The sequence below is a fragment of the Alosa alosa genome, chromosome 15, assembly GCF_017589495.1.
Source record: "Alosa alosa isolate M-15738 ecotype Scorff River chromosome 15, AALO_Geno_1.1, whole genome shotgun sequence".
NCBI classification, from domain to species: domain Eukaryota; kingdom Metazoa; phylum Chordata; class Actinopteri; order Clupeiformes; family Clupeidae; genus Alosa; species Alosa alosa.
This window is the reverse complement of record NC_063203.1, coordinates 21,141,360-21,205,244: the sequence shown is the minus strand read 5'-3', so window position 1 is coordinate 21,205,244 and position 63,885 is coordinate 21,141,360. Positions and strand designations below refer to the sequence as shown.

At 43.0% G+C, this 63,885-nt stretch overlaps 4 protein-coding genes and 1 pseudogene across 4 annotated transcripts; all 5 read left to right on the top strand.

Moving 5' to 3' along the window:
- Positions 1 to 5,848: 5,848 nt before the first annotated feature.
- Positions 5,849 to 6,808, top strand: LOC125307882 (odorant receptor 131-2-like). Its single transcript, XM_048264015.1, has one exon. The coding sequence runs from the start codon at positions 5,849 to 5,851 to the stop codon at positions 6,806 to 6,808; it is 960 nt and encodes a 319-aa protein (XP_048119972.1).
- A 21,108-nt stretch (positions 6,809 to 27,916) lies between these two features.
- On the top strand, positions 27,917 to 28,873 carry LOC125307881 (odorant receptor 131-2-like). Its single transcript, XM_048264014.1, has one exon. It carries the CDS (start codon positions 27,917 to 27,919, stop codon positions 28,871 to 28,873), a length of 957 nt encoding a protein of 318 aa, XP_048119971.1.
- A 3,753-nt stretch (positions 28,874 to 32,626) lies between these two features.
- Positions 32,627 to 37,363, top strand: LOC125307880 (odorant receptor 131-2-like). The gene is made up of 2 exons (XM_048264012.1): positions 32,627 to 33,551; positions 37,257 to 37,363. The coding sequence occupies exons 1-2, from the start codon at positions 32,627 to 32,629 to the stop codon at positions 37,361 to 37,363; spliced, it is 1,032 nt and encodes a 343-aa protein (XP_048119969.1).
- A 3,448-nt stretch (positions 37,364 to 40,811) lies between these two features.
- diabloa (diablo, IAP-binding mitochondrial protein a) lies at positions 40,812 to 43,722 on the top strand. Its single transcript, XM_048264656.1, has 6 exons — positions 40,812 to 41,147; positions 41,386 to 41,515; positions 41,659 to 41,784; positions 42,025 to 42,135; positions 42,418 to 42,514; positions 42,796 to 43,722. Exons 1-6 carry the CDS (start codon positions 41,020 to 41,022, stop codon positions 42,996 to 42,998), a joined length of 795 nt encoding a protein of 264 aa, XP_048120613.1. The 5' UTR covers positions 40,812 to 41,019; the 3' UTR covers positions 42,999 to 43,722.
- Positions 43,723 to 49,661: 5,939 nt separating this feature from the next.
- The window catches only part of LOC125307879, a 46,400-nt pseudogene continuing 32,176 nt past the window's right edge, over positions 49,662 to 63,885 (top strand).

Below are 63,885 nucleotides of genomic sequence, written 5' to 3'. Positions count from 1 at the left end.
ACCAGGTTTGACAACGATCATGAATGAGACCAGTAGCCAGAGTGGGAACAGCAGTGATAGAGAGAATCTCTTGCTGAGCAACAACCCTGTGCGCCTGACCCTCTTCACAGCCCTGGTCCAGGTCCTGGTGTGGCCTTTCCTCTACGTAGATCTCTTCATGCTCTTCGTCTTTTTAAGGAGAGAGGCCCTTCGAGCAGAGGCACGCTATGTACTCTTCGCCCAGACTCTGTTTGCAGACTCGTGCATCCTGATACTGACTGACTTTGTGGTGATCACTATGCACGTTTCTCTTTTGCTGCCCATCGGGATGTGTGTCCCGCTGGTCATGTTTATGGAGGCCCTGTCGAACCTCTCACCGACCGTCATCGTGGCCATGTGTCTGGAGCGCTTCGTAGCCATATGCAGACCGCTGAGACATGCGGACATCTTCTCCCCCAGACAGACATTCATCTGCATAGCCTTCCTCTGGAGCCTATGTTTCTTCATACCCTTTGTAGATACTTTTTATTGTATTTGCTTTTGTCTCCAAGAGCTATTTTGCTAGCCTGAGCTTCTGCTACTACGAAATCATGTTTGTGGCCCAGTGGCATATGGTGATGAGGGGACTCTTTTACATCGTAGAGTTCTTTGCCATTCTATGCATCCTGCTGTTCTGCTACGTCTCCATCATTGTCGTGGCCCAGCAGGGCCTCTGGTGATGACAAGCAGTCGGCCTCTAAGGGCCAGCGCACCATACTGCTCCACCTGTTCCAGCTCCTCCTGTGCACACTAGAGGTCATGTGCCCTTATGTGGAGTCCCAGGTTTTAGCAGTCAGTATAGACGCATACCTCGTTGTGCGCTTTTTAAACTTTCTGGCATTCTCTATTTTTTCTAAGATATTGAGCACACTCATCTATGGCTTCAGGGATGAAAAGTTTTTCGCTGCCATGAAATTTTACATTAAGCCTAGAATAAATGATATATCACATAAATGAACAGCACTGGTATGTCATGCGTGTTTATGTATTTATTGTATGACCTAATGTAAAGACTATAGTGAATATCTTTACATTAAAACATTAAATATTGGCCAGAATTATAACAGCATATCCAAGGGAAAATATGGTATTTTTTTATAACCATAGACTTTTCTAACCAAGAACAATCTTATAGAAAAGACAAGCGTAACCATAGACAAGCATAGTGCATGTCTGTAGTTAAATTCTTAAAAACATTGTTCACGTCTGGGAAAATTATGATACATCTATCCCTTTTCTCATCTGGTTAGCAAATGACAAATCTTTTCTAACCCTAGAATTTTCTCATTATTAACAGTTTATTTGAAGAACACACTCAACAAATTCTACTATATAGAAACACAATCTCAGAGCAAGAGGCTGCTGCTAGTGATAGGCCGGCAGACCACTCTTGGCCCACTGCAGGGCAAATCCTATGGTCCGCTGGCAGGTTGCCAACTAACGGCCCACTGTGTTCCAAACACTTATCTTTTTCAGTAATACTCCTTCCTTCATTTTTAGAACATTCATGTCTTTTATTTTACAACAAAATTCGACAAGTTGAATTAAAGGCGATGGTGGTCCAAAAGTGGACCAGAAGAGCAAACTACCAGTGGTCCGATATCAGCAAATCTGATTATGCTCTTTGGGATATATAGCACATGCTGACAGAAATCCTTGGGGTTTAGTAGAGTTGCTAAAGGCATTTATGTCTTTAGCTAAGGACACACGTAAGCTTCAAGGTTAGTTAATAAAGCTTACACACCTGTTCCAGCATACTTCAATTGTAACAACCTTTCTCTTTGGGCCGCAACATAAAGTGGAGTCTGACAACAGAGTTTGTAAAAATAGGAGTATTTTTATTAAATTAAATAAATATTCTGATTAAAATCCTGGGGTCAAGTACAAAATGTGACACACAAAAGGGCATGGTGCACCAAGATGTGGTGAGAAATGCAGGTCTGGAGGCAAGCACATGGCCTTGACATCCAATTACAGTAACAGTCAAGTCAATTGGCAAATGCACCACCCAAAGGCTGTTGCATTGCTATTGTAAGACCAGTGGGGATGCAGAGGTGCATAACACAATCCTCAAAGTCTGATATGTAAATTAGGGTTGAGGATATATCAGGACGCATTATTCTCAACATGTTAGGCTCAAAGAGTCATATTTATAATAACATCTAATGATAGGCCTATGTTTCAGACTATCTCTATCCCAAACTGTGCTCACTTCATTCAGATATCAGTGAATCAAGCCCTGACTTGTGAGGGGACTAGTGGGCCCATTGGAATATTAAACTATTATAAATACCAAAGTATTATATTGTTTCATGAGAAAAATGCCCTCTAAATGAGACACACACCCAATAAAAATATTGTTAATCAGTTCTATGAGGACCCACTTGATAACTTTTCTCACACTATAAGGGGCCCCTGAATAAGAGGGTGGATACATTTAAAAGTGGCATCTTTGGACAGCCTTACCATGTCAGTAAAGTTTCTATTAAAGCCTCCAAGGATTCAACAATTCTTTATGTAAGGGATAATGTAAATAAGTCCCGACAGGGAGAACAGAACCCCGACACATAGCGGAGGGGTTTTGCTTCGAGCAGACGGGACTTATTACCGGCGGACAATACATTATCCCGCTCAGGCCTATTATACGGCTACTTGCCAAAACGAGAAAAGAAACAATGGTTATTTAAAAATGATTTCGCTATCGTTTCGTGGCTTCCGCTGACAAAATAAATTCGCCACACAGGTAGAACTTGACAGTTTCAGGTGTTGCGTGGCAACGTATTACCAGCTGACTTTCACTTTCAATGAAATTCCATTGCAATAAGCGAACAGACTTCTTGCGGAGTGATATGAAAGACGTTAATCAGAAGCACAAAACCCGTTGCCATTGACAGCAGTGATTTGCTGGTGATTATACTTGCCGGTGATTATACAGATTTAACAGACCTCCGAACGTTGGGAAGGCCCATTCATGTGAATGGAACTTTTGCAACACTCTGAAGAGCCGGCGGGGATAATGCATTGTCCGCCGGTAATTATCAGAAAATAAGTCCTGACAGGGAGAACAGGAACCCCGACGCGCAGCGGAGGAACTTGACAGTTGAAGGTCATTTGCGGATAGAACTTGACGGTGCAGGTGTTGCGTGGCAACGTCTTACTAGCTTACTTTCCCCTTTCAATGAAATTCCATTGCAATAAGCCAGTGGTCCCTAAACTACGGCCCGCCAACTCATTTTGGGTGGCCCCCCAAAACATGTCAATCGTATATAGCATCTGGTCTGGGCATGGGAGCAACGACATCGTCAAAAGTATAACCTCCGTAATTTCCCCAATTCATTTTCTATGGCAAGTCTTGGTACAGATGTAATACTCCTTTTGTCCACTGGTTTGTTGTTTTGGCGCTGTTTTTTGCCATAGAAACGGAATGAAATGTAGGCCTACTGTACCTGCAAACAATGTAAGAGGCCTATGATGACTGCATCAGTGCTCAAAGTATTCTAAAAGTGTATCAATTAATTATTTAATAACTAACTAACTTTTATTCAAGTCATATTTCTGGGACTTTCTGGGATAATTGGGCAATTTTTTAATTCACTTTCGTTCAAAATGTTCATACAAATTCACAAAGTTCTCAGGTGAGTGAAATTGGTCATTTCAGATGTTTTGCCAGCACTTCATAAAACTTTCTTATAGTTTGAGAACTTAAAATTATATGTGGGATATTGCTTGTTCACAACTTGAGCTGTGTATGCAAAGACACAGAGTTCAGAGAGTTCACACGTTTTTATTAGTATTATTTCATTTGAGCTACATTTTAACTGATATGGCATGATTGCAATATAAACACAGCTAACAATATTAAATTGCAGTAGCCTATAATTAAATGTAATGGAATATTCAATAGGTAGGCTGTTGTTCACAGCACTAAGCTATTTATGGTTACTATATACTCTCGAAGTCTGGCCCATTCTCTTATTCCATTGCAATAAGCGAACAGACTTCTTGCGGAGTGATATGAAAGACGTTAATCAGAAGCACAAAACCCGTTGCCATTGACAGCAGTGATTTGCTGGTGATTATATACTTTGCCGGTGATTATACAGATTTAACAGACCTCCGAACGTTGGGAAGGCCCATTCATGTGAATGGAACTTTCTGCAGCACTCTGAAGAGCCGTGTAATAAGTAAGGGATAATGTATTGTCCGCCGGTAATTATCAGAAAATAAGTCCCGACAGGGAGAACAGAACCCCGACGCGCAGCGGAGGAACTTGACAGTTGAAGGTGTTGCGGATAGAACTTGACAGTTGCAGGTGTTGCGTGGCAACGTCTTACTAGCTTACTTTCCCTTTCAATGAAATTCCATTGCAATAAGCCAGTGGTCCCCAAACTACGGCCCGCCAACTCATTTTGGGTGGCCCCCCAAAACATGTCCGTGGTATATAGCATCTGGCCCGCATGGGAGTACGACATCGTCAAAGTATAACCTCCGTAATTTCCCCAATTCATTTTCTATGGCAAGTCTTAACAGTACAGATGTAATACTCCTTTTGTCCACTGGTTGTTGTTTTGGCGCTGTTTCGCATTTGCCATAGAAAACGGAATGAAATGTAGGCCTACTGTACCTGCAAACAATGTAAGAGGCCTATGATGACTGCATCAGTGCTCAAAGTATTCTAAAAGTGTATCAATTAATTGTTAATAACTAACTAACTTTTATTCAAGTCATATTTCTGGGACTTTCTGGGATAATTATTTCAATTTTTAATTCACTCGTTCAAATGTTCATACAAATTCACAAAGTTCTCAGGTGAGTGAAATTGGTCATTTCAGATGTTTTTGCCAGCACTTCATAAAACTTTCATAGTTTGAGAACTTCAAATTATATGTAGGATATTGCTTGTTCACAACTTGAGCTGTGTATGCAAAGACACAGAGTTCAGAGTTCACACGTTTTTTATTAGTATTATTTCATTTGAGCTACATTTTACACTGATATGGCATGATTGCAATATAAACACAGCTAACAATATTAAATTGCAGTAGCCTATAATTAAATGTAATGGAATATTCAACTAAGGTAGACTGCTGTTGTTCACAGCACTAAGCTATTTATGGTTACTAATATACTCTGAGTCTCTGGCCCTCTCTTAGAGCCAGGCATAGTGAGCTGGCCCTTGGAAGAAAAAGTTTGGGGACCACTGCAATAAGCGAACGGAATTCTTGCGATGGGATTTGAAAGACGTTAATCAACCCGTTGCCATTGACAGCGGTGATTATATACTTTGCCGGTGATTATACAGATTTAACAGACCTCCGAACATTGGGAAGGCCCATTCATGTGAATAGAACTTTCTGCAGCACTCTGAAGAGCCGTGTAATAATTGATTGTACAACACTGTCCCTTTAATAAATTACAAACACAGTGTTTTCATCAGCATGTCAAAAACGTAATAGACTGCCCACATGAGAGGCTATATAAAGAATATACTTATATATGCAGGGCCATATCTCTCCACTAGTCAGGGAACACAGGTGAGGAATGATCATTGCAGGGCGACAAATTATTTTGTACACTCATTTCATGTAGAAGATAAAAGACAGAAATGTTTACTTAAGATTTCATATAATATAATATCATATATCATGTCATATCATATCATATAACATAACAGCATATAATGTAATATAATGCTACACAGTGATTTCCTAAAGTGTTACAGCATCATTTCTGCACGTAGTAGTCTGTGTGTTTGTGCACTGTGCTCTTGTCAGTGTTAACGTTAATGTGTAACATTCTGTGTCTCTGCTGCGATCCAGGAGAGAGGATCATGAACGAGAGCAATAGCCAGAGTGGGAACAGCAGTGAGGGGCACACCCTGCTGAGAATGAACGACTCTGTGCGCCTGAACCTCTTCACATCTCTGGTCCAGGTCATGGTGTGGCCTTTCCTCTGTATAGAAGTCTTTATGATCTTTGTGTTTTTAAAGAAAGAGGCCTTCAGGGCAGAGGCACGCTACGTGATGTTTGCCCAGACCCTGTTTGCGGACTCGTGCATCCTGGTGCTGACTGACTTTGTGGTGATCACTATGCACGTTCAGCTTGAATTGCCCATCAGCATTTGCATACCACTTGTCATATTGATGGACGTTTTATCCAATGTCTCACCCACCATTATAGTAGCCATGTGTTTAGAGCGGTATGTTGCTATCTGCATGCCCCTAAGGCATGTTGACATTTTTGCCCCCAATAGGACTGTTCTTTACATAGCCCTGATCTGGCTTCTGTGTTTTTTCATACCATTTGTTGACCTGATTATCATGCTCGCCTTTGCCACAAAAGACTACTTTGAAGAGCTTACCTTCTGTTACTATGAAATCATGTTTTACGAGGATTGGCACATGGAGATGAGGGGAATATTTTACATCGGTGATTGCTTAATGATTTTGAGCATCCTGCTGTTCTGCTACGTCTCCATCATTGTCGTGGCCCACAGGGCCTCTGGTGATGACAAGCAGTCGGCCTCTAAGGGCCAGCGCACCATATTGCTGCACCTGTTCCAGCTCCTTCTGAGCACACTGGAGGTCATGTGTCCTTATGTGGAGTCCCAGGTCCTGGAAATTAGTCTCGAAGTCTACCTCATTGTGCGTTTTTTCAACTTTCTGGCATTTTCTATCCTTGCCAAGATAATGAGCACACTAATCTATGGCCTCAGGGATGAAAAGTTCCTGGCGGCAATGAAGTTTTATGTAACATTAAAGAGCAAAGTACATCATGTCCCTAACAAATAATGTTCACTTGCCGTTTTGCTAGGTGCACTAGTGTCTTCTAAGCAAAGGTTTACAGGCCATCTGGCACACAGGGACAAATATGGCAAATCGGCCATCCAACCTGAGGGCCAATGGACTCTCAAAACAAAATATATATTAAGTTTATATTACCGTTATACCTCATTACTAGCCTACCAATCAGTGCTAGCAGAAAAGTGCTGGGCCCATTTTTTTTTCCAGCACATTTCCCCTTAATACTATGCATGGCTCTCAGAATGAATGTTAACATTAATGAATTTCAAGATACTGATAATAATATTCAAATGTACAGTAACTTTCACACTGTTGAATGTTTTGGCACTATAAGTATATAAAATGCATATATACAATAAATCTCTTTAATACTGCTGTGTTACCTAATTTCTGCACAAAGCCACACAAATATTTAGATATAACCATAGTCAGCAGCCCTGACTGCCCAATAATCTCCAGAAAGCATCTTTACATTGTCAGAAAAGTGTAATTTCTTGTTTTTGTTTTAATCTTTTGTTTCAGGTTTACAGACATTGGTCCTTGAATTTCCCCTGGGGATTAATAAAGTATCTATCTATCTATACATTATATATAATATATGCCCGACTTCAAACGATTGTGGGTTTAAACATATGGTATACGGAGCATGCCATTAATTCTAAGAAAACACTTCCTCACACAGTATTTGTTTACAGATGGATTGCAGTGTATGTTTAAATGACTAGGGGAACTAGATGTACCGCATAGCGGTACAAAATATGACCGCCGCTCAGTCGTGTACATCCATTTCGCGAAAATAAATCACATTAATCAATTTGTCTCAATCTTCTACTCCATCCCCCACTCTTGAAACTTTTGTGAATGCTTGTTTGGCATGTGTGTTTGCGGGCCGCACAGAAAGTAGCCTACTGGCGCTGCAAAGGTGAATAGATTTGTAGCACTTGCCAAAAAAATTGTAGCATTGTTATAAAAACCTTTAAAATATCTAAACAATCACAAGTAGGGCAGTTCATCACAGTCCATCCATTGCAACTGGACTGATGAAAGGTACACCTGTAGGCTACATTGTATTTGGGAAAAGCAAAAGGTAGCAGCATAATGTATTTATTTATTTATTTATTATTAAACAAAGCAATCCCTGTCAGTTCCATGGAGTTTTCAACAGCTAACAAGAAGAGAGGTCATGTCATGGATTTTTGTAAATGTTTTTTCTTCTACATATGCAAGAGTTTAGTCATCTAGTTCATATGATATTCAACTTTATTGTCAATGCACAAATTAAATACCAGTAGTCTAAAACAAAATGCAGTTTTACCCAGTGGTGCAAATAACTGACATGTCCAAAAGGGCCTTCGTGAAATGTGTCGCTAGACTGTTCATACACATTTTAACGGGCCAAGTTGCTGAGCTGCTGTCCGTTATTGTTCGTGCAAATATAGGCAGATCAGGCTGGGTTCACCCAGCCTAGTCCATGGTAGGTGCCTGATAGAAATATTGTTTAATTTTGCGATTAAGATATCCACGCACTGGCGCCCCCTCTGCGACGTGTTCTCCCCCCAGTTTCAAAGCCGTGCCTAAGCTATATAAGGTAGGCCCTATGCTAGGCCTATTACACAACATAAATTGCCACTAGGCTATGCTGGCGACTCAAATAAAATCTCCTTTGGGAACCAATGGCTTACAGTATCAAGCAGACTTAAGATGCCATCACTTTGGCGAATTTATGTAGTTTCAGTTCTAGTTACTTTACTTTGAGCCATGCTCTTCCTTACTTGAATCACCTTTGAAAATAGAGCATTGAAGTAGTGGGTGTTTGGGAATGAACGTTAACTCAGATGCTTTTTGAGACTTTGAGCAGAAATGTCCCAGCCCGGTGTTTAGGATGCATCATAGACAGGTTATCTTTCAGGTATATATTTTCCATTAGAAAACCATCACGTTAGCGAACGTGTTGTGGCTAACTCACTTAGCTCCTGTTAGTAGCCTAGGTTATGGTCATAAGAGAATGAGATGACAGTCGAAACATACAATTAGTGCTGTTATCAATTTGCTTGGTAGCCTATAACCGCATTTATGGTTTTCTACAAATACATCAATAATCAAATTGGCCTCCATCACTCAACCAATGCTAACGGTAACATTATTTTACCTACGTCCTTGATATAACTTGTATAAGATTAACGTAGCCTACCTGCAGTAAAAACCAAGCATGTCCGATAAACATTCTCAGATTTATTTCGGCTTCAAGAAGAAATGGGATATACATTTCATGTGGAAATCATCCTACCCTTATTATACGTTCTCTGCGGTAAACAACAGTCCTTGTAGGAAGCGTCTATTGTCTTTCCAATCCACTTTAGATTAACTTCCAACCAAATTACGTCTCACTGCAATGATGCGCCATCTGGTGAACAAACGACTACGTAACGCCAATACTGGAAATGCAGCCAAATGATGATGAATATTTGGTTTTCCTTTAATCCTACTGAATTTATAATTATGTATCGGCCGTTCTAATTGCAGATACCGATAGTATGTGCGTGCCTGTGTGTGTGCGTGTGTATATGTGTGCACCACCATCTACAGGCCAATGAGTGTACAGTCACTAAATGTACACATAACTTAACCCTCTAACCGCCCATGTCACAATATTGCGACAAGCGTCATTACTGAATAAAACAGACGATAGACGCGAGTACAGTGTAAAATCTCATTTGTACTCTTGACCACTAGTTGGCAGACACCCAGTGCTTCGATTCAAGCTCAACCTTTTTTTCCAAAGTTTTCAGGAAGCTTGCGAAAACACGCAAGAAACACACGAAGAAGACGTGCATTTCCTCCATAACGCGGAAGCGATGCGGGCCTTAGTTTTGCACAAATTGAAGCAGAAATACACCAAATGTTGAAAAAAAAATTCACGTGTGATGAAGTCTTGGGTCTGTTATTCACCTATTCTGATTCTGAAGGAGAATATATGCCTTTAGGAGAATATGATCGATCATCTATTGACTGATAGTCACGGAGCGTCTGTGAATGGAGGTGCGTCTTTTTCGACAGTGTTCACTAAGCATACCATGCTTATTTCGACCCTCTGCCCAACATAGCTGGAGGTGCCAGTGACAATAGTGATGATAGTGTCCGTAATGGACGTGGTATAGACAGCAGGGGTTGTAAAAATAGGGCTCTGAAGAACTTCAAAGTCACCCGCGATATGGAACTGATTTGACCAGGCTACTTTATTGTATAGTAGCATAGGGTTTGTGATTATAGTAATAGTTTACTATTGTTGGTTTACATGTGACTGTGTTCCTGTTCATTTGTTATGTCGGTGAAATCACAAAAAAAGAAAGTAAAACTGCTCAAATATGTTCAACATCTAGTATTTACTGAAATGTGCATAATTCACGGTGGTTGCCATCCAGTGACATCATAATATGCAAATTAGATGAGTAAATTTACCCCCTTCATAAACTTCTGGTCATACTCAATGCTTTTCACATTTACAGTAGGACTTTATCTCTGACCACTTGCAAGCCATGGCCTTTTGAAATTTTGATGTAAAAATCCAATTCATATTTTTTAAACCCTGGCGGCTAAAGGGTTAATTACAGTGCATGAAAATGCACTGTACTGTTCTTCCAAGGCGTTTAATGCAGCTTCAACCGTTTAACGTAGAAACTTCATTCAAACTATGTTACGTAGGTCTTACTTAGGACAAGAGTGCTATGTATTTTTCAGCTTAGTAACTTTTATACTTTTTAAACTATTAATTAAAAATTGTTCAAAATGTCCCCATAGACTTAACATGGGCTGATGACATCACAATAGAGCCGTTAAAGGAATTATCCGGAGTAAAATGCACTTTAGATCGATTTACGGATGATTGGGATTACATACGTTGAGTTGACATCCAAATCATGTCATTCGGATGTGTTTTGAGAAAGTTCGATGTTACCGTTTTTAGTCAAAGTTCGTTAGCGTGGAAGTGAGAAGGGCATATTATTTCGCCGCTACAAAACGCTATTTTTATACCTCTTCTACAGTTCCAAACAACATTGCACTTACGTGGTAGTGAGTAGAGGGTCCTTAAAGCCAAACCGAAGTATCCCGAGGTCTTTATGTGGTCGGTAAGAGAGTCCAGACTGAATTTCATCAAGCCAGCCTACCTTTCCGGAAATGTTGCCATCTTTGCTGCCATCTTTAGGGGAAAGTCCGTAGGAGTCTATTGCCAAGTGTGCTCTGGAAATTCACAATTTCGTCGCCGTTAAAAAAAAAAAAAAAAAACATAGTCCAGTATTTCTTTTGAAATTGAAATGAAGTTGTATGGACTGGACTGTGTTTTTTTTTTTTTAAACAGCGACGAAATTGTGAATTTCCAGAGCACACTTGGCAATAGACTCCTACAGACTTTCCCCTAAAGATGGCAGCAAAGATGGCAACATTTCCCACTTCTCACTTCCACGCTAACGAGCTTTGACTAAAAACGGTAACATCAAACTTTCTCAAAACACATCCGAATGACATGATTTGGATGTCAACTCAACGGATGTACTCCCAATCATCCGTAAATCGATCTAAAGTGCATTTTACTCCGGATAATTCCTTTAAGCAATTAGAATCCTATGCCAGGTGGTCAGGCCACCTGGATCAACTGCTAGTCTCAGGCTTTAAGCATACAAACTGGCTCTATTAAGACTACACACCCTGTTCAACTGTTTCCTCTGCCAAAAACTGTTTCAAAATAAAAGTCTTCACTACAATATTTCACTGTAACAATTTAACCCTTTGAACTACTGAACTTTTTAACTGTTCAGCCATTGTAACTGTTACTGTCATCAACTATAACTCCTACCCACTGTAGCTAGTTAGCATGGTTAACATAGTTAGCATTTTAAAATTTTTAACAAAACTGCTAAAAATGATTAGCAAAGTTAGCTAAGTAACATGGTTAGGATAGTTAGCATGTTAGCGTTGTTAACATGTTAATTAGCATAGTTAGCATAACTACTAAAATGATTAGCTAGGTTAGCTAAGTCACATGGTTAGCGTAGTTAGCATGCTAGTTAGCATAGTTAACATAACTACTAAAAATGATTAGCTAGGTTAGCTAAGTCACATGGTTAGCATAGTTAACATTTTAGCATTGTTAACATAGCTAGCATAACTAAACTGTTAGAAAACATTAGCTAAGTTAGCTAAGTAACATGGTTAGCATAGTTAGCATAACTACTAAAAAATAAATAGCTAAGTCAGTTAATTCACATGGTTAGCATGTTAGCATTCTTAATATTTTAACATAACTGCTATAAATTATTAGCTAAGTTAGCTAAGTCACATAGTTAGCATTGTTAGCATAGTTAACAGCATTAACATTATTAACATTTTTTAAAAAAACTGCTAGAAAACATTAGCTAAATTAACTAAGTTAACCATTTAAACTATCCACCTATTTAACTGTTCAGTCATTCCAACTATATTAAACCTCATCTACCTAGCAAATAATTTAACCATATAAACTATCCACCTATTTAACTGTTCAGTCATTCCAACTATATTAAACCTCATCTAGCTAGCAACCAATATAGTTTGTTTTTACTCTGTATGATATTTTACATCATATTTTAGCATTTTCATGAACTATATTTCTAGCATGAAATGCTTTTCTAGTTTTTTTTAGACCCCACCACGGATGAAATTCTACGAAACTTGACATACCCCCAGAGAATGTCAGGTTAATCATACACATACAATGGTGCAGTTCTGAACATCTTAACTGAAGAGAGGGGCGATTAAAGCAGAATGATATTGCATTTTCATTTTTTACCAGGGGGGAGCAAATCACAAATGAGTGATTATGGGCTAGGTTGATGTGAGCCCTTAAGACCAACATACCATAAACATTTCCTCATCCTTGGTGCCATGGTTCAGGTAGTTATTTAGGAAAAACTGCATTTTTGGGTTTCGGGGGGCCCAGCGCGAGGGGGGAGTGGCCCCCGGGGACCAAACGAAAAGTCTAGTGGGGCTACATACCCACCAAATTTCATTTGCCCGAGTGTTTCAGTGTCCTGGGTATAGTTGACCAAATTTTCAGGAAGTAGATGACGGGGGAAAAAAAAGGATTAAAAAAAAACTTTGACAATCCCTATATGACCGCTTCGCTAGCGGCGGTCATAATAATTGGGACAAGATAGGAGTAGAGACATATGTTATCATGCTGTCACAAGCCACAACTAATCAGCTAGGCTTTATCAGTAAATTATATAGCAGACATGATATGAAGATATTTTGTGCTTTGTTGCTTCATGGCGACGTCGGGAGCAACAAACGGTCCTTGCTAAAGCCACCGAGCTGCTGATCAGCAGGAAGATCGCCCATCATGACTTCATTGCATCGGAAGACTGTTGTTCTTCCGGTGCTCTGCTCTCCAGACTGCCAGTAAATTCTCTGAGTTGGTCAGTGAAAGAACTTTGTTGGTCTTGCATTAGCAGTTTCACGCGGGTCATCATTGCCCTTGGACTTTTTCAGGCGGTTGGAAATTGGACTAATTTTAACATGATTATTATTATTTTATTTATTTATTTTCAATTAGCTGTGTTGTCTGTCTTGTATTGTCTTAGTGTCACAGGAACGCTGGCGACTACGCCGCTCCGTCCGGCATCTTTTGTGTTTGTTATTTTTTAAATGTAAGGTAAGTTTACCTGCAAACATCATCATTGTGTGGAAGCAGATAGTGCAGTGGTAACAGGCAAGGGCCGGCACGTGGGAGACCGGTTCAATTCCCGTGTGATGCGTTTTGGCAGAGTGAGTGTGCATGTGTACCAACGTCTCTGGAGAGAAGGCACGCAATTTGAACAAGAAATCGGTTCTCAAACGGAAGTTTTGTTTGCAACAATTAGCTAGTTCATATTGTATAGAACGCCGGTCATTATTGAGAAAATAAGTAAGTACCGGTCTTGTTCCGCCCTGAAGGGACTTATTTTCCCAATAATAACGGCGTTCTATACATAATCCCGCTTATTACACGGCTACTTGCCAAAACAAAATAATAAACCTTTAACGATATGACTTTAGCCTGCATAGTCTAGCCTATTTGATACCTACCGTTCATCGTGGCATTTGATGAGAAACAATTAGTTCGCAACACACGCTAAACTTGAATCAAACATTCTTTAGAACACAGCTGATCAACCGTCTGCTTTCACTCTTGAATGAAGTTCCAGTCCTTGTGTAGTGATATGAAAGACCTGAATTAGAAGCACAAACTTCGTTGCCATTGACAACGGTCATTATTTTTTTCAGAGGTCCTTTCCTCGAAAATAATGACCGCTAGAACTTTGGGAAATCCCATTCAAGTCAATGGAGCGCCTTGTGAAGAGCCGTGTAATAAGTACATAAAATGTTATTGCAGAATTGGCTTTGTTGCTGTTGAAGCCGACTTGGCTTTGTTGCTGTTGAAATTGTAAGTAGCCTACCCTTGGGTGAACTTCGTTTTTGTAATGTGGTTTGATAGTCTCTTGAACAATTTGTTTGCTCGACCACTTTATTGTGAGCCCTTTATGTGTTTAGCTTGTTTTTTTGATGGCTAGCTTGCTAGCTAGTGGGGGTTTAGCGTAGCAGTCACTTGCTACCGAAGCTGCAGGGGGAGTTATGTCGTGAAAAATGCGAGCCCAAATCCAGCAAAAATCCAGAAACAGCGAAGGAATAACCAGACCTGCATAGGGCTTTTTAAAAGGAAAACCCTGGCAATTTGTCACATAGATTTCTGTTTTTCAAGGTCACTTGTAAAGTACTTCAGTAGGCTACTATCAGTATGAAGAAAATGGGGGAACTCAAAATACTCAGTGACCTTGAGAAACAGACATCTTACTCATGGATATGCATTTTTTTTTGGAAGGTTGGGGGGAAGTGGGAATTTTGCACAAACACATAGGAGGAAAGTGCGACAGGTGTTATCCAGGTGTTATCCAGATTGCAGTTAACTGGGTTAACATTAGAAACTCTCAGAGACAACAGAACCATTATTGAGAGCAATTCATCCACCTGGTGGACCAATAAATCTCTCATAGTCTGTAAAAAATATTTTTCAGTGGATACTGTCCTGCATTATCTCTCTGTTTATTGGCATCTTGTATTGTATTGTATTGTGTTTCCACTGGCTTTCTAACTGTGGGTAGGCCTACTGCAATTTGCAGTTAGCAAAAAAAAAAAAAAAGCCAATTTACCAAGCCTTGTCTTAGTCTGAAGTAGAGTTCTTAACGGGCCTGAAAATTACAACCTGACCCGGCCCGTGGCTTTTAAAGCCCGGAACCGATGTAACCCGACACATCAACATGAATTATCTGCCCGAACCCGGCCCGCGGCCCGACGTATAACATACGCTTTGAATGTTAAACCCTGACTTAGGTGAAGATTCAATACATTAGCGTGACAATTTACTTAAATAGGCTACATGTCGTTGGGAAGCTTAGTTTATGGCCGTTAATGTGAGCACAATAACTTAATTTTGTAAATTGTACCAAAGCAACTGGTTTCGCCTTGCAGGGTCACATATTTCATTAGCACCTTACATTTTGAGCATTGCATAACCTGTAGAATTTCCATCAGAATCCAGCACCACTCCAAACACTTTCCAGACCTCTGATTTTCCCACTCCTGTAGTAGCGATGGTGAATTCACCTGCGGCAAGTTTACTTTTCACCAACTCCCAATCCAGGCTAAAGGCGTGCATGCAGCGGCGTCAGGTCTGCCCCCGTCCCTCTCCATGATGCACGTCAGGGGCGCCTGCAGGAATTAATGCTATGGTACGCACACCCATCACCCCCGCAAAAAAAAAAAATCTCTTTTTAGGTCCGTGCATTGGACAGTCAGCAAAAAAGTAGCCTACATAGCATAACAACATCCACATGCAATAATACAACGACAACGTCTACAATGACCTATTCATTTGGACAACTTGATACAGCCCTATACAGGCTAAAGTTACCTTTAGTTTTGTTCTAGCGTAACGTGACGTCTGGTTTAGTGCAGTGTAACGTTCTGACAAGCACACCAATTGGCTACCTTGTTCTTGTCCATCTGGAAAAACTCCTAGCGTTGCTGCCTCCATCCTTTCTGTTTTCGTTGTTTAAAACTTGTGATATCCATGATGAGTATTGAGTTCGTGAATTAGCTCAACATTGTGTGCTGATAACCATATATATGTGACAGGGCCCTCAGGTTTATCCAACTAAATGGATGAGGACAGAGGCAGTAGTATAAACAATGTTATATTTATTATTTCTTTTCTTTGTTTAAAACGGATGGCAGGGACGTACAGTAGGTAAATCCGATAAAAACAAAATCACAATACACAAAATAATCAAAGAAAACAAAATGTAATACACATAACCATAGATTAAATGCCCAGTGGATTGGTGGCTGCTACACGGCCTGAATTAACACAGGTACAGTAACCCTCGGATGGCTGCCCAGCCCCAAAAGGGATCTATGGCCATACACACACACAAACACAAGTGTAACACTCAAGCTTTCTAAATACAACCCACAGGAGTATAAATAGGTGTTCAGTACACGCTCAACCACTAGAATGTGCCCTCACCGCAAACTAGGGGAAGGCGGCAGTCCTAGAGTACCTTAACTGTGTTACCTAATAGACCTAGCAGGCCATACTAGCAAACAGGGGGAAGGAGGGGGGCATTCAATAAAGGAAACAATACAAGACAAAACAAAAACAAGACAAACACGCTATTCAGCGCCAGTGGAATGCTACCGATACAGCTACAATGAATAGCAGAAGCTATAATGAACTAATACTACCTGGGACATAGACCCCTATGGCCCAAGAGTAACAGTCTACTGTGTGGAGAAACTAGGTTGGGAGTCACAAAGAACTCAATATGAACTAATACCACCTGGGGCATAGATAGACCCCTATGCCCCAGGAGTAACAGTCTCCCCGGGTGGATAAGCTAAGTCAGGGGTTACAAGAACCCATTAAAAACTAATACTGCCGGGGAGGGATAAGTCTCAATAGCCTCGGAGTAACAGTCTGAAATCGCTAACTGGGCTGAGCTAGGGATGGCAACAGCACTACAGGGACCCTGGCAAACAGTGTAAAGCACTACTCAGACCTGGTACCGTACATCCAACAGACTGTTAGTTTAACAAACTAATACCAAAAGACGCTCATGGGGCAAATGATAGACAGCCATTGGTAGCCTTTTCACAATGCGGCTAGCCCAGGAACAGGGCAGAGGAGATGACAGTCCAGACCACATTGGTAGTCACAGGAAACAGGAGTAGAGAGGAGATGACAGTCCAGACCACAGCAAGGGAGTTGTTCGCAACCAAAACCCAGCATGAAGTGCGCGGTTTGTACCGACCAGCGACAAGCAACTTGCGTACCAAACAATTTGGGAGATTGCAATTAGTCGTGATCCTGACCTGATCACATACACCCCAGCTTTTAATGTTCATCGACCCGGTGAACCAACTCTGACATAATACTACACAAAGAGGAGAGAGAGAGAGAAACATTATCAGCAGCATTCACCTACACTGTACCTGACCCTGAGTTGTTGGAGGCAGACTGTGGTAGGTGAAAGGGGTTAGAGTGTTGCCCAGCTGTACAGCGTCTCGAACGTCTAAGGGTAGACATGAGTATAGGGCTCCTAGCTGGGCTACCAGATGCCTGCACAGGGGGGGAATCTACAGGTTCTGGTGACATGGGATCCATACCTAATTCTCCCTCTGTAGGTGGTATAACCAACTGTTCCACTGGGGGCAAGGGTGGACTCGCATTGCTTGCTCGAGTGAAACCACTCGGTAAACTCTCGCCTCTGAGGCCCGGCAGAGGGTCGTGGCTTCCTATGGTACTTGGTCTGGTCGATGTGATGGATACTCTCCAAATGCTGTCGTCCTCGGAGTCATCTGGGGTGGTAACCTCCTTGTATGTTGGAGATGGAGGATGAGTGGCATCAGCCACTAGGGATGGGGTACCAACGGCTCCATGCACCGGTGGAGGGTGGTGGATTGCCTCTGTTTGCCTGCCCTCTGTCCCACCTGGGACTGGTTTTATCTCGGTGCGATGTAAGACTTTGCAGGGGCCGCCGTCACCCAGGGGCTTGATCTTGTAAAGGGTGCCCACCTCATCCAAGCATTCCAACACCTCATAGGCTGTAGAACTCCAGATGTCCTGTATCTTGTGCCTACCATGGAAGTGGTTCTTACAGTACACCAAGGTGCCTCTTGACAGGATGGGGGCGGGGTCAGCATGGTCTCGTCGCCGGTAGGCTGCAGCAGCTTCCAGCTTTTCCCGGGCATTACTATACACCGCCAACAGATGTTCTTTGTGTTGCCCCATCCAGTCAGCTGTATTGGCATATGGGAGATCTTCTTCTATGACACCAAGTAACTGGTCCACGGGGAGCCGAGGCTTCTGCCCGAACATCAATTCATACGGGCAGTGTTGGGTGGAGTGATGCACTGTGGTGTTATAGGCAAAAAGAAGCTGTGGGAGCAGTTGGGGCCATTTTCTTTTCTTGTCTGGGGGCAGTGTCCGCAAGAGGTCGTGGAGAGTGCGGTTAAACCGCTCACACTGTCCATTCCCCTCCGGATGGTAGGGGGTGGTCCGACTCTTCTGAACGCCATACAGTGCACATAGCTGATGCAGTAGCTCTCCTTCAAAACACCTGCCTTGGTCAGAATGGATCCGCTGTGGTACCCCGTAGATATAGAACCATTTCTCCACCAGCACCTTCACAACAGTCTTGGCTTTTTGATCTGGGGTGGGATACGCCTGTGTGAACTTGGAAAATACGTCTGTCACCACCAGAACGTTCTCCTGCCCGCTGCTGGCCCGGTCAAGGATGGTGAAGTCAATTGCTATAATCTCCAGGGGTCTGGTAGCCAGAAGACTGCCCATAAATGTTCTAACTCTGGGTTGGGTAGCTTTTGCTACTGTACAACGTTGGCATTCGTCACACCACCGCTTGATATCCTGACACATCTTGGGCCAATAACACCGTTGACGGATTAAGGCTGTAGTCCGGTCCACTCCTTGATGGCCGTGGTTATTGTGCAGGCCAGTTAGAACTTCTCCCCGCAGAGCTGCGGGTAACAGCAGCTGGAAAACTTGGGCTCTGGATGGGGGAATCTGCACTTCCCTGTACAGCACACCTTCTCTCTCTCTGATTCGGGGCCACTGTCTGGCAAGCTCTCGAACTCCAGCAGGTGCGGTCTTCAATTCAATAGCAGTCGGTGGATGGTTCCTCCTCCAAAAGTGCATAAATGCCACAATGCAAGGATCGGCCGCTTGGAGTACTCTTAAGTCCTTCTTACTCCGTGATGGTGCAGCTTCAACTTCACAGATGTTGGCCACCCTGGGGGCCCAGCCCAGGGGCCACGCTACTCAGTGCACATTGCGGGGGAACTGGAACACCTGGCATGACAAGCCCACTTGAAAGGGATTCGACCCCCCGGGGGCCCAGCCCGGGGGTCTCAGCTCGCATCACCCATGTAGGGGGGGGAGGATCCCCTGAAACGATAGCACCCACCTTGAGTGGATCAGCCACCCGGGGGCCCAGCCCGGGGGTCTGAGTTCGCATCACACCCGTAGGGAGGGCAGGAGCCCTGGGTACAATAGCCCCCACTTCCAGTGCATCAACCACCCGGGGGCCCAGCCCGGGGGTCTCACCTGGCATGGAACATTGAGGAAGAACAGACACCTCTGGGGTAGATGATGGAGAGGCCGGGGTAGAGGGCAGCCGGGACAGTGCATCCGCATTGCGGTTGGCGGTGCCGGGTCGGTACTTGATCTCGTAGTCAAAGAGAGCCAACTGGGACACCCAGCGTTGTTCCACGGCCGCCAACTTGGCTGATTGCAGGTAACTTAGCGGGTTGTTGTCCGTGTAAACTGTAAACTTGTGACCAAGAAGGTACTCACGGAATTTTTCGGTAACTGCCCACTTCAGGCCTACGAGCTCCAGCTTCATTGAACTGTAGTTGGTCATGTTCCTTTCACTGGGGCGGAGACCTCGGCTGGCATATGCAATTGGCCGTCGCTGCCCAGCCTGCTCTTGCGATAATACCGCGCCCAACCCAGAATTACTTGCATCAGTCTCTACGATAAATGGGAGTGTGAAATCCGCATATCCTAGGACGGGGGCATGAATCAGTCGTTCTTTCAAGGCTGAGAAGGCTGTTTCACAGGCTCCAGTCCAGTGCTGTGCGAAGGAACCCTGGATCCGAGGCCCAGGTCTCTTGCGGGTACCCTGTAGGGCACCTACCAGCTTATGCAAAGGGGCTGCAAGGCTTGCAAACCCCTCCACAAATCGCCTATAATATGGGGCGAACCCAAGGAAGGAGCGAAGCTCTTTGACTGTGGAGGGCCTCTTCCATTCTGCAACCACTCGGATCTTCTCAGGATCGGTGGCCACTCCTGATGCAGATATCACATGCCCCAAGTAGCTGACCTCAGTCTGAAAAAATCGGCATTTCTTTAGCTTCAGTTTCAGGTCTTGTTGCTGAAGTCGGGTCAATACCATCTCTAGGCGCTCAAGGTGTTGTTGGAACGTGGTGGAGAAGATCACGATGTCGTCCAGGTACAATAAGAGGGCATGGAAGCTCTGATCTCCAAAAATGCGCTCCATTAAGCGTTGGAAAGTACCTGGAGCGTTACACAGCCCAAAGGGCATCCTGTTGAATTCAAAAAGCCCAAAGGGCGTGCAAAACGCGGTCTTCTCACGATCTTACTCGCTGACTGGGACTTGGTTATAGCCACTGGCTAAGTCCAAGGTACTGAACCACTTGGCTCCACTCAATGCATCCAGGGACTCTTCTATCCTGGGGAGTGGGAATGCGTCCTTACGTGTCTTGGCGTTGAGCTGGCGGTAGTCGACACACAGGCGAATTGAACCATCTTTCTTCTGGACCACCACAATAGGTGACGCATAAGGACTGCAACTGGGCCTGACGATGTTATGGTCTAGCAACTCTTGGACGTGCTTTTTCACCAGGTCATATTGAGAAGGTGGAAGGCGGCGATACCGTTGCCGCACAGGGGCATCATCCAGCAAGGGAATGGTGTGTTGGACTAAGTTGGTACATCCTAAGTCCCCATCACTCTGACTGAAGGTCTTGCTGTACTTCTCCAACAGCCCGCGAGCTTCCTGCTGTTCTTGATCTGACAATGTGGGCCAGGTAAGCTGGGAAAAGCTTGTATCGGTGTGTTCTCCTGTGTGAATGGACTGGATAAAGGCTATCTGCTCGTGACTGTCTCCCTGGATTTCAAAGTTGATGGCAGAAGCAGAAACCGGTGAGGTGGCAACATAAAGTTTCCCGAGCACAGTCTTTGGCCAAAGCCACTGATCTTGACATCCTATATTAACAACTGGCACTTGAACCCGGCCACAAGTGACGGAAAGGTAAGCTGTTGGAATGAGCAGGTTACCTGGCAGATGGCCATCAGTAAACGATACAGGCTCTAGAAGAGCAGACGGAAGTGTGGACCCCAATCCTGGATGGCAGGTGGCTGGAACCAGCTTCATGGATCCTGCTGGCACTTGGATCGCTGGCCCTGGCTGCACCCGTACAGAACCCACTTTGCCACTCTCCAAGGCACGTTCAAGATGTTGACATTCAGACAGGGCTTGTTGCCACACCCTGCCAGCCTGCCGGACATCAGGGCATAATGTCCAACTGGCATAACTTAAGCCAGTTACAAGATTGTAAACCAGTGTGAAAAAGGGGTTGTAACTGCTGCTCGAAAAATTTCTGGGTGACTGTAGTCACCATAGAGCCAGTGTCCAGCAAGCAAGCCACCGCCACACCCCCAATCTTAACCTCTACTACTGGACATTTGCCAATGAGTTGTCGGGTGCCTATTAATGTCAAGCCCAATGACTCCCCACCCAACGTTTGGGCCATAACGTCAGGGGGTACTAGTTTTCCGGCTGCTGCCGAGGGAGAGAGTGGGACTCTATCTCTGCTCTAGGAGCAGCATTTGGAGGTTGACAAAAACGTGCAATATGGCCAGGTTGGTTACATCACAAACATATGGGCTTGCCATCAGCTTGGAAACGATAACGACAGCTACGCACAGGTGGCCTACGGATGGACTGGTCAGGTAGCAAGGGGGAATCGAGACGGCGCAAAATGGTGTCTAATTGGGACTGTTGCTTACGGAGACTCTCTTTTAGCTCAGTCAACTCATTGGTAGGCTTAACAGACACTGCGTTGGAGTCAACATCATGCTCTTGGACTACATTGGTACTACAGGAATGTGCACGGGGCCTAGGGTCACTAGAGTGCTCACCCTCCTCTACCCAACGAATAGCTTCACTATGGACATCATAGAAAGTGATAGTTGGGTGGAGCCGTACTTGACGTCGCAGCTCCCGTTTCAACATACTGTCCCCTACATGCTCTATGAACTGATCACGCAATACCACATCAGGATTCGCAAAACAGACCGGATCCCTCCTCTTTACAGCTTCCATCATGTGCATAAGAGCATGGGAGTATTCCCTCAAAGACTCCCCTGCAAGTTGCCGTCGCTGGAAAAACTGCTTCTGTAAACTAATATAGGAGTGGGAGCAACCATAAATACTGGTAAGTATACCAAAGATCTTATCGGGGTCATCTCTATCGGAAGCAGGGCGAAACTTAACCTCGGTCCTGGCCTCACCATCTAACAAATCAAAAATAGTCAAAACCTGTTCGGAAAGTGGCATATGCCGTGAAGATAAGTGGCGGCGGGCCTCCTCCACCCAATCCTCCACCGTTAAAGAATCATGAGACAGTCTCCCAGAGAACCGTGGGCACTTACGCTCACGAGGGATATACACATAGCGTTCTACTACTCCAGTTGGGGCTGGTCTAACGGCCTCATTTACAGGACCAGGCCTAGGGGACTGACCTGGCAAACTATCGGGTGTTGGCGGAACTGACCTTTGGGCGACCTCTTCCCTAAGTTTTGTGTTGTCTGCCTGCAATTGCTGCACAAGTTCAGTCAGGGTTCTAAGTTGAGCTGCCATCTCATTGTCCATCCTTACACTTAGTCTGCAATAAGGACGAGAGGGAACAAACAAACAAACGAGAAAAAAAAAAAAAAAAAAAAAAAATGTATATATATATATATATACAGAAAGGACAGCAGTCACAATTCGAAGCACTATGTGGGCGCCAACGCTCCGGCAATGATGTTGACGACGGGAATTAGAGGTTCCTTCGGCCCGGCCTTCTTGCTTCCAGGAATGGGACGAACACACTCTTCAACCACTGTTTTCCCCAAACTGCTAACTAGCAACTATGTGTGAGTGAACATCTTTTACCAACGCCAAAGATCAAAACAAACAGAAAAAAAATAATTTAACAGCCTCTTCATGGACCCTGCTCGCAGCGCCAAATGTGACAGGGCCCTCAGGTTTATCCAACTAAATGGATGAGGACAGAGGCAGTAGTATAAACAATGTTATATTTATTATTTCTTTTCTTTGTTTAAAACGGATGGCAGGGACGTACAGTAGGTAAATCCGATAAAAACAAAATCACAATACACAACACAAAATAATCAAAGAAAACAAAATGTAATACACATAACCATAGATTAAATGCCCAGTGGATTGGTGGCTGCTACACGGCCTGAATTAACACAGGTACAGTAACCCTCGGATGGCTGCCCAGCCCCAAAAGTGATCTATGGCCATACACACACACAAACACAAGTGTAACACTCAAGCTTTCTAAATACAACCCACACGAGTATAAATAGGTGTTCAGTACACGCTCAACCACTAGAATGTGCCCTCACCGCAAACTAGGGGAAGGCGGCAGTCCTAGAGTACCTTAACTGTGTTACCTAATAGACCTAGCAGGCCATACTAGCAAACAGGGGGAAGGAGGGGGGCATTCAATAAAGGAAACAATACAAGACAAAACAAAAACAAGACAAACACGCTATTCAGCGCCAGTGGAATGCTACCGATACAGCTACAATGAATAGCAGAAGCTATAATGAACTAATACTACCTGGGACATAGACCCCTATGGCCCAAGAGTAACAGTCTACTGTGTGAAGAAACTAGGTTGGGAGTCACAAAGAACTCAATATGAACTAATACCACCTGGGGCATAGATAGACCCCTATGCCCCAGGAGTAACAGTCTCCCGTGTGGATAAGAACCCATTAAAAACTAATAGTGCCGGGGGGAGGGATAAGTCTCAATAGCCTCGGAGTAACAGTCTGAAATCGCTAACTGGCTGCTAATATGAGCTCAGGGATGGCAACAGCACTACACCTGGTCGTGGAACAGACCCTGGCAAACAGTGTAAATGCACCAGTGTATCACACTCAGACAAGCATACAACACAAAGAAAATAAACCAACACAAACAAGCATACCGTACATCCAACTTTGACGTGCTGTTAGTTTAACACTGACTAATACCAAAAGAAACTCTAATGGGGGAAAACAGTGGTCAAACTGTGATAGACAGCCAGCTGTGATCTCGGCCTTTTCCACAATGCGAGCTAGCCCAGGGGAACAGGAGCAGAGGAGGGAAGTGTGTCAGCTCCACGTTCAGCATTCGCATTGGTAGTCACAGGGAAACAGGAGTAGGGAGGAGATGACAGTCCAGACCACAGCGAGGGAGTTGTTCGCAACCAAAACCCAGCATGAAGTGCGCGGTTTGTACCGACCAGCGACAAGCAACTTGCGTACCAAACAATTTGGGAGAGCTTCTTTTGTGTTTGTCGGGAAGGAAGTTACGTACCCATGACCCCCAGCCCGCACGCCCAGGTGATTGCAATTAGTCGTGATCCTGACCTGATCACATATAGATAGCCGAGTAAAAGAAAACAACAAGTAGCCTATTGCGTGCCTGCGTGCGTATTCTCTCTCCTGCTCAAACAAAATGTGTTCACCAACTTTACGTAATAGAAAATGGTAAATAGCCTGATGGCATGCAGCTAATGGGATACTGGGATGGGATGATTAATAAATGTTTTTTTTTCACTGAGCGGAAAAGATTAAGCCCGAGGTCCGACCCGACCCGAGTCATTTGCTTATATTTTCGACCCGAACCCGGCCCGAACCTGCGGGTCCCGTTGGGTTTGTCGGGCCGACCCGACCCGTTGAGAACTCTAGTCTGAAGCATTTGAAGTAAACACCTGTGAACATGTTGTTGCTAATGGTTTTGACTTTTAAAACTGACATAAGGCAAAAAGGGCAATTTGCAGTAATTCCTTGTAAACAATTATGGTGCAGCTTTATATACTCGCATGGATTGCTTTTGACTGCTATTTGCAGTGTATATCGTTGGGAATAACTCAAATGGAATGCCCAAACACAGATGTTCAGTCTGCACGTATCGGGCTTCCACTTTGAGCATGCGACGCTTCAGGAAGACGACGAACATGAAGATGTCGATGTAGACGAATGGCCACACGAAGATCTGTGCCAGCGCAGTGGTCACGCTCAGGCGCACCGGGTCACTACCGGTGAAGAGCCGCCCGCCGCTGCCGATCCTGCCCTGACTGCTGTCTGGAAGAAATTCACAATCGCTTTAACATCATTGTAATGTCAGACATTTCGTTTATTTATTATTAACGACAATACACATTTACAGTAGAAAGTAGAGTGTTCTTGTCATTCTCTTTTTTTCTAGCAATGTGATTGTGATTGTAACCATTGATAAATGATTAAAATTGCTGATGTAAAGCTATTATTCATTTCAGGATGGGCTCAATCATGAAACTACACTCCCTGAAGACATAGTGTGGTTGTCAACAACTTAATATTCAAATGAAGCACATCAGACATTATAAAAAGTAATGCAAGCCTGAATGGTTGTCAAGATCTGACAAATCATGAGCACACACTTTAGGTAAGGACTCTGTGGATAACATTATATGTATTATACTCTTTATCAGGGGGAGTTTATGCGACTGTTAATGTGGACCTGTGTAACACCTTATTGTATACAAATAAAATGCTGTACTGTATGACTGTCCCTATGTGATGTATAATGATGGAAATTACTGTTTTTTCTAAAGCAGATCATGAGTAACAGCTGCAGCCTGCACAATGAATGCATGCATAACTCTGTGTCTCAAGGATTTTAAGCATAGCTTAAGAATAATTATATTTAGCATAATAGATATACATGTGTTGATGCATTGATTTGACTAGACTGCATGCACTGCAAAAAAAATAAAATCTAATCAAGTGTTATGAATCTTATATTAAGATAAAAAAAATCTGTTTGGTATTGTTTTTAGTATGAAGAGACTACCTAGCACTCTCTTGAAAGATCATTTTGACTTATTTTAAGACAAATTTATTCAACAATTCTACAAGAAAACGCTAGGCAAGTCTCTTTATACTGAAAACAATACCAACTAGATTGTTTTATCTTGATATAAGATGAATAACACTTTAGATTTGATTAGATAAGCTGTTTTTGCCGTGTGGCTCAGCCCTGTACCAGCCTGGGCCTGAACCAGCAACTTGCAGCACCCCTGATTCTCAGGCAAGGCAGGCATGCTAGCAAAGGAGGCAAAGACCCCCACATGTTTTTATGTCTGTCTGTCTTAACACGTCTTGGGGCATTTGGAAGGGAGGTTTACATACTGTACAGCTACCAGCCTGATCCAGCTGCCTATTATTACACAGTCTCACACTCTTAATCTATGTAAATCTGGTGTCATGTCTGTCTAAAGGTTTGTAAACCTTGCATTTTTCCTGATATCTCCTGTCTTAGCAGATCTGTTCCTCTGTCATGAGAACCTAACTACAGCAGCCTGTGTATTGTACATACTAGGGGTGTGAATCTCTCATGTAAAAGACGATACGTTTCACATCTAGATACATGGGCACGATTCGATACAAGAAAAGATACATGTTCATTAAAAACGATTCGATGCGATTCGATGCAGTTCAAGAATGGAAAGCATTCTGAAAGATTTTTTATCATTTGCTCAAGGTGCACATTCATTTTATATTATCAGTTATCATGGTCATGGTTGTCAATTAGGCAAAACAATGTGTGAATATGATTATCTAAACTGAGGTTTGTTTCATATACTGTATTGAAATGAAAAAAGAATAGTCTACATTTCAGTCAAACACAGCAGCAAATACAACATATTTTTTATAGACTTTATAGATTTTATAGAGTTATATCTGATTGTTTTCATGGAGCTGTAGCCTTGTTGAGGTAAGACAATACCGAAATAAAATAAAACAGTGCTTAAGACACTCTTGGCCTTTTCTCATATAGCCTACAAGAATAAAATAGGCCTACATATCAATGAACTCTCTGGGTTTATTTTGTTCCAACGGTAGACCTAGTGCAGAAACCTATAATGCCACAAGTCTGAGTGAATATGAACAAAATAATTGGCTAATAATTTGTGCATCATTTTAGCAAGGACCAAATTATTATTTAACATTAAGGAAATCCTTTCGTCAAACGTAAGGCTATACTCTACAGACTATCGTTGCTGTTTAGTGTTTAATTTCGCGCTGGATTTTGAAAACAAAAAGTAAAAACTGTAAAACAAACGACCGAAAAGCGAAGTTGTCACGCGTGCTTAAGTTGCAGTAGATGTATGGGTAATGAGGTCATTTGACAACTTTGGGCAATGAATGTAGCCAAAAACGAACTGCATAACCCACAATTCCGTGCCACGTGTAGTTTCAAAACCGGATGTGGGATGAACGCGCTGCTTGGAACATAAATGAGAGTCTGAGCGAGCAGAAAAGGTTGTGAACAACAACAAGTAAATCGATATAACGACCGGTTCATTTCAGTTTTATTCCGATACGGGGCTTCACGTATCGATGTAGCCGTATCTTACGCGTTAAAAACGGATACCGATACGTATCGGTTAATCTTTACACCCCTAGTACATACTCTGCCCTGCACATACGGTATATTCCAAGCTTTATCTTAAAACCGTAATCTTTTGTCTTCAGCTCTGGCTTAATTTCAACTCTGCCTCTAGATTTGACACAATTTCAGACTGATTTGTTTTAAATCTAATTTAATGTTATTTCTTTATTCAATTTTACTGATTTCTGCTTCATAGCAGACCATGAGTGACAACAGCAGTCAGGGCAGGAACGGCAGCGGCGGGCGGCTCTTCACCGGCAGTGACCCGGTGCGCCTGAGCGTGACCACTGCGCTGGCGCAGATCTTCGTGTGGCCATTCGTCTACATCGACATCTTCATGTTCGTCGTCTTCCTGAAGCGTCGCATGCTCAAGGCGGAGGCCCGATACGTGCTGTTCGCCCAGACACTGATCGCAGACACGGCCTTCCTCCTCACCACCAACTTTGTGGTGATCACGTACCAGGTGTTCCTGCTGCTGCCTGTGGGAGCGTGCCTGCCCCTTACTCTCCTCATGGGAGGTCTCACCCACGTCTCCCCCACCACCATCATCGCCATGTGCATAGAGCGCTACGTGGCCATCTGCATGCCCCTCAGACACGTCAACATCTTCTCCCCAGCCAGAACTATGCTGATGGTGGCCCTGGTCTGGCTCATCTCGTTCTCCAAGCCCTTTATCGATTTCACCATTTTCCTCAGCTACGTGGCAAAGAGTTATTTCTCCCAGCCGGCGTTCTGCTACTACGAGATCATTCTCCTGGAGGACTGGCACATGATCATGCGGGGGAACCTCTTCATACTCAACTACTTGCTTGTGCTGCTGATCCTGGCCTTCTGCTACGGCTCGATCATGCACGTGGCGCGCAAGGCTTCGGGCGACAACAAGCAGGCCGCCTCCAAGGGCCAGCGGACCCTCCTGCTTCACATCCTGCAGCTGGTGTTGTGCACCCTGGAGGTCACGGGGCCTTTGATAGAGGCCAGAGTGCTGGAGATCGGCGATGTCAATATTTACCTCATCGTGCGCTACTTCAACTTCCTGGCTTTCTCTGTTGTCTCCCGGGCCATAAGCCCTCTCGTGTATGGTTTGAGAGATGAGAAGTTTAATGCTGCTATGAGATATTATGCTAAGTGTGGATTTAATCACATATCTGCAGAAAAATAAATGCTTCTCTCTATATGTCTCATTGCATTTCCTCACACAACCATACATGTAACTTACAGTAAACATGATAAAGTTGTTGATAAGTCATCCAAGATCCTGCTAAATTGTCATTACCTTATTATGGACAGTCAATAGTTATAATTGTCTTGCTTAAGAGCTTCCACTGTTGAGTCCTATGTCAAAAGCAGTTGAGTGTTTGACCAGTGAGGTCAAATAGCACGCTCAGAGACTTTTAACAGTTTTTATTTTATGAACACTGACCAAGACTGTAATACAGGAAATGTAACCCTTCAAACACTGCCAGTGTTTGAAATATACACCTGACACTGATCATCCACTGTCATGTGTCCCCATTTCAATGCAGAATTTTTAAGGATGTATATATAAAATGGATTTAGATAAAACATATTAACTGTATGTAAATATATATTTTTATATAAACACAAAGCCTTTTTACTTTTCATTCCCAAACTGTGTTGCAAGTTTTATTTATGTTCATTTTGAAAGTTACACTCACAACACCAATGCCACATTCATTTTACATTCAGACATACTGTGATTCATTTAGTTTCATTAATGACTTATTTTGAAGATACTGCTGCTTTAATGACCAACAATTTTTTCCCCAATAGTTGTTTCAGAAGTAAATAAAGTAAACATTTGGATTTTACTGCTGCTCTGACCGTTCATAAACATGTTGTTAATAACAGGCCTGGGCTGTAAGTAAGGCCTAAATTCACAAGGCCAGTGTCATAGATCTTTCATAGATACTGTATTTCACCATTTATATTCCATCTCATCATGTTACGTCCATGACTAGATAAGGTTCATATACTGTAGCAACACCATAGTCGTGGTGAGAACATGTCATTCACCATGTGCGCTGTTCAGTAGTATAAAAGTGTTGTAATGCCCCCCAGTGGATCTGTAATGGACACCTTATCTTCACCTCCACCAAAGAGAATAAGAAGTTTGACCTTTTCATTTCACAATTTGACAATTTTAATATCCCAAGGAACTCAGAAAAGCAGTACACTCTTCCTTTTGAACCAGCAATATATGAACATTTTCCACTTTACTTGTATCCATCAAAACTTAGCTTATCTTTCTAAAACTTTTGTCCTTCTCTCTTGGCTGCATCGTCATGTAGGCCTAATGATAACACCAGTGTAGTGTCAAAACGGTGAGCACACAATCATATATAAGTTTAAAGTTTAAAGGTTATTTATTATTTTTTTAAATTACATAACTAGGTTACACTTTACTTGACAGTATCGACATAAGAGTGACATGACATGACATTTATGACATAACCAGGGACGGATCATGGCTTGTGCCAAGTGTGCACGTGCACAGGGGCCCTCAGCCTATGGGGCCCTCAGATTAAAAAAAAAAATTGCCATGAATTTAGGCTAGATTATGCCCGGTGCTTCTGTCTGTTAATTTGCGGCACAACTGAATGGTATTATGGAACCGCGGACCGAAAGAAAAATAAATTAAATGTTTTCCTGATCAATAAATACTTCTTAATTAATAAAATATAGAGGCATAACATTAGGTGGAAGTGGTAGGCTATAAGTGCTCATTCAATGTGTATGCGTGTTTGCGAAAGTGAAACTGACACTGAACCACTCGTGGGTAGGTGAATGAAGTGGATTCCTGCATGAAAACAGCATAGCGATTGGATAGCCTAATAAATTGCGACTTGTTGTAGGCCTAACAGTAGCTTATATCGTAGCAAATAGCCTATGGCGATGCCGATGACAGATAGGCCTACACTTATTTCACTCGTCTCGCTGTGCTGGAGTGAGCGCATAATTAGGGAGATGATCTGCATCTAGGGGAGATGATCTGCATCTAGTAGGGGAGATGATCTGCATCTATAGTTTTGCTAACATCTCCACTGTTAACGTGAAATATGTCTCCATGCATGTAGTGTCAAGCAGCAGTGAAGTGAAAACCTTATCATGCAGGTAGCCAATGTTCACGTCACCTGAGTCAGACAGAAAACGGGCCCTGCTTGCTCTGTTTGTTTGCCCCTTCCAAACTGCGTTAAAAGGGTATATTTAACAGCCAGAATTTCGAAATTTCAGCACCACCTCTCACAAAATACAATCAACGTCCCTGCTACCGGTCCGTCAGAAATATGACAACTGTTGCCCGGTCCGTAATCCGTCCCTGGACATAACGCTTCTGTTATTAAGTGACATTCGGTTTTTGTCATAACAAGTTAGGGTTAGAGTTAGGGTTGGGGTTCATGTGTCATGACAGTTTCATATGTTCATGACAGTGTCATGTCACTCTTATGTCGATACTGTCAAGTAAAGTGTTACCCATAATTAAATCAGGTGTGTTACTTGTGTAATTTGGAGGATGTTTGATGCCATCATTTCACAGAGAATTTCCAACAAGGCACTACAATGTCAAGGCACTACAATGTTGTGATATGGAATCCTGAGCAGTTCAAAAACATATGCTTCTTAATGTGTATATTACAGGTATTTTACACGTATTTCATATGTAGACCTAAAATACACGTTTAAACATGCAACAACTTTTCATCCATTTCATCGGCATATTTTATTTTTATGTCAAAACATCAAAACACATAGCCTCCTGGTACTTTTCTCCAACATGCATGAACACTGTGTATAAATTAACATCATTGGCTGCAGCATTCCTATTCGGTAAGCAGAAGCAAAAGTTTGTGGCAATTACCTTGTTGCTTGCCATTTTGTTTACAAAATGACCAAATATCTTTCACAAAGTGAACAGATATTTTTTTGCACAAAAATTCTAATGTAAAAATGTAAAGAAAAAAGTCTGCTTTAGGAACATATACCTGTTTGTCAAATTTGAACACATTTCTGGCTTACAGGCGCAACACTAGTAGCCAAATAGCCATGTGGATATCCTTTGAGGCATAAACAACAATGCCTTGGTCTTTGAAGCATAAACAACAATGCCTTTAAAATTCTAAGACCATGACTAAAACTTGCTCAATGCAAGAGTAAGAAGACATTGGGAATAATGACAAACTGACACAAACACTTGTTGAAAACAACAATGATGCCTGGAAGACGTCATCTAGTGAGCTACTTAATATTCATAACAACCCACATAAAAATGAAAAGTGGAAAGATTTCAGAGGGTAGGGCCTAACTCCCCAACTTTAAACATGTGAAGAAATATCCACCACAGGTATTGCAGGGACTAGTCCTGAGTAAGAAACAGGGTCTTGCAGGGTTTTGATGTTGTAAAAGTTTTATTTAATTCAGCTGTAAATTATATGTAACTATGTATTGAGTTTTGCAAATGCCCAATGAGAGGGAGGAACACTGGTTGGATGCCTGAAGTGGTTTCATGACAGGGTTAGGGGCAAACCATGCATCAATTATGACTTGGGCATGAAATATTGTACAGTTTTATGATGGAATGGGTAATTTAAAGGTGCATTGCATAGATTTCTTTTCAAAACACTATGTACTAGTAAAATAAAAGGTTTTTACATTGTTAACGTTGAGTATCCTTTTACAATTTTTACCTTTTTTAATATAAAATTGTATTCTTGGCTATGCATTTACATTGGCAGTGCAGGAAAATTATAGGTGCAATCAAATGTCAACAGCTTGCACCAAGATAAATGCATAATTCATTATTACCAAGGAATGTTTTTTGACCAAAGGATTTATGTTTACGATAGTAATTAATTACATTCAAGATGAATTTCCTTTTCTTGCAGGCAGTGAAGCAATGAATGTCAATAGCAGCCAAAGTGTGAATGGCAGCACCCAGGGCGCGTTTCGAGGCAATGACCCGGTCCGTCTGCATGTAACCACAGCGGTGGCGCAGGTCATCGTGTGGCCCTTCATCCTCATTGACCTCTTTATGCTCCTGGTCTACTTAAGGAAACAGGTGCTGGGAACTGAGGCTCGCTATGTACTGTTTGCCCAAACCTTGCTCGCCGACGCCATTTTTCTTCTGCTCACTAACTGCGGGGTCATCTCTTACTATGTGGACTTCGTGGTGCCTATGGCTTTCTGCGTCCCGCTGTGCATCGTGATGGACGCCTTGGCCCAGGTCTCGCCCAACATCATCCTGGCCATGTGCCTGGAGCGCTACGTGGCTGTCTGCATGCCTCTCAGGCACGTGGATATCTTCACCCCACAGAGGACCGTCCTCATCATCACCATAGTCTGGCTCCTCTCCTTCATGCGGCCCCTCGTAGACTTGATCATCCTGCTCTCCTATATAGCAGAAAGCTACTTTTATAAGATGACCTCTTGTTCCTATGAGGTGCTTCTACAGCGGGACTGGCATATGATGATGAGGGGCAATGTGTACATCCTTAAACTGGTCTTCACTGTGCTCATCTTGTGCTTCTCCTACGGGTCGATCATGATGGTTGCCAGAAGGGCCTCGGGTGATAACAGAAACGCCGCCTCAAAGGGGCAGCGCACTATGCTACTGCACGTCTTACAACTCTTCTTTTGCACGCTAGAAGCCGTCAGCCCCTTCATCGAAGCTCGCATCCTCGAAATGAGGGACATTAATTTGTTTCTCATCATCCGCTACTTTGACTTCTTGGCATTCCACATTTTTTCCCGAGCGATAAGTCCGCTCATCTATGGTTTTAGGGATGAAAAGTTCTATACTGCTCTGAGGTACTATGCCTGCTGTAAGTTTAATGACATCTCCACACACACTCACGTAACCCCCCAGTGGCAAGTTAAATATCTAAATAAGGAATTGCAAAACGTATCAAAGTGATCATCTAATTTTTCATCATTCATTTTACCGATTAATGTCAATGAATTACAATTAACATATATGTCTTGAACCTCTGTAATAACATAAAAAAACATATATAAAGGCTATCCACGAGCGAAGTAAGCTGAAATAAAGATTGAATCTGCTCAGAGAAATCATTGGTATTTATGTTTTCCTGTTAATCTTTCTATAACTTTGTTATATGTGACCTGTTTTAATGTAATAGTTTAATTCCATGTATATAATAAATACATAAGTACAGATGTACACATGTGCATACACATGTAAATAGCCAAACTATAAAATACAATTAACCTATAAATGTATGTTATTTGCATTAAGAATTGTATTATAAAATACTTCTCAGCAGAAATAAACATTCATCTCACATGAGTCCACTACCCATTTATACTCAAGTCAAGGCAATTTATTCATAGCACGTTTTACACAACCGGGTTGACCCAAAGTGCTTTACAAATGATTACATGTGAATAATAACAAAACAACAAATACCGGTGATAATATAATACAGAATACAAAATGCCTACATAAGAAAAAATAAATAAATAAAGAGTACATAACATAATAATAAAGAAGTGGTAATTTAAATAAACAAATAATTATGAATAAAAAATATTTCATTTAAATGTAAATAAAAATAAGAATGGACTTAAGAAATTAAACCATGGGGAGATTAGAGTGTACTAAAATAAGTGCTAAGGAGAAAATTTGGGTTTTTTGATTAGATTTAAAACAATCTAAGGTGTGGCTGGACTTAATGGGGATGAAGACTATTCCAAAACAGTAACAGAGAAAGCCCGGTCACCTTTGGTTTTTAGGCGGGAGGGGTGAACAGAAAGGAGTTGTTGGGAAAACTGACCTGGGTAGTGTGAGGACTAATGAGATCAGAAATATACTGTGGTGCTAAACCATTAAAAGCTTTGAAAACAAATAGTACAATTTTGAAATCTATTCTAAATCGCACAGATAACCAGTGTACTTGGGTCTACACTGGAGTGATATGCTCTCTCTTTTTAGTTCCAGTCAGTCTGGCAGCTGCGTTTTGGACTAGTTGTAATCTAGCAACAGTGGAGTGTGTTGAACCAAAATACAGAGAATTCCAGAGTAGTCCAGCCTAGATGTACTGAAGGAATGAGTGTTTCCAGATCCTTATGAGAAACAAAGGGTTTTGTTTGTTCAAATTCAAAGATGAATCTAGGAAAACACCAAGATTTTAGTGTGTTTAGACAAGGGACCAAGTGAATGGTTTAAGTCAGAAAGGAGCTATAGGAGGCCCAAAAATAATTCTCATTAAGTTGTAGGATGGCGTATAATATTTATAGTGATGGTATATTTTGTGAACTCTATAGGAGAAATAACCCAGATAGCAAACATTCTGGCTGAAGTCTGGCATACATTTGTTATTTTTGGATTTGTTTTGGCATAGAGCTAGCAAAGTAAAGACGTTTGATTGAACTGTGGCATGATTATGGCTTACCATAACAGATAAAAAGGCGCCAGTGGTAGATGGTTATGGCATATATCTGGTTAACCAGATGATTGGGTGAAGAACGGGACAAGGTCTACTGACATATGCAGGTGCTTAAGCACACATGCATTAGTTTGTGATGACTATGGATGGGTAATAATTTCAAATCGAGTCCTTTAGTGATCAAACCACACATTCGTATCACTACTCTGAATGATGTGACAGGTGTAAGTTATTATTACCCATGAAACTCTGCTAAAGTCTGCTAACACAAGAAGATAAAAGACCTTCAAACCACAGTGCATTACAAAGAGTGTTTGTTTGTAGTACCAAGAGGTCACTGTACACAGAGATTTGCAACCAATGTTTAAAGGCCTCATTCGTGTAATCAACCATATCAACAGGCATGATGTGCAGTGCATTCATTTCAACCTTTTGCACATCGCTTTAAACAAGTCGAGTGGCCCCTGGTGATTATTTGAAACCCTTCAGCAGGGGAGTTTTGTATAAGTATCTGGTATATATACTCTTTTGATCCTGTGAAGGGAAATTTGGTCTCTGCATTTATCCCAATCCGTGAATTAGTGAAACACACTCAGCACACAGTGAACACACAGTGAGGTGACATTCACACACTAATCCATGTTGAATTCCTTTATAACAGTTGAATCAGAGGCGGTGATCTGGAGTCTCTGTCAGTGAGCAATTGGGACAGCAGTCTATATTCCACCCGGGCGACGCTGGTGTTAGTTTCTGCTACAACAAACCATCGGGCAGAGAAATCCCAGTGAGGGGATTTTACAGTTTTTCTGATTGCTTAAGGGCACCCATTCAGCAAAACATTGTAGTTCTCTTGCAACTGCTAACACACCTTGCTTAACTTTTCACACCTTATTAAAAATGGTGTTTTCGTATCAAACAGTAAACACAAACCGGCAATGTGCCCCCTGATGGTATAAATAAAAGTCATCTGGCTTTTGCTTTCTTTTGCATTCACAGTTCTGTAAACATACCAATGGCAAGTGTGTTTTTCCAAGTCAAAACACAAAATGCAATTTCACTGAGACAAAACAAATCAGTCTAACATTCTAACAGAAAAATATATTCTGTTCTGCAACAATGTACCCTTCCTCATCCCTCCTCTTGGTTCTAAAATTCCATGTTGAATTCTACTTTATAACAGTTGAATCAGAGACGGTGATCTGGAGTCTCTGTCAGAGAAACAACAAATGGTGCCCTGCTGGCAGAAGAGCTTAACAAGTGGTTTTGCTTTGCTCGGTTGTGTTTTTTGTAATGAGGCATGCTTAAAGTCAGTGCTCCCCAAATTCACTCAATAGACCAAGAGACCCCATCTAGGGCTTCATCACCTGGGGCTCTCAGTGGTCACTTTGGAGGACATAGATAGATAGATAAATAGATAGATAGATAGATAGATAGATACTTTATTGATCCCCAGGGAAAAAAACAGGGAAATTCAAGGTCTCAGCAGCATACATACAACACAAACACATTCTTTAACAGCAGAAAGAGTAATTAAAAGTATATAATAAAAAACACAACTAAGCAGTAAGGACAGTAGAAGATAAAGACTATGCTAACTATACTAAAATACAAATTATACTAACACTTAATACAATATATAAAAATATACTAAAATACAAATTACAAAAATACAAATTATACTAACACTTAATCTAAATCAATTCTAAAAACAGTATCCACATAGTGGTGATTAATAAATCAGAGGCGCTTGCAATGAGTGAGGCAGGGACTGAGCCTGTGATTCTCTGTGCATAGTAAGGTATGGTAAGGTGCTCTAAGGTGCTCTGTGTGAATGAGTGTCATGGTGGTAGTGCAGTGGTGATAGTGGTCATGGTTATAGTGCAAATAAGTAAGTCAACAGTGCAACAATGCAGAAATAAAGACATTCCTGCTCTCATGCAGACATTCCATGCAGACATTCCTGCTCTCACTGTCCAACAACACAAAGTGAGACAGGTTCTCAAAGCAGTGAACCCCAGGAAGGCTGCTGGCCCCGATGGGGTACCTGGGAAGGTACTTAGAGCATGTTGTAATGAACTCTCAGCTGTCTTTAGCACCATTTTCAACTTATCTCTCGCTCAGTCCACTGTCCCCTCCACTCTGAAATCAGCACTATCCCCATCCCCAAGAAATCAGCATCGAACAGCCTAGCAGACTACAGACCCGTGGCCCTCATCCCCCTCTCATAATGAAGTGCTTTGAGAGACTGGTAATCAAATATGTGCAAGCCAGTCTCCCTCACTCCTTGGACAATCATCAGTTTGCATACAGGCCTAACAGATCCATAGATAACGCCTTATCTATTACTCTCCATGCTGCCCTCAGCCATTTCGAACAGAGAAACAGCTACGTCAGGATGCTTTTTGTGGATTTCTGGATTATCCCCGACATCCTGATAAACAAACTGCTGACCCTTGGACTCCCCTCACCTACCTGCAGCTGGATAAAAGACTTTGTGTTAAATCGTCCACAGACTGTCAGAATTGGCCCGCACCTCTCCTCCACCATCACACTTAGCACCGGCTCACCTCAGGGCTGTGTGCTGAGCCCTCTCCTCTATTCACTATACACCTTTGACTGTCTACCAACATTCCCCACCAACTCTATCATAAAGTTTGCAGATGACACTACTGTGGTAGGACTTCTAACGGGTGGGGACGAGTCTGCCTACAGACAGGAAGTGCAGAATCTGTCTGAGTGGTGCTCTGCCAATAGCCTCATCCTAAATACCACAAAAACAAAATAACTCATAATAGACTTCAGAAAACATAACACACACAACCAACCTCTCCTCATAAATGGTGAGTGAGTGGAGAGAGTTCACTCATTCAAATTCCTGGGCATCCACATAACGGACTGTTTCTCATGGTCAACTAACACCACAGCAATTATTAAAAAAGCACAGCAGTGCCTTCACTTCCTCAGGATACTCAGGAAAAACAACATGAATGTAAAGCTGCTAGTGTCCTTTTACAGATCCACCACTGAGAGCATCCTTTCATACGGCATCTTAGTGTGGTGTGCTGCATGTTCTGCAGCAGACAAAAAGGCTCTGCAGAGAATTATTAAGATTGCAGAAAAAATTATTGGTTGCCCCCTCCCTTCCCTGTCAGATATTGCACTCGACCGTACTCTCTGAAGAGCCAAAAACATCATCAAGGACAATACTAATACTGGCCACTACCTGTTTCAACTGTTACCCTCTGGTAGGTGTTAGGTCGTTACAATCCAGTACCATCAGATTTAAAAATAGCTTCTTTCCAAATGCAATAGTTTCCCTAAACAAATGTAGCTAGACAAACCCAGTCACTTACTGTCACCTCCTGCACTTCAATACTGTTCTCATGTCCTGTAATGATTATTTATTGTATTTATTGCACCCAGTGGAGTAGCGCTCTTAATTCTGTTGTATTTTAAAGTACAATGACAATAAAGGCATTCAATAACTAAAGAATCTTTGGTTGTATTCAATGAATGTATTCTTCAGAACGTTCAACTTCCAACATTCCCATTGTGACGGTACCGGCTTAAGGGTTAAAAAAGAAATCACAAAAGACTAACCATGGGCCTGTGAATCTCACTGACCAAACGTTGGAGCAGAAGGTTGACAGGTACACCAACAGTAAACACACCTTGGGTTTTGATAAGGCAGGAGGCAACCTGCCCATAGAGGTTAGTGCCAAATCTGGAACGATAACAACTAAATAAGGGCAACAGCAGAATAAATTCTACACTCTACACTAAAGTCTTTCTGTACATGCCAAAACAAACACTGCCTGGACCTAACAGTTTGTTTTGTAGAGGCAGTATGCGGTCACAAGCACGGGCTGATGGATAACATAACACATAAATGAGCTTTGTACTTGACCAGGGTAAAGAGGACGATGACTTTATTATAATAGTATTAACAGGTATTTTTTGACTTACACTATTAATTAACCACTAATAACCGAATCATGTAATACAGTAGCTCAAACAAACACAAATACACAATTCATCTAAATACAAACTAGTTTTCAATAGGTAATTGTAGTTTGCTGTGCATACAATACTCTGGCTTGAAGACCCCATTGAAGATAAGAAAACCCCATTAAAGCACATTTACAGGACCTCCACTTTTGTTAGCAAGTGGCTCCATCTTGTGGTTAGGCAATACCTCATCCTCATCCTCATCCATCAGAACCACTGAAAAATCGATTCCAAAAACGTATCCTTGCTTCATTGACACATTAACGTATCCTTGCTTCACTGACACATAAAGAGTTTCATTATATGTTTGAGTATAGTAGGTTGCATGTAGAAGCACTGCATACTTCTGCTCAACAACTATGCATGATGCTCAATCACAGTATTTCATTACAAATATGCAACATCTCACATTTGGTCCCTTGCCAAAATGAAAATCCAGGTCAACACTGTAAAATCTAAAAGTATGGGGGATTATTCAATAAATATGTGTCTCTAACGTACTGATTATGTAATGTCAGGGGATTAAAATAATTGTCATAAAATTCAAAGCACCATTACATTATGTCATAATTGAGACAGATATATGTGACAATGTGTGTGTGTGTGTGTGTGAGTGTGTGGTAAATTATCTATTCACTGCTTTGGAGAGGGTCCAGGCAGTGTGGATAACCCTGTACTGAACCGGCAGCTGCCATTCCCAGTATGTATAGACAGGCTTGAGAGTCATCCTACATGTGCTTACTGCTCACACATAAATATATTGATCGAACATGTTGATCAGGACTAACTTGTTATGTTTGTGGGATCGAAGAATTGTATAAGGGCAGTAAATTATATTTTTACAGTAGATCAGATGATTAATGCTGGTTAAATTATTGAAAGGCCGAGGGCCTAGGGCCTACACCACAGTAGCACAATGCACAATTTTCACATTGATAGCACTGGCATTTTAGGTCTCGCTTTGGAATAATTGTATCACTGTGCAAAGTGCTCAATAATGCATGCACTGATACTGTATAAACCAACCCAACTGAATTGCAAAGCTGTGAAACAAATGAGAGCATTTCAACAGAGTCCCATGTTGGTGCCATTTTAATTAGTTCTAACACACTTTGTGCAACTAACTTTTTTTGCTTTTTTATCCTGACCATTCACTTGTTTAACCTAATCCCTTAAACCTATATTTAGTCCAACTCAATCATCTACAGTATGCTTTTCTGTTGAGTCCGTGCTTCAGCCTTCACACCAAAATTGACTCTGTGCTTCCAATGTGTTGTCCTCATTGTGCCACTATTAGCCTACATCTCAGGAAATGTAGGCAGTGATCAAAGTCAGCAAGTCAGATAGTCAATCTTTGTATTTCTGTGTCATTGTAAAACTGTCTAGTAGGCCTAGTTGCAAGTAGAAATGCATGCATTTGCTCTTCTTAGATATTGCAATGGATTTTTTTCAAAAGTGGAGAGTAAACAATCTTGCTATACATCCAGAGCCTAAGCATATTCTGACACCAATGTTGACTTAACCTCTCTGCTAACGTAGTACCTGCGTAAGAGGGTCTCTAGCCTTGAACACGTCCAAAACAGCCATTTTTCAGTACGCTGTTGGAGGGAAAAGTAAACAGATCAATACACAGGTCCACTTCTATAAATATCTGCATGTCCATCCTCGGTCAGATCACTGCAGACTCTGAGTAGTCAAAAATAAGGAATACCTCCACTAGGCGGCGCCTATTATTATTGCAGGAAACGTTAACTTTTAAAAAACGAAAAGAAAAGAAAGAAAAATACCCGTTAGAAATTATACTTATCGTCGCTTCTGAGCAAATTATAAGTGAGATATTATTTCTCAAGCGAAAGTAAAGGCTACTTCGAACAAAATGCAGGCTGCACGGCAAAGCTGCTCTTGTCTCACCGGGGTAATTGTTCAAAGCCGGACCAACTTCCTTCTGAGCTCCAGTAAGATGGCTTCTTTGCGGAGAGGACTGTCCTATATCAACTTTATCAGGTAAGTCAGAATCCCTCATAAGGATTTTTTTTTTTTTTTTTTCAGTTTATTGCAATGTCTGAAGTAGCACTGCCTCCAGGCTTTGCAAAAACGAGCCGCTTGATTATTTGGCTTTGACGTCTGGACAGGACAGACTGGCATACGTGACAACTGTTGTTAGCTATTAGCTTAACAATAGCTATTTACAGTTATTCAAACATCCAGCATTTTACTGAAATTGTTTCTTTTATTTCCACAGAAACACTGTATGTGCCCTGGGCAGTAACAAATTGACTCGTCAACAGTTTCTCCGTCTTCCCGAGACCGTGCGAAAAAACGGTGTGCCCTTCAGCGTTGGTAGTGGATTGTGCTCCGTTCCCTTCACACAGGTAGCTAACGTCAATTCTCAATACTATCGGCGTGGTGCTGTATAATACATTCATGAAAAGCCGTTTGATTATACTGTCGGAAGAATTAATTTAATGTGATTAGTGCCATGCAAAGTTAACCCGTTATTATCCCGTTTTTGCAGCAAGCTGAACAACTCTCTCACGAAGCCCTGATCCGAAGAGCATCCAACCTGGTCACGGACAGCGCAAACACCTACCTGTCTCAGACCACTCTGGCCCTGGTGGACTCTCTTACACAGTATGCCAAAGTAAGTGTCCAGTTTTAATGTTTACTGCAACTATTTATAATAATGTTTACTTCAACTGTTTATTACAGTCAGCAATAAAAAATATTCTGATAAGTAAGCACTGAGTGAGAGTGGGATTGAATGCCTGCAGCTGTGAGTTGGTGGTTGCCACAAGGCCAGAGATAGACTCCTCATGATTAAGATGAATCCTATTATTTGCATTTTGTATTTTGTATTTAGACTTTGTATTTGTCCCATTAGACACTGCACACCCTCATTGCCCTGCAGAGGCGGTACTTGGCCTCCCTCGGTAAGATGACCCCTGCGGAGGAGGACAGCATTTGGCAGGTGATCATTGGCCAGCGCGTTGAGGTGAATTTAGCTCTTATTTACTTTTTGTGTGGAATGGACTGTTCGTTCTGATAGCTGGTCTAGAGAAACAGGCTTGTGCCAATGTCTTACGAGATATGTGATTGTGATGTGAAAAGTAAAACTTATAATAAACGTATAAACTTATAAAAAGTCAATATACAAAGATTATACTTTTACTACTTGGTACAGTGAAATATGGTGTTTTGCTTTAAATGTTATTGACTTGTAAGGCTTGTTAAATTGGACACATTGATGAAGGTTGTACATTGCCTTTATTTTAAGGTGGGTGACAGACTGGATGCTTGCAACCGATTTGAAATCAACTGGATTAACGCCATCAACATCTGTGAAATGGCAGCAGAGGCAGCATATACCTCAGGTAAGCATCATGCATTTTGACTGAGATGCAAATCAATGTTTCATTTACCTTGCATCCTGATAACCTCGTGAACCCACTAATTGTGTGTTCTATCAAACCACAAACCATATTAGTACATGTAACAATTTAGACTCATTAAATGCAATGTGTAAGAGACTTGCACTTGAAAGTGGAAAAAGTGTGAAATTGAGGTACCTGTCCAAAATGGAACCCTGTCCCACCTCTCATCATCTCTGTTAATCCTCACGTTTGAAAACGTCTCCCTGTCTCCCCTCATTCAGGAGCAGAACATGCGTCGGTCACAGTGAAGAGCCACATCCAGATGGCCCAGGCCCAGGTGCAGGAAAGCAGGCAGCTCACCAAGGACGCCGAGAAGAAGCTGGCCGAGATCAAGGCCGATGAGATCCAGAGGATGGCTGAGTACGCCAACACCCGTGACATCAACGTGGAGGACATGCCTGAGGCCTACCTGAGGGAAGACTGAAACGGTCAACTCGCAGCACCACAGAATAACTACAGGACCTAATGTCCAAACCATTTATACTGCACTGTGAAACTTTTAAGGATACACAGTCCAGTGAATAGTCACAGAGTTGGCTACTGGTTGCTTATGTGCAGGTAAACAAGTGCCATAGGTAGTATGATGCCTCTCAGTCATGCACATGACTGCAAAGAGATATAGACTGTTATGTCCTCTAACTGGCTTTTTAATGTTAAGTATTTTAAGATGACTTTTCAGGAGTTTTTGGAATCAGATGTAATGTTCAATTCATTCTGATGTTGTACTCTCAAAATGTATTATGCCTTACAGATTTTTTTTTCAATTATACACATATTTGAATATCAAAAAAATTCAAATGTATTGAATATTACATTTTCATCAATTGGGAGTTATCAAAGAAGCTAAATAGTTAGAATTCTAAGTTTGAATGTATGACATTTACACAAAATTGTGATTCTTTTATTTACCTATTTAAGATACTTTTGGTTTGGTTTTGAATATTTAAACAAAGTAATCTGCTATCAGGTTACTTTAAATACAAATTCAACAAAAGTGTGTATTGTTTGAGTTGAGTTAAGATGTATTTTGAGGACGTTGTTGTCGTTCATGCAATATGTTTAAGGTGTTTTGTCATCATTTTGAACACTTGTGATGTCCTAAATCATGTGTATAAGCTAATATTTAATAAAGAGACTATTTTTATACATATATTGCATTGAATTGAGTGTCTTACAGTGCCTCTTCCACATGAAATGATTTAGGTAACTATGCAATGCACTTGTGTTGGAGTTATTTTAACCTTATAAGTAGTTACTGTCTCCTGTGTCTAAAAACACTGTGTTTGGTACAATCCAATTTATTTGAAAGTAGCATTTTACATTTAGAGTGATATGTCATTGCAATGGCAGTCCGGGGATCGGTGATGTGATCCAGTGCTCTTTCCCTCAGTTTTCACTGTTGGATTTGGCCACTGAACTCACGGCACAGACTAGTGGAAGCAAAACATCTAATTTTGGTAATTTTCTTTTACAGCACAGTAAAGCTGCACACGACTTTATATATACACGCCAAGCGAAACAAAACATAGGAACTGGTAAATGTCTGCCGCTGTCAGCATTTCAGATCCTGAAGCTACTTCAGTTTTGAGCCTTTAATGATCAGAGCGTCTGAGTAGATTGTAATTAGTATTTTGTGCTGTTGCTTTGAAGCCTGAGTAGTGAGAATGTTGGTGTTGGGGCAACTGGGGCCCTACCAGGTTTCCCTTGCACTGCAGGTTATGGATGTATTCTAACGTCATAACTGGAACAAATACCTGTGTCGTCTGTACTGTTGCCATTCCCTTGGGAAACACTATGTTTACACACCAGACAGGACTTTGTCACTGTAACCTCAGCCACAAAAGTAAATAAATAACAGCTTTTGATTGACAGACGAAAGAATGTGGTAACCTTGATGTATTGGGCTTCTGTTTTACCTCTTGAAGACAGTGGTTCATGTGGTTCATTCATGTTGGAGACATGCTTTTAATAGGTCATTGTCTTCTGCATTGTGGCAAAGAAACATATTTTGTTTTTCGAAAGAAGTTTCCTGTTTTGTTTTTTAGCAGTATCCTGTAGCATGCAAAATTTATTTCCAATCTTATCTGGGTCTCATTTGGGTTCTGCATTTTGTTTGTCACTATTTGGATTCATGAGCCTGTGCTGCACATTGCATTAACATCCTCTAGGTCTGCCTTGGGTTGAACATCTCAACTCGAAGCAGATTAAATGATGTAAAATCACAAAGCGGAGAGAAATGCAAAATGACTGCTGTCGGAACGTTTGAATCTTTCATTTGTACTGTACCATCAGACATAGAGCGGGACATTTGTGATGCTGTCAACCTCACTGTGTTTCTTTGCTTGGTAACAAACACATTTTCCTCTGTTGCCTGCCAAACAGCTTTCTTTTTTCCCCTGCCACAGGCAGCGATGACACTAGTTCTCTCATTGCTGATGTCATAATGAAATAGTGCCTGGGAAAACATAAAGAATACATTGCTAAGATACTGGGGACACACAAGTGGTTACATGTGCTGTGAACCTTCATTTTGTGAATGGATTCAAATTCATTGTGGATGCACAGTGTTTTCACGCTGTCGGGCTTGGTTCCGTGCAATGAAGCCATATCCATACTTAGGGGCGAGATGTTTAAATGACAGGCTCAGATCAAAGTATGTGTGTTTACTGTTGAATGAAATATAGTCAACTTAAATGTCTACAGTTACGTGTTGTACCCCTGTTGTGATGATATGTTTTTGCGAACAAATGAGGCTTAGGCTGAGGTGAAGACATATTTATAGAGGTTAAAGCTGAAAGTGAGTAAGGTCACTGAGGGATTGTTGTGGGTTGTGTGGGCCATTAACCCCCTGAGAAGCTTAATGGAGTGTTGTGTTTGTGGAGAGGTCTAACGTCTTCACATCTTCTCTGTTTCTTTTCTTTTGTTTTTGTTTTTTTTGTTCCTGTGGAGTTCTTAAGGTGTCTGTCTCATATTTCGTGAGTGAAGGGGATATTTGTAGGGTCTGGTTTCTCTTGTTGGACCAACACACAGATGCTCATAAACAGACAGACACACACACACACACACACACACACACACACACACACACACACACACCAAAAACAATAGGTTGTGTTAATATATTGTACAAACAATGCAGGGTTCAATTAACTGCAGTATGTATAATAGTCTGTAGATGGCGATGTTATTCTAAACAACATACCTGTGCTTCTGACATCAGTTGTTTTCATTGCACACTCTTGTGTTTGTACATAAAGCAGGACTGATTACATTCAAAAATGCCATTTCACCGTCTATTATCATTCATTAATAATATATGTAATTTGAGATCTTACAAACCATCAAACAGCAAAGTTTGGAGCACTGATAATGACATACGCTAAAAGCTCTCTGTATAGCCCATGCCAATATTTTCATAGAGAACTGCAAAGAGTTGAATGTGTTAGTTATTAGTTAATTTCTGTCTATATCCAAAAATACCACATAATTTGAAATCAAGAGAAATAGAAAGGCCAGCTGTCAGCTGATAGGTGCAGTTGATGGTAATTAAAATGTTCACTATCGTTTTAATTCCACTTTTTACGTATAAGTATAAGTATAAGTATAAGTATAAGTATAAGAATATATACTTATTTGGTCTCTGCATTTATCCCAATCAGTGAATTAGTGAAACACACTCAGCACACAGTGAGGTGAAGCACACACTAATCCCGGCGCAGTGAGTTGCCTGCAACAACAGCGGCGCTCGGGGAGCAGTTAGGTGCCTTGCTCAAGGGCACTTCAGCCGTGCCTACTGGTCGGGATTCAAACCGGCAACCCTCTGGTTCCAAGTCCGAAGTGCTAACCAGTAGGCCACGGCTGCCCCCAATGTGAAGCACACAATGCAACACTTCAAGTGAATTTCAGTGTAACTTTTATAGACTGCTGCTTTATTCATGGCTGGTGATGGACTAGTTTGTTTGCGTATCGCAGAGAATAAAGGCCTACCCCACCCCCCACTGAAGAAGACATCCTTTTCCAAGCCACTGCTTTGCTTAAACAGCAGTTATCAAGCTGCATTTTCACTCCCCTTGCTTTCTTTACACAGGCCAAAAAGTTGAGATGAAATATGGCTGTCTGGATTATGAATAAATCCTGACTATTACACAGTGCTGTTTCATGGTAATTGTAGGTCTGGTCTATTATGAGGAGTAATTTCTCTCTTATCCAATTTTCTCTCAGAGCATAGTCACTGATTATGTCCTAGGCTATACACAATTTCCACATCGAGCTACAAAGGCAAGAAGAACTCTCGGATTCAGCATTATTTCTAAACAGAGTGAGAGAGCTTCGAGAGATGCCCCAGACAAAACAACTGGCCACACTAACAAACACTGCATCCTGAACTAAAGGTCGTTCTTGAGGGAATGCACATATATGCGTTTGCATGTGTACAGGAATTGCCTCCAAACATGTATTCAAGGAAAAAGGTAAACACTATCCACAAGGAAATTCCTGTTTACTGCCACGAATAGCATCTCCATTTTCATAGCAGTTACACAGTTCTATAACCACGTTTTTATCAATGGACTTAAAAAGACAGACACAGAGGGAATAAGTGAATAAGAAACTATGTGAGTAAAAAAAATAGGATTTCACTTTCTCCCTCTAATTTTCTTACGTCCCTCTGGTACTGTGGGGTCAGACCATGGTGGAATTTTGCACACGGCCCAGGGAGAGCTCATTACAGCGTGGGTCACAGTGCAATCAACAGGGGGAGTGGGGGTGACAGCGATATGCTGACCTTCCCTTGGCTTCTCGATAGCCTGTGCCTTGCCAAGAGAGAATGAGCAGGGCTGCTGTGTACATTTGTGATTGTGTGTGATTGTGTGTGTGTGTGTGTGTGTGTGTGTTTGTGTGTGTGTGTGTGTGTGTGTTTGTGTGTGTGTGTGTCAGTGTCCATGTCTGAGTGGGTGTTTATCTCTCTCTCTCTGTGTGTGTGTGTATGTGTGTGCCCATGCAAGTCTCTCTGTGTGTGAATAGATAGATAGATAGATAGATTATTTTTTTATTCATCCCAAGGGAAATTTTGTGTGTGTGTGTGTGTGTGTGTGTGTGTGTGTGTTTGTGAGGTTGTGTGCACACATACATCGCAGTGTGTGCATGTGCGGGGAGGGAGGTGAGGGGTTGTGGGATGGAGGAGGCTTATCCATGTGTCTGAAGAGGAATGTCAGCTTAAATGAAGGCTGCTTCTCTGTCTTCACTGCTAAGGGCTCTGGACAGGCCGGAGATGTGCACCTACAGGTCAGAGATGAAGGGCCGCCAATGCCTCCTGTGCCAGGTTGGGATCGTTATTAAATCAATCAGGGAAATAAGATCAACCAGGCAGAAATAGAAAGAGCCTGAGTGTTTATGTAAGAAAGAAAAGGCCCGTGAACAAAACAGTAAGCTTGCCAAAGTTTTGTACAGTTCATTCAGTGCTTATGTAAAGCTATGTAGCAGGGTAGAATTTGCAGATTACTTCAGTTTAGTGTGTTAACTTAGATACACACGTTCACACACACACACACACACACACACACACACACACACATACATACACACACACACTTTTCCTTCAAATAGAATGAAAACAGAATGAATCCCTTGGATTCCCTTTTCGAGAAGGGACAAGACTTAAGACAAGATTTACATCATTCATATAGCAAGACATCAACAATAGGAAATATTTAACCATGGTGAGTTTCTTTATTAAATTCCCCTCTCGTCGCCAGAGAGACGACGGTCCAATGAAATACAGTTAATCTTTAAAAGTTGTGTCAGTGTACTGTGGTGACTGATTGACTGGGCAAAATGGCACCGCTCACCTGTGGATTTATCACCCTTTTGAAGACATAAATAATAAAAAAAAAAAAAACACTCAAGGGGTTACTAGGTGGAAGCACAGTGTGGGGTTTGCTTTAATCTATGCGGGCATCGACTGCGCCGCCACTGGGGGAAAGTGAGAGCCTGGAGCTCTGGGGCTGATCGAGGGTGAGCCAGAGACAGTGGGCCCTGCAGAGTTAGCGTTCCCGTGAGGACAACCATAGGGGAACCAGCCACCAGTAATTAATGTCAATCAGTAAACGGAGAGAGCCAGTAGCATTTGCTTACTGCTGCATGTTTTTCCGGACCACAGTATGACCGTCTTGGTTTTCGCATTAATGCTACTAGCATGATGCTATTATTCAAAACGATTTCCCATTTTCCAGAGTCAGGAGATTTGTTTAATGGAGCCAACTGCAATGGCATGTACTGAATAATGTGATAACATATTTTCCTCGTTTGGCAACAGATTTACAGGCCAGCATGGCAGTATATGTTTATTCATTAGACTGCAATATACATGAAATATTAAAAACTCCCAATTGTCCTGTTATTTTTGTGTGCTTCTCCATGCCAAGACAGTGTGTAGACTATTGTCTACCCAAAGGCAGCCAAGGTACAGCAATTAAAGTGGCTCATTCGCACATGTTGTAGGTTAATGTGTCATTTATTTTGAAAATAGCCTAACAAATCTGTTTGTTTTTCTCTCTTTGTTTATCTGTATTTCATCTCATGTAGGTTAGTTCTATACACTGACATGATGTTTTATTCCCTGGGGGAAATGTGTTGCTTTTATAGCCCTGCCATTGTTGGGAGGTGTCTGCACACCACAGGAAGGGGAATCAGACCACAAATAAGGAAATGCCACAGCCACCAAGTCTGAGAGCACCCTAATTTGGCCATCCTGGGCAGCTATTTCCCAGGATGAATGGGATGCAAGTTATAACCCTAAATCTTCACATTAATCAGCTTTTTTGTAGCCAAGAAGTTAGTAGGCAAGTGATCCTGCAGAGACCTGGTGGTTTATAAAATAAAACATGGCAGACCTGATAAAGTGCATCACCAAGGGCTTAACCAAAGGAATGTTTTGCCCTTAGTGTCGACTAGGCTGCTTGACTCATTTTTTTATCCATCATAACATGAACTCGCCCCACATCCGTATTGATTCGACCAACACCGTCACTTATCCTTACTGTTTCATTCACTCACTGCACATTCCTATTGACAATTTGACGTTAATCTATATTTGGCTAATTGTTAACTCCGAGTTTTTATTCAGTTGCCGTTGTCATGGCTATGGTGTGTGAATAATAGTGAAAAGATTAGGCAGGCTTTTGTTTAGAGGATTGTTGTTGGAGCACCGGTGAAGCACGCTGAAGTGTTTGGAATGGTACAGCCCACATGCTTCGATCCCAGCACTTCTCCCAAGGCTGAAGTAAAAGAATCAAACCACAGCTCATTCTAGTTGGAGAGCAGTGCCTGTGCTATTGGGAATCATGGCGAGAAGATTGCGACTTCGCTGCCACAGGAGTAATAGCACACTTTGTGGACTACAATCAATTGTCTCGATTCTTTTTTACTGGATTGCAGGTAAGAGTTTTGCCTCTATAACGTCAGTCATAACGTTGCCGTTCTTTCATTTATTTACACATGTGGATTCCAGTCTTTATCATGCCGAGTTCTTTTGGCTAGCTATCCCAAGTTAGCTGTGATAAGTTCATGTTATAATGCAGAGTTAACGTTACAGAGGCATGGCTTCTAATAGGGAGCCTCCGCCACTAATAGAGCATGGGTGTCCTTAGTTATCGCTAACTTAAACTTAGCTAAGGTTTACCAGCAGCAGCACTGTCCCATCTGGGTAACGTTACGTTAGCTGAGTAAAATGTGAAACCGTTAGCTGTCCAATTTAATCGCAAATGAAACACGAACGTTAATTTACATTCAGTTGCTGATGTGACTTATACAGATGTTTGAGACATTGCATTGGTTTGGTTGTATGAGTTACATTCCCCCCCGAAACATTATCACTGAAACTTTAACTTACGCCACAACTAACAGGTAAGTGGCTACCACCTAGCCATGTTATGGGTAGGAAAGTAACGATATAATGCACTACGTTAGCGGACGTTAAATAGCAACTTGCTAACGTTAACCTTTATATCATAACGTTATGGAATTTATTAACGCTAACGTGATCTTCTTTTCGTAACGGGGCAGCCACCTGAAAACCTACTAAGGTCTAGAACTACTACACACACTTAACGTTATTTCACAAAGTGGGTTCTCTTTGTCTCTGAAAAGTGATCATTAGCCTACTATGAAACACTGACTGAACCGATTTGTTCTTTGTAAGCCGTGATTTTGGTGCGAACTGCGAAGCCCCCTACCAGCTTCTAGGAGTTAACGGTACTTCGGTGTTATGTTACTGGCCCGCATTGGATTCAGGATCAGCACGGTCTCGTCATCGCAAGCTGTGCCTATATTAGCTTGAGAGGATGTGATTCAGCCAGCAGTGTTTGCAAATTCAACGTTAATCATTTGATTCATGGCGTATTATTTTTCACGAGATACTTGCCAACTTGAATAATCATGTGAAACTCCTTTTATATTTAGATTGTGAAAGTCAAGATGTGTGGGGTCGAGGTAGAAAGAGAATGAGTTATTGGGGAATACTAGTGTGTGGTTCAGTGGTGCCCACGCTTAAAGTTGTTAAAGTTAAGTTAATGAATAGCCTATACCTTGACGAAAAGCTCTACACTGGTGTAACTTAAGCGTGGGGTAAATTAAGTTGTGAGATTGCACCCCGCCGACCAGCAGACTGTCCAGTTTGTCGCAGTGTGTTTTTAAGGCTTTTAAGTTTCAGCCAGGTAAATGTAACCGAACCTATGTTGCGCAGTGTATCCATAATTTGTTCCCATGATGATTTTTATTAATGTATCATAATTTACTTTGTCATTGCCGCTTTACCACGTTTCCGCATAATCTCTGAATGCGGTTGAAACTTTGTAGCTGACGATTTGTATCAACGTCTTTACCTCCTCTTCATCCTCATTGGCAAGTAGTTGAGAAACATAATAGATCATAAAGTTCAGATATGTGCTGGATTTGAACTGCAGTCACCTGTGGTTCACCATAGCCAGCTGTGCTAAGCTCCAGAGCCGGTGATGTTCCACTACTGGCCAAGAGTTAGACCAAGGGTTTCTAGCGGGACTGTTCATCATTGTAACTGTACGCTGACAATCTCTACAGCCGTTAGGTCCTGACAACAACAGCTTGACAGATGCGTTAAGATTGAGTAATAGATCCTCACATCGATTACTCAAAAGCTTCAGATTGAAATCAAAATGATGCAACATTACACCCGAAGAGGAAACCTACAGACCGGGTGGTAGAGGCCAACTTTGAAATGGAGAGGAGAGTTTGCAGAAATTGTGTGTGTTGTGTTGTGTGTGTGTGTGTGTGTGTGTGTGTGTGTGTGTGTGTGCTTGGGAGTGGGGAGGGGGGCAGTGGAAACATTTCAGGCAAAGAAAGGAGGGTACAGCAGCCTCTGAGGACTGGGTGTGTGTTGCAAGCGGGGGAGTAAATGAAGACATATTTCACCTAAACCGGGGGAGGGAGTGGAGAGCAGGCAGGGAGGGAGCACAAGAGGCGCTGCAGCCGGCCTACAATCTGGAGGTAGGCAGGTTGACCTGCCACGGGAACTGGTGCCAGAGCACCTTCACAGTGGAAGAACCGAGAACAGGGGCCTGCTGCCACAAACAGACTGGCTGCAGAGAGGTCCGTATGCCTGTGCAGCCGGCAAAACAATGCACATTTGTTTATATAGCACAATGCATATACACAGTGCACTAATGAACAAATACAAAATATAGGCCAAGTGATTTGAAAAAAGTAAAGTGCCTTATAGTCTAATGGTAAAAGATCAAGAACCTAGAACATAGCAAGCAGCGACTATGACAGGAGGATGTCCCTTGTAAATAATGACTGCCATAAAACCAGACTTGGACAAGAGAGAATAAGTGCCCTCAAAGCCAGCCTGACCTAGACTGACCTAGTAGAGACCACAAGTCGTACGCTAATGAGTTATTATAGGCTAATAAGCTGCTTTTTTGTCTGACCGGTTTGACAGACTTAAGGTCAGTTTGGGACACTTGAGAAAAGCAGTCTTTGTCTGGCAGGTCTATAAAAAAGCAGCCTTAGCGAAAGTGAAATGCACTTTGCTAATGTCATGAGGACAATAAAAACCTGGGTCATGATTTTTAGGTCATAAACATTTGTGTAAGTTTGCAATATGAAGTATTTTTGCAGTAGGCTACAGCAAAGGATTTAGATTTTTTACAGTAGGATAAAGAAAAGGATTTAGCCACGCATAGTATTTGCGATTCAGTGTCTTTATTTCAGTGGTTTTTAAACCACAGACTTTTTTTTAGTGGCGCTTGGAGCTGTGCGGTGCAGGCTGATAAGTTTGGATCGGGGTCTGTTTGATAGGCTACGGCCTGTGCCACTTCTGCTCCAGAGCCCCAAGCTGGTGGTTGGGGAGGGGATAAAAGGCGGGGTCGCAGGCCGTGAGGTCTGTAATTGAGTGGCGGCGCAGTTTTTTTTTCGTGGCTTCGCTTTTCTGGAGGGGTGGTGGTGGCAGTGTGATTTCTACCATGTGAATAAATAAACGTGCAGCCATTGCCTCAATTACAGCCCTACGGTACAAATGAAAGTTACAAAAAAAGCCCTTGGAATGAGGAGGACGAGTGACTGCCACATAGTTGTACGTGGGCACTTGCCGATTATAGACGTTTTAACAGCAGATATGAGTGTTGAACATTTGTTTGTGACACTTTCCAAATCTGAACTCCCCACTAATCTTTCGATTTGAGATTCTCACCTGCAACGCCAGGTCAATTGATGCATCTGAATGCCTCTTCCGCTTAACCTTCCTCTCACTGAAGAGGCACTTGAAGCCACCTGCCTCAAGCTGTAGGTCTCTCATAGGAGACCCGTGGTTCCCCCCTGTGTGTGTCTCAGCGCCGTCCGTTCGTGGTGCACCCGTCTGCAGCTGCCGTCTCCATCTAATCGTTTCCCTCTTGATCTCTAATCCCCCCCCTCCTTTTGCGGTAGCGGCTGGCAAGTGGAGGATAAAAAAAAAAAAAAATCCCAATCTTGTTAAAAGGGACCCGTCGTCTGCAGAGGAGGATGTCCCATGACCAGATGAGGCAGTGCAGGGCCGGCTGCTTTGTTGTGGGGCACTGGTGTGTGTGCGCAGCCTGCCTGGGCCAGCAGGCGCGACCACCTCAGAGCCACCCCATGCAACCCCGCCCTGACCCAGCCCCGCACGTCTGATACTGACGCATACTACAAAAACATTCACAAAAACCCCCCCCCCCCCTTGTAGTTTGTAGGGTTTTAATCTACCATTCATTTTGGAGTAATAATGTTATTAATTCATAATAATATAATAACAATAATTCATTATTATTGATTAAGCATATGTCTAATTATAGTCATTGCCTAATTATCGAGAGACTACGTCAACATTCCTCCTTGATTTGTTTGCCTTTGCTAACAAATCAACCTCTTCTTGATTTGTTAGCAACCCCTTCTCCTCCACCCAAACCAGCCCACTCAGACTTACAGACTGAGGCTACCCACTTGCACTGGCAGCCATCACAGCTGAAGGTAGCCAGTAGGTAGCCAGGCTTCTCCCCATTAAACCCCCTCACAGGATGCACCCTGTTGGCCTGTGTGGAGGCGACCTCCGGTGCCCGGGTCTTGGAAGTCTCCAGAGGTCTCCCTGCCTGCGTGCCTGCACTGCAGTCACCACTGTCTAATGGAGATTAAACAAACACAACAGCAGCAGTGACACTAACGAGTGCAGAGAGAGGGAGAGAGAGAGAGAGAGGGAGAGAGACTCAAAGAGAGAAAGAGGGGGAGAAAGGGAGGGAGGTGAAGAAGTAGCAGACGTAGCAGCAGTAGCAGCAGCGTGACACAGCATCCTCCCCAAGCTCCTCACAGGACTCTTGGCTGGGCTCAATTTGCCTTTGCTGGTCTAAACACTGCTGAAAGCACGTAGCTTGCAGCCGGGGAGAGAGGAGAGAGTGGGGGACGGGGAGAGAGAGAAAGAGAGAGAGTGTTTGAGAGAGAGAGAGAGCAGTTCTGGCTGTGCTCTGCAGTATTTGTTTATGGGGAGCCGTCCAGGACTGTGCCAGTGCTGGAGGTAGCCGAGTAGTCGACGGGGACCAATCGGGTCGGGCCAGGGTGAGCAGAGCTCCTTCCTGCAGATGGATGTTGCTCTCACACATGCACACTAATTAGGGGGTTTCCGTTCTCCATCGCCCTGTCATCATGCTGGAGGAGTTTTCCTCCGTGTGCACATTTGGAATCAAGTAGATATAAAGAACGCAGTATTGGATTAAGCACCTCCTCATTGAGCTGTAGCGATGCATCAATCTGCACTCTCCCCAGCTGGAAACACAATCTCTGTTTGCTGTGAACTTTTAGAGGTAATAGCATTGTAATAATGATGTGAAAGTTACAAATGAAGAGACAGTGTTTCTCGCAGTTGTTATTTCAATACCCATTATCTGGTGCAGACAATTAGTTCTGAATGCCAGGTAGAAATGTGATTTAGGCTATACGTTTGTAGAAACACCCTACTGAGGTTTAAGGTTAGCCTACAGTATGTACTACTGTATCAGTAGTTCAAGATGTGTAGCTGAGGTAAATGACCATTGTTTCCATCTTTGATAGATCAAAGTGACAATTTGTTGAAGCCAAAGCAAGACGGAATAAAGGCCAGGATTTTTATAGTACAACACAATACAACGAGTCAGCTTTTTTTTTTTTTTTTTTTTATGTGAGGTAACATAAAGTTGTGTTTAATTAGACACAGCAGTGGGCTCCACGTATACTTTCCTGGCTCTCCACCATCTTGACTGCATCTTCTTATGCACTGAACAGGTACAAAGGTTTAGCAAGAAAATTGTTTCCAGATAAGACAGAGCTTATGACCTAATGAACTAAACCTGTGGCCGTTTATGCTTAATGACTAGCTAGCCTCCGTGTTGGCCATCACAGTGTGGTCATATGCTCATTTTTCCATCCAGTGATCTCAGCATGCATTACCTGATGTGTGTGTGTGTCTGTGTGTGTCTCTGTGTGTGTGATTGTGTGAGTTTGGGAAGATCGAAGTGTGTGTGTGTTGGGGGGTGGGGTGGGGTGGGGTGCAGCTCTCTCTCCAAGTGTTGTGTTTGGCAAAGGACAGGATGTGCCAAGTCAGCATAGCTCTTCCCCAGGAGAGGAGCTACCGGGGATTATGGGAAACAGGTGGGGCGCTCAATGTTGCATTTGGCTGTTTAGCCCTCTCTACCCCCCAACAACATCGCCCTTGCCTTTCCTCTCCATGGCCCTCTACAGCACACTTGTTTAGGCAAGACAAGCTCCTGCTACCTTTATGTGTACGTGTCTTATCAGTGGGTGTCTATTTGTGTACAGTGTGGCCCGAGTAAGTGTCAGAATGTGTGTTTGTGTGTGTGCGCATGTATCATGAGTGTGTGTATGAACAGGGAAGGAAGGGGATGGGTTTGCACATATGTCAGCAGAAGGTTATAGAGGTCACCGTTTAATGTCTTTCTGTTGATCTCAGCTTACGCCTGAGACATCCTGGCTCTTGCTCTGCTGTCAGCCCTCTGACAAAGATGCCAGCTTTATCCCTTTGCTCTTCCCTTATGTGACTAAGCATTTCTACATTGCTCTCTCTCTCTCTCTCTCTCTCTCTCTCTTTCCGTCCTTCCTTTCCCCCTCTTTTGCTCGCCACCTCTCTTTGATATTAGCTCATTAAAAACATTTCTCCATCACTTGATGAGAGTCTCGGGGCGTGAAATTACACCGGTGAAAGCAGGAGGTAGGCTCATTTAGATTCGCTCAGGGCCAAACGTCTGTGCGAAGGCCTGAACTCTTGCCTTATCGCGTTCAGATTGGTCCATCCATTACTGTTTGGGACATAATGGTGAAAAATAATGTTATAATGGAAATCCGTAATGGATTGTTATTAAGATATGGTCATTTGGTCCAGGCCACTGGTAATAAGTATAGGGTGCTAAGCATGTTATGTTTGACTTTGGCCTCCTCAGCGACTGAGTCTGTGGGTCAGTGCTGAAAAGACAGAGGTTGATCTATAACAAGGTATTGAGGGGCATTACAGGACTAAAAGGACTACAGTGGGGGAATAAAAAATGATCCGCATTGAATCTGTACAAAATATCTTTTAAATCTGCGAAATTTACTATTTTTTTTTTTTAATGTAATGGGCTTTTAGCAGCAAAGACAGTATACTGTAGTAGCCTATAGATTCCGCCTTAATCCATAACCAAGATTTCAACAAGTTGTCCAGAAAAGCTTACTCTTGTCAGAAAAAGCTTAGGTTGCAGTTCACTCTAAGCAGAAACTTCCTGTAACATTTGGTTTTCTGTACCTCAGCATATAAGCTGGCCCTATTAGACTTACCAACACTAAATGACCCCTAAACATGTTTGAGGACTTGTGATGGTTAGAGTTCTATTAGAGACCATCTTCAGAAATGACTGAGTCACAGTATAAAATCTGGAATGCTTTTAATGCTTCCAGTATCTCTAGATGATATTCAAGTGTACCAAAGGCAGGCCAGGTGGCGACACTGGTGAGAGACACATCATCCTTGTACAGCCAATCAGACTTAGCCTAGTTGTTTAACTCAATCCTCGTCTTTTGCCTTTTATGTCATCAAGTGCGTAGCTCTTGGGCTAGATGTATGCAGTTTGTTTAGGAAGTCTCTTACAAAATCCCCAAGCTAAACCCTCCCAACCCCGACCCCCACCCCGCCTAGGGGGTCCCTCTTGAAAAAAAACAGCGTCTCTGGAGAGACTGCTCTGCTCTGCACTGCATCCGTGCCCATGGACCCTGTCACCAGCCCCAAAGGGCAACAAAGAGCCCTCTTGTTTTAGCCCCGCTCGTCCTCTCTGTCTTTGTCGTTGTTAGTTGCCGTGGAAGTTTTTAACAAGGCCCTCCCATAACGAGAGAGCTGGGGTGGACATGGTGATGTGGGACCAGGGGAAGTGTGGAGTCAGAGGGCTAGTGTGTGTTTCCACGAGACCCAGGCCCAGCACAGGGGAGTCTCTGTTGAGCCCGAGGCGACCACCTCCCCCCTCCCCCCCAACGCTCACTCGGACGAAGCCCAGGGTGAGTTCATTGTGGAAAAATGCGAGGGGTGATGGAGAGGTGACCTGTTTGAGCTCCCTGCAAGGTTGACACCGGTGACGTAGCACCAGTGTTATGTCATTGAGCATGTCATGTTGCGGTAGACAGGACAAGGGGACCTCGATGAACCCTGAAAGAGAGAGAGAGAGAGACATCTGAGCCAAATCAGTTGTTTGACCGCAGAAGTACAGTACTCCCTAATCAAATCTGTATCTCTGCGCAGTCTCTGTTTAGGGCTAGTCCTTGGGCTCTAACCACAACAATGCTCTTTCCACTCATCTCTTTGGCCTTGAGTTTTTGATTGCCTGAGGGGTTATTGCGTTAGACATATTGCTTGCTTGACTGTTGCACTGTGAGTGTGAGTGTGCTTTCCTGTGCAACAAACTGCAAAGGTCCTGTGGTCATCCCTGAAGCCCAGAGAGATGATGATGCTCTTTCCATACTTGAAACCCTGCACCCCAGACAGCTACGTGTCACGGATGATGTCAGGCACCCGGGACGGCCAAGCGGCTCGTCCCCCTGGAGTGGAACAGTAGATTTGGCTTACCCAGAACGGCCCCTCCTGCCCATGCAGTTTGAGTATGAGCAAAACAGCAGCCACGGGTCCAAAGGGATCTCGCTCCTCCGACCACCATTTCCCCTGCCAATAGTTTTCCTTTTCCATCCCTCCTGACCTCAGTATCTGCACAATTCATCTCCCTGCCTTGTCAGCCAGCCCCTGAAGTGTTGCCTTGAGAAGTAGGCTAGTGGCTGCAGGTGTGCCTAGAATAACACGACCAAGACCAGCAGTCACCTCGGGCCCTTTCTTTATTTTGGGTCATTTTAGCCCTTGTTATCCAGGACAGTATGGAGTGGATAGGAAATGAGTTGGACAGAGCGGGTTCGGGAAGTTATCTCAGGTCCGACTTGAAGGACCCTGTGAGCACTGAGCCCTTATGTGTCAGAGGACATTCCCTGGCTCTCCCTTGGCTCGTTTGGTTTTTGTTTTTTTAAGCCAGCCTGGTCTCACATGCTTGGTTGTGATTGGCTGTTTATTTTGGGTCGGCGAATGGACCACACAGTGCATAAGAAGTCTCTGATCCCTATCAGCCACACTGTACAGCTTCAAAAGAGCAGTAATGAGGTGGCCGGACCCACTGCGTCTCAACTTCCTGCCTCTTGAATGGGACCTTCACTTTGTTTTTGGCGACATGTTGCTTTTCGCCTCGGCTCTGTGTGTTTCCCGCCAGCCGTGACACTGTTTTCATATAACAGCGCCCGCTAAGGGCTAATCGTCGGTGCTAACGAGCGGCTTAGAGACAGCCCGTAGCACTCCACCAACGGCCCATGGTGCCTTCGGTTTACGGCTGACTTGCGTCGCGAAAGGTGGAGGAGGAGTCAGGTTACAAGTCCCTCTCGTGACAAGCAGCCTTGCCTGCCGGTTAGTTTGGCAGGTCTACTCTGCTGGGCGTTTATTTTTTTCCGCTGGTCCAGGATCGTGTGTTTAGACGGGCTCAAGGGAAGAGACCAAAGCAAAACAGCCCATCACTATATATAGTGTGAGAAGAGAATGCCACTCTCCTAATTGCCCATTTCTCACTCGGCAACAGACGCATGAGTACTGCAGGAGGAGCAGAGAGCAATCAGGCTTTTCAGCAACGCAGATCCATACAGTACATCTGGTTTGGACTAAGCCTATGAGTCCATTGTTCATATATGCAGTGCATATATCCCTAAGCATATGTTCTGAAAATATGCATGCATTAACACATTCGTACACATGTGCACCACGTGCAAACACACACACACACACACACACACATACATGAACATATTCAGGCACGCATGCACACATACACACACACACATACAATCACACAGATTCACTCACACAAACACAAACACAGACAAACCCACACCCTTCCACAGAGGCGGGGCTGTGTGTCCAGACACAAACATTTGTCCAGTATGTGTCTATGCTGTGGGCCACTCTGGGGCCCTGACTGGAGTGGAGGAAGAGAGCTGGTGTGTGTGTGTGTGTGTGTGTGTGTGTGTGTGTGTGTGTGTGTGTGTGTGTGTGTGTGTGTGAGGGTGGTGGTGGTGGTGGTGGTGTGGGGTAAGAACAAAAGAGAAAGAAAACTCCAAGTGGGTGGCACTGTATATCACAACAGATTACGCCCCTAATCTGCCTGTTTAAAAGAAGGACCCGAGCGTGAGGGGCGTGGCGGGAAAGCAAACGCCCTCTAAACCACGAGAATGCTGGGAAGACAGCCATGGCGACCCAAACTGCAGCGTTTGTTAAGCTCAGTAACACACACACACACACACTCACACACACAGGCATGGTCCAGAATGCTCTCCTTTGTTTTTTTCTCTTTCTGGTCTTTGTACTTTTGTTTGCCCCCTTCTCCGCTTGCTTTTGGTGTGTTTAGTGTTTCCCCACTGATGGTATTGATTGAAAGGAAAAGACCCCCTCAAAGAAATCTGTTGAAGATTCTTCCTCATGACTCATGAGGCTTTCCCTCTCTTTTTCTCTCTCTCGCTTTCTCTCTCTTTTTTTTAAAGGCAACTGAGTATCAGTTTACTTCCTGCCTGGCCTCAAAAACCGGCTCTGTCATTTTGCCATGTTTTGAAACAAATTATAGCATTTAGTTTTGAAACGTTGTGGAGGTTGCGATTGACCTAATTCAGTGCAACGAAGAGAAGGTGTGGTATATAGAAAGCTGGAGTGTTTGCTTGTTGGCGTTTAGCGAGCCATAGTGGCAGATTCCACACGTATCGGGCACATAGTTGTTAGGGCGCTTTGCAGTGGTGGGCGAGAGAGAGAGCATTTAAAGTTACAGCGCAACCACTCTGCAGTTCATTTATCCTGCTTACTCTGAAACCACCCAGGAAAGAAAGAAAGGGAGAGATAGAGAGAGAGAGAGAGAGAGAGAGAGAGAGAGAGAATGCATATTTTCCACTCTGGCTACTTTCACTACTGCTCTTTATCCAGTTCATTCACCCTGCTTAACAGAGTGGTTGTGCACACACCCAGGAAAGAATGAAGGACAGAAAGAGAAGGAACGAAAGAATAAGAGAGGGAAAGGGAAAACTACTTATTCTCCAACCTGGCCACTTTCAATTCTGCTTTCTCACCACTCTCCCCAGTGCAAAGCCCTCCATTCTTTGGGTATTGCATGTGAAAGTTCTGCGGGCGGGTGTGTGATAAAAACTAATTGCACTATTTTAAGGTTTCAGTTCCCCTGATGACCCAAGCTGTTTTCAGCATGTGGGTTCACAGTAGCCCTGCTTGGACTTTGTGGTTCTTCTCCTGGTTTGGCCCAATGTAGCGTAAGAAGAAGCCTGTTTCGATGCCTCGTCATGTGTTTCTGCTCTCCCAAATGACATGATGTAATATAAGTCAGAATAAAAATATCAGTTAGTGCCAACAAGGTTAGATTTAGCTCTTGTATTGTCCAGATATAGGGGCCAGACCAACCCATAGCGCAAGGGGTTTGAGTTTGCTTCCTTGGTTACGACGTCAACATAGCGACTGTGCTAATATGTGTTCCAAAGCAGCCTGGAATGTCTCCTTTTTCCTACCAGAGAATGTCCGTGGTAGGGTGCCCTTTTTACGACAGCAAAACCCAGTTTAAAATGTTTGACTCCCAACAGATTCTGGACAAAACAAAACACACAGAAGGGCCTAGCTTTCCTAAGTGTTTCTCTTGGGGTTTCAGAATAGAAAATGTACTGTACTGTCATCTCACGCAACTTCACACTGACCCAGATGCCCTCTAAAGATTCACACTTTTGCCAGATTCCCCCTGCGGCAACTCAAACCACCATCCTCTCATCCCCACCCCAACACCCACCACCCGCACCCCCCCAGGCCATCAGAAGACGACATCTGAGATTGAGGAGTCTCGCCCTTGCCCTCCAATGCCAAGATTCCAAAAGGCCATTTTCTAATTATAGCACTGCAAAAAACAGGACGGTCGGACATTGTGGACGTTCCTGAGAGTTACGTGTGTGTGTGTGTATGTCCAGATCCACCTCAGCACACACACACGCACATACACACTCACAGGGGTTGAGTATGAATGTTATCTGATGGGGTGTCTCATCTCATTACCACTGGCCTTTCAGCAGAAAATTGCTGTGTCGAGGAGGAGAAGAAAAGCTCGTATTGATTGGCCAAGTGCAGGCCTTAAGTAGCATACAAATTGATCACTTTCACCAAGTCATATTAGCGCACCCGTTGTCGCATAAAGAAACCAAGATCACTTGACAAAGAAAAAACCCTAATCAAGGAGATCTGCAGAAACAATCACACACACACACACACACACACACACACACACACACACACATTGGCTGGCAGGAAATGCCTTCTTTTCAGCCTGGCACCTGAAAGGTGCTGACATATCCTCTGTCTCACCCAGTTGCAAGGTGATTTGGGCAAACAGAGAGTCCCATAAAAAAAAGTACGCTATAAAGCGTTCGGGGGGTGCAATTGTGCAGAGGAGCAGTTTATCGCGGTGGATGTTGCGCTCGTCCTAATGCATCGTAATGAGAGCGGCCCCGTCCCAGCCCAGGTTGTCGGATCAATAGCACAAATAAAAGTAGCAGTGGGAGGAAAGATAAAGCGGAGAGGAGGAGGAGGGGGTAAACAATAAACATCGAGCTGTGCCGTGAATGCAGCCTTGGCACCCCTTTCGCCCACCACAGATATGTGTGTTCTGTCTTCCCCAACCCCATGCCCCCCCGTCCCATGCCCTGTAACACCCCACCTCCCCCAGGGTCTGATAAATATTTCAGACTAAGTGGGTATTCTGCGCGCAGCAGGAAGCGACGTCCCTGGAATATATGAAGGCCACGCTCATTAACCGCCTGCCAGCACGCCTGCCAGCCAGCTTGCCTCCTCCTTCCCAGATTGAGTCGTCATCTTGTTTATTTCTCTCACTGTTTGATCTCTCTCTTTCTCCTCTCGCTCTCTTTCCCTCTCTCTTTCCCTCTGTCTTTCTGTTCTCCTCTCTCTTTTCCGCTCCTCTCTTTCTCTCATCTATCTTTCCCTCTCTTTCCCTTTCCCTTTCTGTTTGTCTTTCTCACTCTTCCTAACTCTCACCACCACTCTCTCATTTGCTCTCTTACATCCTCCTCTCTTTCTCTATATCTGTTTCTCTCTATCTATTTCTCTCTCTCTCTCACACACACACACACACACACACACAAACACAAACACACTCATACTATTTCCATCTCTCTCTCTCTGTCATTTCCCTTCTATTTCAGCCCTCCATCCTACATATCTCATCTCTCTATCATCATTGTGCAACAGTTATCACCAAGGGTAATAAATCACTGGATCTGGAGTTCCTTCCACTGCGACAAGCAGACACAACAACAGCTTGCTGAAGACATCCAAAAGCCCAGGGAGCTCCTCTCAGCCTCAGCCTCTGTCTTTCTCTGCTTCATTTCTCTCTCCTTTTCTTCTTCTTCTTCTTCTTTTGCTTTGTCTTCTTCCTCTTCTCCTGGACCGGAGAGCAAACACTCCCATATCCTCTGGGGTCCTTGAAGCACGTAGGAAAGAATGCAGGGCTGAAATGAGCGAAAGTGCAGGCCGGACGATGAACGGACGCTGATGAAAAGTGTTGAGTGTCGTATAGCGTTTTCTTCTTCTCCAGCTTCCTGGCTGGCAGGAGAGACAGAGGTCTCTATCACTTGTTGCACACACACATACACACACACACACACACACACACACACACACACACACACACACACACTTGCACACAGACATAGCATACAGAAACATTTTTGCACACATATGCACACACATGAGCCAGATCTCTATCATAATGAACTCACTTATTGTCCATTTCCACCTCCTTGGACCTGTCAGTACATTTGACAAGTTGACAGAGAAGGTCAGTGTGTGTGTGTGTGTGTGTGTGTGTGTGTGTGTGTGTGTGTGTGTGTGTGTGTGTGTGTGTGTGTGTGTGTGTGTGGGTATGCCTGCATTGCATATTTGCGTATGAAATGATTCTGTTTGCATAGTGTCTGTGTGCATTTGGGTATAAAATTGTGCATATGAATGCGGACATCTGTAAGTGTGAGTGCATGGTCTGAATATGTTGAAGTAGGTCTGTCTGCGCGTACGTGTTTGTGCATGTGTTTGTATTTCAGCAGAGTCTATTTGGGTCTGTGTTGTCTGAGAGGCCTTGTGAGCAGGAAGTCCAACCAAGCCAAGCCGTCTTTAGCTCAGACAGTTCTCTCAC

Bases quoted from the DNA above. Each gene is read 5' to 3' on its own strand.
- LOC125307882 (XM_048264015.1), top strand. From the start codon at position 5,849: ATGAACGAGAGCAATAGCCAGAGTGGGAACAGCAGTGAGGGGCACACC.
- LOC125307881 (XM_048264014.1), top strand. From the start codon at position 27,917: ATGAGTGACAACAGCAGTCAGGGCAGGAACGGCAGCGGCGGGCGGCTC.
- LOC125307880 (XM_048264012.1), top strand. From the start codon at position 32,627: ATGAATGTCAATAGCAGCCAAAGTGTGAATGGCAGCACCCAGGGCGCG. The intron at 33,552-37,256 runs GTAAGTTTAATG...TCTCTCGCTCAG, and splicing joins TCTGAGGTACTATGCCTGCT to TCCACTGTCCCCTCCACTCT.
- diabloa (XM_048264656.1), top strand. From the start codon at position 41,020: ATGCAGGCTGCACGGCAAAGCTGCTCTTGTCTCACCGGGGTAATTGTT. The intron at 41,785-42,024 runs GTAAGTGTCCAG...TTGTCCCATTAG, and splicing joins CTCTTACACAGTATGCCAAA to ACACTGCACACCCTCATTGC. The intron at 42,136-42,417 runs GTGAATTTAGCT...CTTTATTTTAAG, and splicing joins TCATTGGCCAGCGCGTTGAG to GTGGGTGACAGACTGGATGC.